This window comes from Zingiber officinale, chromosome 1B (genome assembly GCF_018446385.1).
Source record: "Zingiber officinale cultivar Zhangliang chromosome 1B, Zo_v1.1, whole genome shotgun sequence".
NCBI lineage: Eukaryota > Viridiplantae > Streptophyta > Magnoliopsida > Zingiberales > Zingiberaceae > Zingiber > Zingiber officinale.
In genome coordinates, this window is record NC_055986.1 from 69,767,895 (window position 1) to 69,839,983 (window position 72,089).

The 72,089-nt window shown below is 39.2% G+C and overlaps 2 protein-coding genes across 3 annotated transcripts in view; both read left to right on the forward strand.

The window, feature by feature from the left end:
• Positions 1 to 6,081: 6,081 nt before the first annotated feature.
• Positions 6,082 to 57,654, forward strand: LOC122038814 (serine/threonine-protein kinase UCN-like). Its single transcript, XM_042598758.1, has 2 exons — positions 6,082 to 7,504; positions 57,623 to 57,654. The coding sequence occupies exons 1-2, from the start codon at positions 6,301 to 6,303 to the stop codon at positions 57,652 to 57,654; spliced, it is 1,236 nt and encodes a 411-aa protein (XP_042454692.1). The 5' UTR covers positions 6,082 to 6,300.
• A 12,648-nt stretch (positions 57,655 to 70,302) lies between these two features.
• Positions 70,303 to 72,089, forward strand: part of LOC121967729 — a 1,997-nt gene continuing 210 nt past the window's right edge. The window contains exons 1-2 of one of the 2 annotated variants that reach the window (XM_042518136.1): positions 70,303 to 70,400; positions 70,712 to 72,089. The exon at positions 70,712 to 72,089 is cut by the window's right edge and continues 210 nt beyond it. In XM_042518136.1, the coding sequence (XP_042374070.1) occupies positions 71,232 to 71,795 (564 nt within the window). In that variant the 5' untranslated portion in view covers positions 70,303 to 70,400; positions 70,712 to 71,231 and the 3' untranslated portion in view covers positions 71,796 to 72,089. Of the gene's footprint in view, positions 70,401 to 70,689 lie in introns of both variants that reach the window. The other variant, XM_042518145.1, reaches the window with a different exon arrangement.

The following is a 72,089-nucleotide window of genomic DNA, read 5'->3' on the forward strand; positions in this document are numbered from 1 at the left end:
ACAAAAACCGTATATCATAGCATAATCACATAAACATACAGCATGCAGACATAATCATCTAAACATCATATCATGTAAAAGAGCATCATAACATATCATAACACACTACAAGAAAAAAGCTAAACAACAACGCTTTTTTGGCGTTGTCGTATGTACTTAAAAAGTGATGTTGTAGATGGTGTTGTAGAAAGTCATATCAAAGACAACGCTTTAAAAGCGTTGTGGTTGGTCACAAAGACAACGCTTTTTAAGCGTTGTCTTTTCGTTCTTAAAAAGCGTTGTTATAGATGCTGTTGTAAAAATGCACATATCAAAGACAACGCTTTAAAAGCGTTGTGGTTGGTCACAAAGACAACGCTTTTTAAGCGTTGTCTATTCGTTCTTAAAAAGCGTTGTTAAAGATGCTGTTGTAAAAATGCACATATCAAAGACAACGCTTTAAAAGCGTTGTGGTTGGTCTCAAAGACATTGTTTTTTAAGCGTTGTCTTTTATTACTTAAAAACGTTGTCTTTTTAAATTTATAAAAAATAGTGTTTTTCTTAATTAAATAGCAAAATTATAAAAATACTCAAAATTTACATATAATTGAATATCCACAACCACAATCATTTTTATAATAAGACTATTTAACAAATAAATAAAACTTTATATTATACAAACAAAATGTATACATATTGATCCACAAATTAAATTTGTATCATACAAGTTATCCTTAACTTCATGACAATAATTTTTCAAACACACAAGTTTTACAAAACCTCATCATTGACTAACCGCTGTTGTTGGTGTCCATCGCATGGAATTGCTTCTTTAAGTCCAACAATCTCTTCTTCTGAAAGGCTTTCAGCTATCACTCTTAGAGCCATCTTCTTCAACTTGTCATCAGCACACCTGGGGTTGTAGGCAATCAAGAAATTTTGTATGAAAACTTTCATACATGTAAATCTCGTACTAAATAATATGTCAATGTTATATATACATGTAATTCATACCGTAAGTGTGTTTATATCGTAACTGACAAGTTTTCTTTAGGGCCAACTTCTACTCAAGCTCTTTAAACACTGCATCAAAATAAAAAAATTGGCATTAGTTCTGTGCTAAATGAAAATCATATTTAGAGGAAAAAGCGGGAGTGCTGTAGATGGATATATTAACCAAGCATATTAATGTTTGACCTGTCTTTACAAGTTCTAAGCATATATATTAACCAAGCATATAACCTAAGAGGAATAAGTTACAAAATGCTACTTGATGTTTGACCTGTCTTTATTGGATTTTGCGGCCCCGGTCTTCTTGTAGCCAGGCACAATGTAATACTTGATGTTGACTCTACCTTTGCAGTTGTTTCGGCTTGAGGAGTGGCAAAGAATGGTGGAGTAGAGGATGGATTTCAGGTATTCATCCGTGCCATCGAGGAAATGACTCCAGTAGGTGACTAGCATGTTGACCAGGGCATGCTTGGAGAAGATGACTTGTTTCAGAAGCTTTTTAGATCAAAGATACGAAGTGCATTGTTATAAAACTAGATGCACGAACACTTGCTTATACGGTTCTTGAAATAAAATACATTCGTAACCGTCACTAGCCCAAGCTCAATAAGGAAAATTCACGGTAAATGTGCATAGTATACCTCAGATACTGCAGATGATAGGGAAGGCCAGAAGACAGTTTGACGCAAATATTGAGATTGCCCAAGCCAATCCATGGTACTAATCCTGACAGCTCCTCCAAATCGCACTGACTTGATTGTGTCCACCCATCCTTGTTCATCAGCTTGGAACCTTTGAAATGAAAGCTGCATTGGGTACATGGAAAAAACAACAAAAAGGGAGGATAAATGATAGCCACCAACCTAATTGTTCACAAATATCTGTATAAGTTATTAAGGGTGTTCATAGAAGTTGATCCTTTAGCCGTGTCTGTTAGATGGTCAAATCTAGGCGCCAACTCAAAAATGTTGGCGTCCAAGTGTTAGTGTTCAACTACTTCTGATTTTCTTCATCTTTGAATTGTTAAATACATAGGGTATTTATAGGAATACTCAAGATGTATCTAAATAAATACATGAACCAATATTAAATGACATACATTCATCATCCGAAGAGTCATTCATGAATCCTCCAATATTCATGCTCCAGATGACCATACATTAGATTATAAGTCCAATTAATTTGATTGCAAGGTTGTAAACAGTCCTTGAGGGCTATTGATAGTGATTCCAGTACGTACTGGAAAATAATGGAACAAACCTATGAAACAACTATCAAGGGATTCACTTCAACTTTCCTAAACCAAAGAAGAAACAGATGGATTACAAAAGAAAACAATTTGCACCATCAAACTGAAACTTATAATAAGCCTTAATAAATTAATGAAAAAAGAATTGTTTAGAAGTTCACTGAGAAACATATGAAAATACAACAAATGCAACTGCAAAAAAAAAAAAAAACTAGTATCCAATTAACTTTTTTTTATACTTTCAGATCAAAAGGTCAAATTTATATACTTTGGTTCATGTTCAAGCAAGAGGATAACAATCTCATCGACAGTTAGTATTTCCTTTTAATATAGAACACTAAAAAGAAGGAATATCAATGATGAAACAAACCTGAAAATGCGAGCTACTGAGGCAGCGAGCAATCTGCTTGAACAAGGTAATCATGCAGCGTTGGAACTCTGTCGTGAGCATCAAAGACCAAATATTACCAAATATTAAGATCACTGACAAACCAAATAATACCTTATTTTTAACAGCTATCTAGAGGATCTGGCTTTTTGACTTGAAGCTGGTTCAAAGAAGACAAATCAAATATACAAATACTAAGATGAAAGCATAATGAAGTAGTTAACTTTTTCTACTTTACCTGATTATAAGATCTACAGCTTCTTGCTCAATATTTTGCTGCACGAGTAATTATTAGAAAAATAAACCCAATAGTGGAACAAAAGCTAGATAAAGAAACTAGATAATTTACACTGACAGAACTTTACAGAATAACATATAATACAGTGCTTTGTACTTGCATATTAATCCAGAAAACATCCTTTCACCTAAGTGACAATTTTTCCAAAACATCATCATTCACAAAACATCATCATTCACTAAAAATTTTCACAAGTTTTTAAACTTCAGTGACAACTTTTCTTTGGGGTCAACTGCTCAAGGTCGATCTGGTAACTATGCACTGCATCAAAAAAATTGGCATTAACTATGATTCCACCAAAAAAAACCACCATTCCATGAACTTAAATCTAAATAGAATTATGGCAACTATCATTCCATACCTATTCATAAATATGATCTTGTATGCACTCCGCCAACTCGGACCGAACCTCATCAATTTGTTCACGAGAGTACCCTATTTTTGTGAACTGTGAGCATACACAATTTATGTTAATGGAAAAAATAATCAACACTGATCACTTTGCAATTTTAAATAGTTTATGTCAAATAATTTGAGATAAGCTAAATAATGTTACTATTGATTGCAGCGAATCTCTCTCAATAGTCTCAACTTCTTCAATAATTTCTCTCATAAATCGCATCACAAAAAAACCACATTGTTTCGCATCCAGTTGTTGAGGAGCCTATATATAGTAATTAGAGTCAAATTGTTAATGAAAATTATACACATTACAATATATGTTAAACAAAAGTACACATACCTTAACTACTTCCCACTTAACATTTTTCCTACCTTTCCTTCCCTTGGTTGAATTAAACAATTTTAAGGCCCTTCATACGTTAAGAATATTTGTTAAATAAGATTTTTATTATAATAAATATTTACTAAAAGAAATCTAAACTCACATTTCCATTACGTATTTTGAATCATCATCACGAATGCGGCAACTTAGGGAATCCAGCAGGTAAATAGCATCCTTGTAAGGTTCAATAACACTAAGATTCCAATGGAAACTAGGCAAATACATAGGATTAGATCATAAAATTGAATAAATTATCGAAAGGAAGCAATTGAAAGTGATGTTTTACTTCTTGCTTACCCGACATTACATGGCACTAACACTAGTTGATCTGTTGATGCACTTGTCAGCTTATCTGCTAAAAGAGTTGCCCTTTGATTCAGGGTTTCAAGCTTAACTGATTTGTCTTGTGCCGTTTTTGCCAGATATGGGAGTTTGTGAGGATTCATAAATCTGAATTTCTTTGTCTTGGTATCTTTCACCATCTTTTTATACAGACACCTATCATTGCAAAGAAAAAAATATTTAGATACTAAATAATAAAATTTAGATACAAAACACTCATAATAAGTTGGAAAAAATAATGATCACTCATAACACTAAGTTATGGCTGATGATAGTAACATCCATACATGAGAACTTACTATGAATCTTGCATATTAAACATACCAGAAATGTATACATGCAAATTCTTTTATTTCTTGAGGACAAGCACATTTAAGATACTTAAAAATATACAAGAAAAAAGATATGAGCAAAGTACTTCCTTTCTAGAAGAACAAATGGCAGAAGGCAAACATTAAGGGCCGGTTGAAAATGAATGAGCTATATTTATGTAAAGTGTACCACATCAATTGATATTAGTAAACCTCTCAATAGAAATGATGAACTATTAACTTAATGAGAATAACATGGTATGAGAAAATTACTAGAAGTTGAATTTTTCAAGAGTAAACTTGTTCACACAACAATATTAGTAAACTTCTTGCAGTTCAAATCAGGGATTTTCTGTCTTGCTAGATATTAGAATTTCCCAACAAACATAAAGCAATGCAGTAATTTCCCAGCATAAGTAAAGCAATGCAGTTTCAACCCACAAAATAATATTTAGATACTAAATAATAAAATTTAGATACAAAACAATCATGTGGATTAAAAAATAATGATCACTCATAATAAGTTGGTGAAATTGTAACAATAAACCATAATAAGTTGCTAAAATTGGGAAGCAAACATGTGATGAAAAAGTTGCTGAAATTGCTTAAATAAACTTACTTACCATATGTAGGCAACGATCAAATTTCCTGAAATTGACTCCAAATGATACAAAGAATTGATGTCCTCAAGGTCAAGAAAAAGTTCACAATCTTCATCAAACACTTCATTATCTAAGCACATTGATATACATTTTCCTCCATCTAGAGCATGCTATAGAAACCTAGATACAAGGTCAAGAACGTTTCAAACCTGGTTGATTTATCTGCATCTGTTCTATAGAAACTCTAGCTATCACCTCTAAGTTCTCAATGCATTCACCATTAATTGATTGCAGCAAAAGGAAACCACTGCATGTAATAGACTTTTCGACTTGATCTCTTCTCCAAGTAAGAACATTTCAAACCTAGATACCTAGTAAATCCACATCTGTTCTATATAAACCCGTCACCTCTAAGCTCTCAATGCATTCATTCACCATTTACTTCCTCAATACATGCTCTAGTACTGAGAATTCAAGCTATGCAAGGAATGGTTGTTAAACTCCTCATTGCACTGCTTGCCTTGGCTTCCTCACGCAAAGGGTATGCATGCATGCAACTTTACTCTCGAAAACTAGAAGATATATTGAAGTCATTATCAGAAGAACATGAAAATTTACTTACAATCTTGTGTACTGTGTCCACCAAATCTTCACCTTCAAACTCTCCTCCTTTGTTGGCGCGTCCTTTCTTCCACATAATAGCTCTATTGATGTCATTATCATCACATAATTCAGTCCCCTACAACAAATAAAAATCAAATAACAAATGTGAAATAATTTAATGTGAATCAATTAGAGGGTTCTTAGAGGAAATATATTTTAAAAATACTTACAATTTCTTCAGCAAAGCGTGCATACCCTTTGCATGAGAGTCGATGAGGATATCTATTTTTTTTCCTTCTCTCTTTTTGTTGATCACTGAGTTTCTAGTTATTTCAAACAGGCGACATATCAAATTTGAATAATACATAATGAATTATGATCGAATAGTTTCAAAAGAAAAAATTTAAAATCTTACAATGAAATCTTCAGAAATGCGACTAATGACAAACGCACGCCAATCTTCTCTTGTAATTTCAAAGCCAACAGGTGGCTCATTCAACTCCTCAGGTTTGTCACGCCTGCTTAAAATAAATTTTTGGGTGAGATGGGTCTTGTATTGCCTCCACTTACTGTTTGCAGACCTCAATTTTTGGGTGAGAGGAACACACGGAGCTTGAGCGCTTGAGCTGCTTCAAGAAGAACAAGAATCGAGCGAGATGTGGAAACAGAGACCATTGAGGCAAACACTCAAACACGTTACCTGCATTGTATAGGTTGGTTGATCCAAATTCAAATGGATGAGGAGGTGGTGTTGGATTTGAACCAGATCAGGGCGGTTCGCGTCCTGGGCCGTGGAGCCATGGCCTCGGTCTTCCTCGTCAGCGCCGCACCCGGCAGTCGCCTCCCCACGCTCTTCGCCCTCAAGGTGTTCGACAAGCAGTCCGCCGCCAAACCCCACGCTCTCCGCCGCGCCCGCTGGGAGCTATCCCTATTGTCCCGCCTCTCAGCCGCTCCCGGTGATCACCACCACCCGTTTCTCCCTTCCCTCCTTGGCTCCGTCGAGACGCCGGACCTCCTCGCTTGGGCGATCCCCTTCTGCCCCGGCGGCGACCTCCACGCCCTCCGCCGCTCCCTTTCTCCTTCCAACGAGGAGGCGTTCTCCGCGGACGCGATCCGCTTCTACCTCTCGGAAATCGTCACCGCTCTCGCCCACCTCCACTCCATGCGCGTCGCCTACCGCGACCTCAAGCCAGAGAACGTCCTCCTCCGTTCATCCGGCCATATTATGCTCGCCGATTTCGATCTCTCCCGCCACCTCCCTGCCAGATCGACCACCCACTCCTCCCTTCCTCCTCCACTTCCCTCCGACAACCACAGCCACGCCCCCCGGAGGAAACTCACACGCGTGTTCTCCTTCGGCGCCGCGGACGACCAGATCAAGAAAGGGAGGTCGGCGAGAGTCTCCCCGGCGAGTCGCCGTAGGACGAGTTCCTCGTCCATCTCGAAATCCAGAGAAGGATCCGGTGGTGACGACGAGCGGTCGTTCTCGTTCGTGGGGACGGAGGAGTACGTGGCGCCGGAAGTGGTGCGCGGCGAAGGGCACGGCTTCGCGGTGGACTGGTGGGCGCTTGGGATCCTGGCGTACGAAATGGCATACGGACAGACGCCCTTCCGGGGGCGGAACAGGAAGGAGACGTTGCGCAACATTCTTACGCTGCCGCCAATGTTCCCAGGCCGGCGGCGCACCGATCTCACTGACATTATCGAGCGGCTCGTGGTCAAGGACCCGGAGAGGAGATTAGGGTTTAGTGGGGGTGCGGAGGAGGTGAAGGCGCACCCTTTCTTCGATGGGGTGAAATGGGAGCTTTTGCCAGAGGTGGCGCGGCCTCCGTTCCTGGCGCCGGTAATTTTACCTTTCTTTCTTCCGTTCCTCCTACTCTCGAATCTGCTCTGCGAGGAAGGAACTAAGATCGAAGGGTTCAGAGGAGTTGAGGAGCCGTGAGAAGATTAGGAAGGGTAAGCTGACTTTGATTGAGGAGATGGGGAAATGCGAGATTAGGGATCTCGACTTGGAGGAGTTGGGCCGGCGTGAGGAGTTTTGCGTGAGGAGTTTGGGTCGAGATTAGGGTTCAGAGGAGATCACGCGGCAAGGAGAGGAGAAGGCGCTCGTGGAGAGGAGAAGGCGCTCGTGGAGAGGAGTGGAGAGGAGAAGGCGCTCGTGGAGAGGAGAAGGAGAGGAGAAGGCACTCGTGGAGAGGAGTGGTGAGGAGAAGGCGCGCGCGCGTTGAGGGTTTAGAGTTTAGCAAAGCGAGGGCTGCGAATTTATTTTAAGTGAGTTTAGGGGAAACATACACAACACTTTAAAAAACGTTTTTTTAAAAAAATGTTGTCTTTGACCATAAACAACAACACTAAAGACAACACTTCATTAAAAACCGTTGTCTTTAGTAAAAAGTAAATACCATAGACAACGCTTTTCACTAAAAGCGTTGTAAAACAAAGAACGACAACGTTTTTATTAAAAAGCGTTGTCTATTGGGTGTTGTTGAATGCAAAAATTCTTGTAGTGACATTCTACAAATAAAACATCATATCATATCATGTCATGTTATATCATATCGTAAAAGATGCATCATGTCATATCATATCATGTCATAAGAGTGTATCATGTCATATCATATCATGTCATAAAAGAGCATCATAAAATATCATATCATATCGTAAGAGTATATGCAAGATGTTTTTTTCAAAAACATGCATCATGTCATGTGCAAGATGTCTTTAAAATAATATCATATAATACTTAAACATAATCTCAACATGAGGGGGGCCCGGCTATGTACCACATATCATAAATGCGCGCAATCCCTAGGACGGGATAGCTAGCCCCGAACCTACTAGGGAACTAGGCCCGTTTCATAGACCATCGACCTAGGGGCGTACTAAGGAGCTCATCCCTTTTTACTAGGCATGTTTCATAGACCATCGACCTAGGGGTGTTTAGGAGTCCATCCCTGGTACAAGTCATACAAAGTAAAATAGCATATCATGGTTCATGTCATAACATAGCATATCATATCTTGTCATATCATGAAGAGTGCTCTTAGTCCCAACAAAAAGGGAAGCAACTCTTTGTTGGGTTTTTTGGGTCGCGAAAACCGCTTTTTCGCGTCGCGGAAACCCCGAAACTCCCTAGCCAACGGATCCGTGCAAAGAAAATTTTTTCGAAAACTACAAGTACGAGTTTACCTAGATCTACACTTAGATCTAGAAGGGAAAAAAGGGTTATACCTTTGAAGCGAAGCCCTTCGCAATCCCGCAAGTCCAAGGTACGCCGGATCTGATGGAATAAATGAAAGAGAACAAATTGCGCAACAAGCTAGTGATATGGGTCATGCTCAATCCACTCCAGATATTAATGATGATCCATTATGCATCAATGGAGGACCAATTACAAGGGCTAGGGCTAAAAAGATGAAGGAAGCACTTAATGTGCTAATTGAAGATGTGAAGGCCAAAGCTACTATTGAAGAAGGTTTGACCAAGAGCAAGTCATCCGGCTTAGTCAACCTAATTCGAGCCTTAGATGAGCTAAATTAGTATTTAAGTTTCATATCTATGTAGTATGGATATGTTGGCTTAATTTGGACTCATTTTTACCTTTATTTGGGTTGTAATAATGCCATATGCTTAAAATGGCTAAGTAGTCTATATGGGTCTTTACTAAATGGGCTTTCTTTTGGCCTTTTAGGGTTTTTTGGTCACCTTATAGCTATAAATAAAGGGGGTGACGGCCACACATGTATCTTTGATATATTTTCAATCTAAAACACGGTGAGGCTCTTGCTTGTTGGTTCTTCATTGAACTTGAACTTATCAAGGCATCTCCTTGTGGCGTTCGAAGACTTATCATCCCAATCCCAAGGTTGTGGCGTCTTCCATCTTCTATACCAAGGTTCGTGCTTTTCTAAGCATTGGGTCGAGGTTTCTTTTCATCCATCTTATCGACTTAGACCTTCCTTCTTTCTGTTTTCAATTCGTTGTGGGTTCTTGAGATATCTCTCTCGTTGGGTTCACATCATTTGGTATCAGAGCCAGGTTTTTCTAAATCGATTTGGTTATCCTTTTCTCTTTGTGCTTGAAACTTTGTCAATTTGTTCAAAATTATCTGTTTATCATTATCATCTCAATCCTAGTGAGTTTTATTTGTCTTGGTGCTAGCAAATTATTTTCGGTAAAAAAAAAAAAAGTTGACATTTAAAAAAAAAAATCGGCAAAAAAAAAATTGTAAAAAAAAACGCCGAAATTCAAAAAAAAATCGAAAAAAAAAAAAAAAAAGTTGAGTGTAAGGAATTGTTATTTCTATACTAGTAATTTCCAATTCTGCATTTCTTTTAAAGTTTTGCCTATTATATTTACACTTTCCAATTCCGCATTTTTCTTTAATAATTTGCCTAGTATATTTGTACCTTCCAATTCCGCAATTTCTTTAAAGTTTTGCCTAATATACTTGCACTTTCCTATTCCGCATTTCCTTTAGAGTTTTGCCTTACTTGCACTTTCCTATTCCGCATTTCTTTTAAAGTTTTGCCTAGATTTAATTCTACACCTGCCTAAATTAAGTTCTGGCAAGATCCTTTTCAGTTCTTATTTCAAATATCTTTATCTCTTAGTCCCGCATTCGCATAAGTTTTGCCTAGATTCAATTCTAGCAAATTTCCTTTCTGAACTTAATTTAATTTTTCAATTCTACAATTTGCATTCTTCTATCATTTCCTTTCTTTTATCCTATACCTTTGGGATTTTCAATCAGTCAACGATCGTTTACAAGGAATTGCCACAATTCTAAGTTACTTAAAGAGCTAACATTAGCGAGTTGAGTGATTGAGTGACAACAGATTGCATTAATGGCAACAAGTGGAGAAGAAGCAAGACCTAGAGAAACACTTGAACAACGTGCCTTGAGACAACACTTGGAACGCATGGAAATCAAATTCAATCAAATCCTCGACAGATTGGAGAGACAAGATGCTGTAATTACTGAATTGCAAAATAGCCAAGCTGGTAGAGTTCCCACACGAATTTCAAGGCAATATAACCGTGAAGACAACAACGATGATGATGATGGCATTTCTGAGGACATTGATGATAGAGTTTCTAGTGGCAGATCTGGTGGCATCAGAATTGGTGGTAGAAGGGGAAGGATGACTGATTATGTTGATAGAAACTTGGGAAATATCAAATTGAAGATTCCTTCTTTTCAAGGCAAAAGTGATCCAGACGCATATTTGGAGTGGGAAAAGAAAGTGGAATTAGTATTTGATTGTCACAACTACTCTGAAGAGAAGAAGGTAAAACTTGCTGCTGTCGAATTTATTGATTATGCTATTATTTGGTGGGATCAAGTTATTCTAAGCAGGAGAAGAAACAACGAGAGACCCGTTGGCACTTGGGAAGAGATGAAATCAATTATGAGGAAGAGGTTCATTCCATCACATTACTATCGAGATTTGTACCAATGGCACCCAAGGATCCAAGACCGTGGAGGAATACCACAAAGAGATGGAGATTGCCATGATTCGAGCCAATGTGGAGGAGGACCGAGAAGCAACCATGGCAAGATTTTTACAAGGTTTGAATTTAGAAATTGCAAATATAGTAGAGTTGCAACATTATGTGGAGCTTGAAGATATGGTGCATATGTCCATGAAAGTTGAAAGGCAACTCAAAAGGAAGGGTTCAATCAAACATGGTCAAAGTTCTAATTCATCCACTTGGAAATCTAGTTGGAACAAAAGAGATGATAAAGTTGCATCAAAGAGTAAGACCGAGTTTTTGAAGAATAAAGATGCTGATTCTCCATTGGTTAAAGGTAAAGAACCTATCCAATCTTCAAGAAATAGAGATATTAAATGCTTTAAGTGTTTGGGAAGAGGACATATCGCTTCACAATGTCCAAACAAAAGAAGTATGCTTTTGAAAGAAAATGGTGATATTGAAACTGAGAGTGAATCTGAAGATGATAATGCCTTGCCACCATTGATGGAAAGTGATGTAGAAGAGTATGTCGTTGAAGGTGAAGCCCTTGTCACTAGGCGTGCTCTAAATGTGCAAGTGATGGAAGAAGATGAAGAACAACGAGACAACATATTTCATACCCGTTGCCACATCAAAGACAAGGTATGTAGTATGATTATAGATGGAGGAAGTTGCACTAATGTTGCTAGTACTATCTTGGTTGAGAAATTATGCTTACCAACCACTAAACATCCTAGACCTTATAAACTACAATGGTTGAATGATTGCGGGGAGGTTAAGGTCACTAAGCAAGTATTGGTTTCATTATCCATTGGTAGGTATCATGATGTTGTTCTTTGTGATGTAGTACCAATGCATGCAAGTCATTTGCTTTTAGGTAGACCATGGCAATTTGATAGGAGGGTCATACACGATGGGTTCACAAATAAATATTCTTTTAAGATGCATGGTAAACTTGTAACTCTTGTACCATTAACTCCTAAGCAAGTATATGAAGATCAATTGAGGATAAAAAATGAGAGTGAAAAAAGAAAAGATTGTGAGAGAAAGAAAAATGGAAAAGAAAAGGAGTGTGAGAAAAGAAAAAGTGAGGATGAGAGGAGTGAAAAAAAATGAAAAAGAAACAAAAAATCTAGAGAAAAATGGAGCTTTTATGCAAAAGAAAGAGAGGTTAAGAGAGCTTTTTATTCTCAACAGCCGATGATTATACTTTTGTATAAGGAGGCTTATTTCAACACTAACAATCTTAACCCTTCTTTGCCTAGTGTTGTTAAATCTCTTTTGCAGGAATTTGATGATGTCTTTCCTGAAGAAGTTCCTGATGGATTGCCACCACTTAGGGGAATAGAGCACCAAATTGACTTCATCCCAGGAGCAGCTATCCCTAATCGACCAGCCTATAGGAGCAATCCTATGGAGATGAAGGAGCTTCAAAAGCAAGTTGAAGAATTGATGAGAAAAGGGTACGTCCGAGAAAGTTTGAGTCCTTGTTCAGTTCCTGTTTTGCTTGTGCCTAAGAAGGATGGAACTTGGAGAATGTGCGTTGATTGTAGGGCTATCAACAAGATTACGGTAAAGTATCGTCATCCTATTCCTAGATTAGATGATATGCTAGATGAACTACATGGTTCTTGCATTTTCTCTAAAATTGATTTGAAGTCTGGCTATCATCAAATTCGCATGCGTGAGGGAGATGAATGGAAAACTGCTTTTAAGACTAGGTACGGTTTGTATGAATGGTTAGTCATGCCATTTGGCCTAACTAACGCACCTAGTACTTTCATGAGATTAATGAACCATATTTTACGTGCTTATATTGGGAACTTTGTTGTAGTATATTTTGATGACATCTTGATTTATAGTAAAAATTTAGATGAACATCTTAATCATTTACAAAAAGTTCTACTTGTTTTGAGAAATGAAAAATTGTATGCTAACCTTCAAAAATGTTCTTTTTGCACTAATCAGATAGAGTTTCTTGGTTATATTGTTAGTGCTAAGGGAATAGCGGTTGATGAAGAAAAGGTTAAGGCAATACGTGAATGGCCAACACCAAAAACGATAACTGAGGTACGTAGCTTTCATGGGTTGGCAAGTTTCTATAGAAGGTTTGTTAAAAATTTTAGTTCTATAGCTGCACCCTTGACTGAAGTTGTTAAAAAGAATGTTGGGTTTCGTTGGGATAGTGAACAAGTTTCAGCTTTCAATTTACTTAAGGAGAAGCTAAGTTCAGCACCATTACTTGCATTACCTAACTTTGCTAAAACTTTTGAAATTGAGTGTGATGCATCAGGAATAGGTATTAGAGCTGTGCTAATACAAGAAGGTCGACCCCTTGCTTATTTTAGTGAGAAACTCAGTGGAGCAGCTTTGAACTATCCAACTTATGACAAGGAGATGTATGCATTGGTGAGGGCTTTAGAGACTTGGCAACATAACTTGTGGCCCAAAGAGTTTGTTATTCACACTGATCATGAATCGTTGAAGCATTTGAAGAGCCAAAGTAAGTTGAATAGACGTCATGTAAAATGGGTAGAATTCATTGAATCATTCCCTTATGTGATCAAGTATAAACAAGGTATGGAAAACATTGTTGTTGATGCTTTGTCTCGAAGGTATACCTTGATCTCTACTTTAAACACTAAATTGTTAGGATTTGAATACATTAAAGATTTATATTCTAATGATTCTGACTTTGGAAATGTGTTTGAAGTTTGTGAACATACTGCATTTGGGAAGTTTTATAGACATGGGGGGTTTCTTTTTAGAGTGAATAGGTTGTGTGTGCCTAATTGTTCATTAAGGGAATTATTAATCCAAGAATCTCATGGTGGGGGACTAATGGGACATTTTGGAGTTAAAAAAACTCTAGAAGTGTTGGTAGAGCATTTCTTTTGGCCACAAATGAAACGGGATGTAGTTAAATTTTGTGAGAAGTGTATTACATGTAGGCAAGCGAAATCTAGATCTTTACCTCATGGACTGTATACACCTTTACCAATTCCTAGTGAACCTTGGGTTGATATTTCCATGGATTTTGTTTTAGGACTACCAAGGTCTAAACGAGGTATGGATTCTATTTTTGTGGTTGTGGACAGATTTTCTAAAATGGCTCATTTTATTCCTTGTAGGAAAACAGATGATGCTAACCATATTGCTGATCTATTTTTTAGGGAGATCGTGCGACTTCATGGAGTACCGAGGAGCATAGTTTCAGATCGTGATGCAAAGTTTCTAAGCTACTTTTGGAAGACATTGTGGGGAAAGTTAGGAACAAAGCTTTTGTTTTCCACAACTTGTCATCCACAAACAGATGGACAAACTGAGGTAGTAAATCGAACTTTATCTACTTTGTTGAGAGCTATCATTCAAAAGAATTTAAAAGGTTGGGAAGATTGTTTACCACATGTTGAATTTGCTTATAATAGATCTATGTATTCTACTACTAATTTTTCTCCTTTTGAAGTGGTATATGGGTTCAAACCTTTAATTCCTTTAGATTTATCACCTTTGCCTATCTCTGAGCGTGCCAGTTTAGATGGTACCAGAAAAGCTGAGTTTGAGGCAACTGCATGAGAAAGTTCGATTGCAAATTGAAAAGAGGACTGAACAATATGTTGCGCAAGCCAACAAGGGACGAAAGAAAGTGATCTTTGAACCCGGAGATTGGGTTTGGGTTCATATGAGGAAGGAAAGATTTCCAACTAAACGTCGTACTAAGTTGCATCCACGAGGAGATGGTCCATTTCAAGTTATTGCTCGAATCAATGATAATGCATACAAGCTTGACTTACCAAGTGAGTATAATGTGAGTGCTACATTTAATGTTTCTGATCTTTCTCCTTTTGATGTAGGTGATCAAGATTCGAGGACGAATCCTTTTGAGGAGAGGGGGAATGATGGAATAAATGAAAGAGAACAAGTTGCGCAACAAGCTAGTGATATGGGTCATGCTCAATCCACTCCAGATATTAATGATGATCCATTATGCATCAATGGAGGACCAATTACAAGGGCTAGGGCTAAAAAGATGAAGGAAGCACTTAATGTGCTAATTGAAGATGTGAAGGCCAAAGCTACTATTGAAGAAGGTTTGACCAAGAGCAAGTCATCCGGCTTAGTCAACCTAATTCGAGCCTTAGATGAGCTAAATTAGTATTTAAGTTTCATATCTATGTAGTATGGATATGTTGGCTCAATTTGGACTCATTTTTACCTTTATTTGGGTTGTAATAATGACATATGCTTAAAATGGCTAAGTAGTCTATATGGGTCTTTACTAAATGGGCTTTCTTTTGGCCTTTTAGGATTTTTTGGTCACCTTATAGCTATAAATAAAGGGGGTGACGGCCACACATGTATCTTTGATATATTTTTCAATCTAAAACACGGTGAGGCTCTCGCTTGTTGGTTCTTCATTGAACTTGAACTTATCAAGGCATCTCCTTGTGGCGTTCGAAGACTTATCAACCTCAATCCCAAGGTTGTGGCGTCATCCATCTTCTATACCAAGGTTCGTGCTTTTCTAAGCATTGGGTCAAGGTTTCTTTTCATCCATCTTATCGACTTAGACCTTCCTTCTTTCTGTTTTCAATTCGTTGTGGGTTCTTGAGATATCTCTCTCGTTGGGTTCACATCAGGATCTCAAGATTGTCAACGTAGACAATCCTCTAGAAGTATCCACACGAACAAGATGTGTTCTCTAACACACAAGGATGGAGAAGAGAGCACCACAAGTGTGCTAGCACTTTCTAGGGCTCTCGGATGGGAATGAAAAGAAAAAGGATAGAGAAGAGAAATAGAATGGATCTTATGAACACTCTTCTTCTTCTTCTATGTGACAATCACTCTACCTTTTTCTTCATGAAACTCAAACTCATTCACCTTCTTTCTTGCTTGAAAATTTTCGGCCAAGAGAAGAGGAGAGGGAGAGCTTGAGGAAAACTTGAGGAAGAAGAAGATGCAATTAGCCTTGAATGAAAAATAATGCATCCCATTCATTTTGAGTGGTCGGCCACATCAAGAGTAACTCCTCTCATTAATGTGGCCGGCCACATTAAGTCCAAGAGAAGATGTAACTTCCATTAGGTGGCACAATCATGTATTAACTATGATGATGTGGCACATCATCATTGGCCACTTAATGCCAAGTCACACATATGATGTGGCATAAAGTCAAGTCAAACTTGACTCTTCCTCTTCCTCTCAAGTCAAGTCAAACTTGACTTAATCTCTCTTATGGTTGATCTAATCCAACCATTTAATTCAAGCCAATTTAATATAATGAATGTAATTCATTTAATTAAATTGATTCAATGAGTCATAATCTAAATTAGACTCATTGAACACATGAATCAACTTGAGTCCAACTCAATTAGCCCAATTAGGATTACTCTTAATCCAATTTGATTCATCAAATGAATCTAATCTTCTTGGTTCATCACATGAACCTAATCTCCATCCACTTGTTCTTTGTGTGTGACCCAATAGGTTCTTGTAATATTGGAAATGCCCCTAAACTCATTTAGAAGCATAAGTAATGAGCGGTATCTAGCAATACATCATTACTACCCAAGTTACAAGAATGTTGAGATCCAACATCACCTTGTGACTACTAATTGTGACTCCTCACAATATATGACAAGTGTCCTTCTATCTTAGACATCTAAATTGATCAATGTGAGGCATAGACCGTGTCATCCTCTAATCAATCTAAATCTTGAACTCCAAGTAGACTCACTAAAACAAATGAGCTCAATATCTCATATTGACTCATTTGGGCATGGCCATGCACTTCGTGGTCTCACTCTATCAAGAATACCGATGTCTCTCCCGTCATATAGGAGGAATAGATCCCATCTACATCACTCACATCCCTCTGCATAATTCGTTACATACCCAGTAATCGCCTTTATAGTCCACCCAGTTACGGGTGACGTTTGACGAAACCAAAGTACATAACTCCTTATGTAGGGATCCATGGTGACTTCAGGTTCAAGGACTAGTAGTCATACTAATAGCCACATGAGAAAGTATATGACACTCATATAACGATACATGATACTTTCTCATGGCGGGTCATTCAGTATACATTCTCTAATGCATACCCATGTATCAACTTGATATCTCTATATCCATGACTTGTGAGATCAAGTCATCGAGTTGACCTACATGCTAGTCTTTTTGCATTAACATTGTCCCTGAATGTTAATACTCGACTAGGAATGATTAAGAGTAGTGTTCCCTATATCATCTCACTATCGGTTCAGCTAACTGATTGATATAGGTAAGAACCTTCTACTCAAGGACGTTATTATACTTAGTTTATTTGGCACCAATACAAGTAAGTATAATAACCAAAAACCAAATGTCTTTATTTATATAGAATATGATACAACAAGTCCAAAATACAATCATCAAATGATTAGCTCTAGGGCTTTAGCTAACACTCTTAGGCCTTTACTTGTCATATCATAAAAAGTGCTCTTAGTCCCAACTAATAGGGAAGCAACTCTTAGGCCTTTTCTTGTCATATCATAAAGCATGCATACTTGAGCACATAGCACATCATAAGAGACATTATCATGCATGGTTCATAAGCATACATAAATGAGCATATTACTTGTCATATCATAAAGCATGTATACTTGAGCATATAGCACATCATAAGAGACATTATCATGCATGGTTCATAAGCATACATAAATGAGCACATCACATATCATAGAGAAACATAATCAAGCATGGAATCATTAACTAACATCTCTTAATTCATATCATAGCATGTGAGGCACATAATGAATCATAATTGGATCTCAATCACCAAATTCTATAGGGAGGCCGAAACATTCAAGGTATTACCCTAGGGTACAAGCAACTTAAAAGCATATGAACCCTAAATCAATTTCATAACATTTATCATAAAAAACATCATGAGCATATTTAGTTAGGTTCTAAGCTCCCTAGGTCTTTTAACCTAGTTATGGCCGAAACATTGTAAAGCATGAACCTAGGTTACAAGTGGCACAAAAGCATATGAACCCTAAACCAATTTCATATCATATACTTTAAGGAACATCATGAGCATGTTTTGTTTTGGTTCTAAGCTTCCAAGGTATTTAAATCTTGTTCTGGCCGAATATTAAGGAGCATGAAACTAAGTTCTAAACAACATACAAGCATAAGAATATCATGTTAACTTCATATCATATCATAAGGAAAGTCATGAGCATGTTAAATCAAATTTTAAGCTTTCCTAGGCCCTTAATCCCATCATGGCCGAAAGTTCAAGGAGTATGAAACTAAACTCTAAACAACATACAAGCATAAGAATATCATGTTAATTTCATATCATATCATAAGGAGAGCCATAAGCATGTTAAATCAAATTTTTAAGCTTTCCTAGGCCTTTAATCCCATCATGGCCGAAAGTTCAAGGAGCATGAACTTAAGCTCTAAACAACATACAAGCATAAGAATCTCATGTTAACTTCATATCATATCATAAGAAAAGTCATAAGCATATTAAGTCAAATTTTAAGCTTTCCTAGGTCTTTAATTCCATCATGGCCGAAGGTTCAAGGAGAAAGAAATTAAGCTCTAAACAGCATACAAGCATAAGAATCTCATGTTAACTTCATATCATATCATAAGGAAAGTCATAAGCATGTTAAGTCAAATTTTAAGCTTTCCTAGGTCTTTAATTCCATCATGGCCGAAAGTTCAAGGAGCATGAAATTAAGCTCTAAACAACATACAAGCATAAAAATCTCATGTTAACTTCATATCATATCATAAGGAAAGTCATAAGCATGTTAAGTCAAATTTTAAGCTTTCCTAGGTCTTTAATTCCATCATGGCCGAAGGTTCAAGGAGAAAGAAATTAAGCTCTAAACAACATACAAGCATAAGAATCTCATGTTAACTTCATATCATATCATAAGGAAGGTCATAAGCATGTTAAGTCAAATTTTAAGCTTTCCTAGGTCTTTAATTCCTTCATGGCCGAAAGATCAAGGAGAAAGAAATTAAGCTCTAAACAACATACAAGCATAAGAATCTCATGTTAACTTCATATCATATCATAAGGAAAGTCGTAAGCATGTTAAATCAAATTTTAAGCTTTCCTAGGTCTTTAATTCCATCATGGCCGAAAGTTTAAGGAGAAAGAAATTAAGCTCTAAACAACATACAAGCATAAGAATCTCATGTTAACTTCATATCATATCATAAGGAAAGTCGTAAGCATGTTAAATCAAATTTTAAGCTTTCCTAGGTCTTAAATCTCATCATGGCCGAAAGTTCAAGGAGTAACCCTAGGTTTTTAAGCAATCTAACCTCATGGAAAAACACATGAACTACTTGTACCACAGGTGAGGGGATACTTACAAATTTCTTGCTTCGTATTTCTTAAAATAAGATACTCTTGTGAAGAGGAAGAAGAAGCTTCTCTTCCTAGTTCTTCTCTTTTCTTCTCTTGCTTGTAAGGAGTAGTTCTTGAGGACTCCTTCTTGTGAATTAGTTTTCTTAGCAAGAAAACCTTAGCTTGGATTTTTCGGAAATGAGAGAGGGAGAGGTTTAGGTCTCAGTGGAGGAGGAAGAAGGAGAAGGAAGGAGGAGGAAGAAGAAGGAGGAAGAAGTATCCAACTTTCTCTCCTTTCTCTTCTCATTCCTATTTATTCTCAATGAGGATGAAATGTTAGCTAGAGCCCTAGAGCCAATCATTTGATGATTGTATTTTGGACTTGTTGTATCATATTCTATATAAATAAAGGCATTTGGTTTTTAGTTATTATACTTACTTGTATTGGTGTCAAATAAACTAAGTATAATAACGTCCTTGAGTAGAAGGTTGTTACCTATATCAATCAGTTAGCTGAACCGATAGTGAGATGATATAGGGAACACTACTCTTAATCATTCCTAGTCGAGTATTAACATTCAGGGACAATGTTAATGCAATAAGACTAGCATATAGGTCAACTCGATGACTTGATCTCACAAGTCATGGATATAGAGATATTAAGTTGACACAAGGGTATGCATTAGAGAATGTATACTGAATGACCCGCAATGCTAGGAACCACCCCAAGTTCAGTGATGAACTTGCGAATCCAAACTGCCTCCTTTGCTGCCTCTGATGCAGCAATATACTCGGCCTCTGTAGTAGAATCAGCTACTGTGTCCTGCTTCGAACTCTTCCAGCTCACAGCACCACCATTAATGCAAAACACGAACCCCGACTGCGATCTATAGTCATCCAGGTCGGTCTGGAAGCTAGCATCACTGTAACCCTTTACAGCTAGCTCATCATTACCTCCATATATCAAGAAATATTCTTTAGTCCTTCTTAAGTACTTAAGAATATTCTTGGCCGCTATCCAGTGACTTTCACCTGGATCTGACTAATATCTGCTCGTCATGCTCAAAGCATACGAGACATCAGGTCGAGTACATAGCATGGCGTACATGATCGATCCTATGGCTGAGGCATAAGGGATCTGATCCATGCAGTCTCTCTCCTCTCTAGAAGAGGGACCTTGAGTCTTCGAAAGACTCACGCCATGTGACATCGGCAGAAATCCCTTTTTGGGGTTCTGCATGGCAAACCGTAGGAGTACCTTGTCAATGTATGTACTCTGACTTATGCCAAGCAATCTCTTAGATCTATCTCTATAGATCTGTATCCCTAGAATGCGGGATGCCTCACCTAAGTCCTTCATTGAGAAGCAACTCCCTAGCCATGTCTTGACAGACTGAAGCATAGGGATGTCCTTCCCAATGAGCAGTATGTCATCCACATATAATATGAGGAAGACAACTATGTCCCCTACAACCTTCTTATAGACACAAGGTTCATCTTCGTTCTTGATGAAACCAAACTGTTTGATTGCATCATCGAATCGAAGATTCCAGCTCCGAGAAGCTTGCTTTAGTCCATAAATGGACCTATGCAGCTTGCATACTCTGCTAGTATGCCGTGGATCTACAAAATCCTCAGGTTGTGTCATGTACACATCCTTGAGTAGGTTTCCATTCAGAAACGCGGTTTTGACATCCATCTGCCATATCTCATAGTCATGGTAGGCAGCAATAGCAAGCATGATCCGAATGGACTTAAGCATCGCTACTGGAGAAAAGGTTTCATCATAGTCAATACCATAAATCTGCTTGAAACCTTTAGCTACCAAGCGACCTTTATAGATAAGTCCATCCATGTCAGTCTTTCTCTTAAAGACCCACTTACACCCAATGGGTTTTACCCCTTCAGGTGGATCAACCAAAGTCCATACTTGGTTGGTATGCATGGATTCCATTTCGGATTTCATGGCCTCTAACCATTTCTTGGAATCTGGTCTCATCACAGCTTCCTGATAGGTGGTAGGCTCATCCTCTATGAGCACAATGTCATCATGGTCAGACAAGAGAAAGGAGTATCTCTCAGGCTGACGACGTACCCTATCAGACCTGTGAAGAAGTATGTCTAGTTGAACTGGTTGTTGTTCCTCAACTCCTTATGAAACAACATCATCCACAACACTTTGTGGTTCCAGTTCAATTTCCATCGAGGCATCAGTGCTATTGTTCACATATTGAACTTATTCAAGATCGAACGCGCTCCCACTAGTCTTTCTAGAAACAAAGTCTCTTTCTAGAAAGACCCCAGTCTTTGCCACAACTACCTTGTGCTGACTGGGAATGTAGAAGTAATATCCCTTAGTTTCCTTGGGATATCCAATGAAAAAGCACTTGTCGGATTTGGGTCCTAATTTGTCTGAGACTTGACGTCGAACGTAAGCCTCACAACCCCAAATCCTCGTGAAAGACACCTGGGCATTTCTCCCAGTCCATATCCTATATGGTGTCTTTATCACGGCCTTGGATGGAACTCGGTTGAGTATAAAAGCTGTCGTGTCTAAAGCATAGCCCCAAAGGTATGTCGGAAGATCTGTGTGACTCATCATAGATCGTACCATATCTAATAAGGTACGATTCCTCCATTCGAATACACCATTCCACTGTGGTGTTCTAGGAGGAGTGAGTTAGGATAGAATCCCACACTCAGCTAGATAGTCACGGAACTCATGGCTAAGGTATTCTCCACCTCGATCGGATCGAAGTATCTTAATACTCTTGCCAAGCTGGTTCTGTACTTCATTCTTGAATTCTTTGAACTTTTCAAAGGATTCAGGCTTATGTGTCATCAAGTACACATAACCATATCTACTGAAGTCATCAGTAAATGTGATGAAGTACCTATAACCACCTCTAGCAGCGACATTGAAAGGGCCACATACATCACTATGTATAAGTCCTAACAAATCAGTCGCTCTCTCGCTGTGCCCACTAAAGGGAGTCTTGGCCATCTTGCCTCGTAGGCATGACTCGCATATCTCATATGATTCAAAATAAAATGAGTCCAGCAAACCATCCTTATGGAGCTAGGATAAGTGCTTGTCATTTATATGACCTAACCGACAGTGCCAGAGGTAGGTTTGGTTCATGTCATTTGACTTGAACCTCTTGGTATTTATGTTATAGATAGGGCTCTTAAGGTCTAGAATATAGAGTCCGTTTATCAGAGGTGCACTACAATAGAACATATCGTTTAAATAGACGGAACAACATTTGTTCTTTATAGTAAACGAGAAACCTTTCTTGTCCAAACAAGAAACTGATATAATGTTCTTAGTTAATGCAGGCACATAACAACAATCAACTAACTCTAGTACAAGCCCAGAGGACAGAGATAGAAAGTAAGTCCCTACAGCAACAGCAGCAACCCGTGCTCCATTGCCTACTCATAGGTCCACCTCGCCCTTTGTCAATGCCCTGCTATTTCTCAGCGCCTGCACATCAGTACAAATGTGAGAAGCACATCCAGTATCTAATACCCATGATGTAGAAATAGATAGATTGACTTCTATAACATATATACCTGAAGTGGAAGTCTCACTTCGCTTCTTCTTAAGATCCTCCAAGTATACCTTGCAGTTCCTCTTCCAGTGCCCGGTCTGACCGCAGTGGAAGCAGGTAGCATCCTTGGCGACCCCTCCTTTAGGCTTCAGTGCCTTGCCTTTGCCCTTGGCTTGGGACTTTCCCTTGCCTTTAGGCTTGCCCTTGCCCTTATGTTTCTGAACCATCAGAACAGTGTTGGGCTTAGCCTTCTTAAGGTTCAGCTTAGCAGTTCTTAACATGCTAAGCAGCTCGGGCAGTGGCTTGTCAATCTCGTTCATATTGTAGTTTAGAACGAATTGACTGTAGCTATCCGGCAAGGATTGCAAGATCAGGTCAGTAGCCAGCTCTTGGCCAAGAGGGAACCCCAACCTTTGTAGGTTCTCTATGTACCCAATCATTTTGAGTACATATGGGCCTACAGGAGCCCCGTCTGACATCTTGCACTGAAACAGTGCCCTTGAGATCTCAAATCTCTCATGCCTCGCTTGACCTTGATACAGTTGACGAAGATGTTCAACCATATCGTAAGCGCCCATTAACTCGTGTTACTTCTGAAGCTCAAAGTTCATGGTCGCGAGCATTAGACAAGACACATCTAATGCGTCATCTTGATGCTTCTTGAAAGCATCTCGGTCAGCTCGCGGTGCAGTGGCAGGAGGAGCCTCCGGAATGGGCTGCTCCAGAACGTACAGTTTACGTTCTTAGGTGAGAACTATTCTCAGGTTTGCTCCGTTGAGCTTGTCCTTCTCGAGGACAGATCGCAGGGAGAAGGTGTTCGTATTCGATGTCATGGTAATCTACAACAGAAATAAAAGCAGAAATAAATATCATATTCTTAATCATTTAATTAGGCCTTTAACTAAATGATGCTCCCACTGAATTCTATAATTCATGTGGGACAAGATCCACATCATACTAACCCTTGAGTTAGTTTTGGCTAATACGCCCAAGACTTAGTATGATCGGTAGGTAACGATTAACAATTACATCTCTATGCAACTCTTGTTTATAGGATCAATATCCGCATTTATATTAAAACTCGAGTTAGCTTTGGCTAATACGCCCGAGAGTTAATATATATGTGATTTTGATCTATCTTTCCAACCGTTGGAAGAATATCTATAGTTATACTCGATCCAACCGAGTTAACTAGGAATACTCAATCTAATTGAGTTGTACTCACCCATGCGTTGATAGGCGGGACCAAGATTGTCCCTCCGTACCCTACCAAGATAGTATGTGTTGCTCTGCTTTGGCAGATTCAACAACAACATGCGATCGAGGTAGTGGTAGGTATCACGGCATGGTAGGCATTACGAGTTGACGTGATTTAGATCTAATCTAAACGATGATGCGTATCATATACTCGATAGATCTAATCTAATCGAAGGGTGCATCATGTGCACGACTTAGATCTAATCTAATCGCTAGGCACTAATTAACTACTTAATTAAACATGCATCACATACATATAAGCAATTAATTAAATTATTTTGTGATTGTGTCATGGCCCTACTACGATCTTCTCAAGCCAATGAGAAGATCGGATGGTCAACCTAAGGTCAACAGCTTCTCAAGCTTCTTCGTTTGATCACCATGTGTTGCTCGCGGCCTCCTCGTAACTCCGTCTCGTGTGGACCTTCCACCGCTTCAAAATTTACATTATAATTTTGAAACTCGAGTTACATTCGAGTCTAAATCCAATTTACAACCAGAATATAAGAGAAAGACACGACGTGCAGGTCGTGAAAATAAAATAAAATAAATACAGCACGCACATCACATAACGGCACGCAGGCCGTATTATGAATTACAACACATTTCCAAATCCAATTTGGGCCTTTGGGCCATGACTATCACAAAATTAATATATAATTCTAAATTATATTTTTTTTCATAATTTTCTGTAATTTTCATAATTTTTACAATTTTATGAGTAAATTTTTCTCGGCGGTCCCGTTTAGCATTTTCGGGCGCAATCGCGGAACGAATCCCCTTGCGGGGCCAGGGGCAGCGCCCCTACCCGCGATCTAACCATCGCGAGGGTTCCTTTACGATCTAACAGCACCTAAGCCCGCTGTCCCAAAAGGTTTTGGGGCGAAACATTGCCGTTTCGGAAAAACCTTCTCGGTAGTTGAAGCCTACAAGTGTCTAAACACTTGTGCTTCGCTTCTACGAGAAAAATGCCCATTAAAATTATAAAAACATGAATTTACAGAAAGTTTACAGATCTATATTTTTCATAAAAATACGAATCTAAACTCGTACTCGCTTCGCACGTGGCTCTGATACCACTATTGGGTTTTTCGGGCCGCGAAAACCTCGAATCACCCATGCCACTGGATCTCGTGCGAAGAGTATAGAACAAAATTTACGAGTACGAGTTTACAACTTAGATCTACTCCTAGATCTACATGAAGAAAGAATATACCCTTGATGCGAAGCCCTTCGCAATCTCGCTTGTCCTCGGTTCGCCGGATCTCGAAAGTGTCAAAGTAGACACTTCTCTATGTGTATCCACACAAGCAAGAGATGGAGAAAAATCTCTAAGGATGTGCTAGCAACCTTAGAGATCAGTAGGGAGGAGAGGGAGAGCAAAAGAAAAACTCAAGAGGAAGAAGAAGATGGAGTTACAACCACTTGAATGAAAAAATCAATTTTCATTCCACCTAAAAGTGGCCGGCCACTTCAAGGCATGTAACCCCCATGGAATATCAAGAGTCAAGTCTCTTGATCTCCTCCATGAGGTGGCATTTGGTCAAGTCAAACTTGACCAAATGAAGAAGCCTTGATGATGTGGCATTGGTCAAGTCAAAGTCAAGTCAAAACTTGACTCTTCATCTTCCTACTTAAGTCAAGTCAAACTTGACAACTTCTCTCTCTTGGTTGATCTAATCTAACCATTGGTTCAAGTCAATTTTAATTTAATGAATCTCTATTCATTGAATTAAATTAATTAAATGAGTCTAAGTCCAAATTAGACTCACTTAACACATGAACCAAATTGAGTCCAACTCAATTAGCCTACTTTGGATTACTCTTAATCCAATTTGGTTCATCATATGAACGTAATCATTTAGGTTCATCTAATGAACCTAATCTCCATCTAATTTCCCTTAGTGTGTGACCCTATAGGTTCTTGTAACGTTGGCAATGCCCCTAAACCCATTGAGGAGCATAAGTAATGAGCGGTATCTAGCAACACATCATTACTACCCAAGTTACAAGAATGTTGAGACCCAACATCACCTTGTAACTACTAATTGTGACTCCTCACAAAATATGACAAGTGTCCTTCTATCCTAGACATCTAGATTGATCAATGTGAGGCATAGACCGTGTCATCCTCTAATCAATCTAAATCTTGAACTCCAAGTAGACTCACTCAATCAAATGAGCTCAATATCCTATATTGACTCATTTGGGCATGGTCATGCACTTCGTGGTTGTAACGCCCCGCCCCTTCCTGCTCAAGCTGACGGGGGTTACTTATCACTTCTTCTTAAAACAGCGGAAGTCTTATCTATAGTATGTATTTTTTTTTCTTTATACCTTTCTTTTACTTTATTTTAACATGTCATCATCAACTACTTATCATAAGAGTCACATAACATGCTTAACATAAAATTTAAAACATAATACTAAAGAGTATGATGAAGTGTCTTAAAGTTATAAAGAAAACAACATGAACATAATTCTTATTATCTAGAAGCAGGTTTTCTTCTTTAGCCAGGTCACTACTACACACATCCTTCTTGCCCCCTCCTGCTGCTCCTTTAGTACATCCATGCTTTGCCCTTATCTGTGGTACAAGGGAAAGTAAGCTGTGAGCACTCAAGGCTTAGTAAGATCCTTTCCTACTCACAAAAAACCGTATAGCATAGATAAAGCTTCAATGCATAAACATAAAGACAACTCATCATATCATGTATAGAAACATCATATCATAACAAAACATATGGTATCATTGCATATCCACATAAAATCATAAAGTGCATTCTAGTACACATGATCATGATCATAACATAACAAAGCATAATCATAAGGTTCATCCTAACATAACATAATATAATCATAAGGTTCATCCTAACATAACATAACATAATCACAAGGTTCATCCTAACATAGCATAACATAATCATAGGCATCATGGTATATCATAACATAATCATAAGGTGTTATGCAAGATGACTTTCAAAAACATGATTCAAGCAATAATATATGCAACATGTCCTTTGAAAACTTATTACATACATACTTAAACATAATCATAACATGGTTAGGGCCCCGGCTTGTACCACATACATAAATGCGCGCGTCCTATGTAGGTCCAAGGTAGCAAGTCTTGAACCCTACAAGGCATACATACTAGGCCCGTTTCTTAGTCCATCGACCTAGGGGCACTTAGGAGCCCATCCCTAACGAGGCCCGTTTCTTAGTCCATCGACCCTGGGGCGCTTATGGAGCCCACCCTTGGTGCAAGCCATACACAAAGTAAAATATCATGTCTTACATATCATGTTTTACATATCATGTTTTACATATCATGGTTCTTATCTTTTCTTGCACATCGTATCACTTATCACATCATACCATATAGAATTTTGGGCACACAACTCATCATAATGGTATGTAAAGATTTGGGCACACAGCACATCATATATTTTATGCATAAATTGGGCACACAGCTCATCACATATATCATGCATAAATTGGCACATAACTCATCATAAATAATGCACACCATAGCATAAAGGTTTCCATCAGGTATAGATCATAAGTGTGCATAATTAAACATAGAAGCATAGAAATCACAAAATCATGGCATATAAGATACATGGAGAACATAATTAGATTTCTAACCCTAATGTCTTTTAGTGGTCGAACCATATAGGTTGGGTTTTTGGTAAAAACTTCATGTGAACCCTAAGTAAGCATCATTTATTATACCATAAGAAAAACCATGAGCAAGTTTAGGTAGGGTTCTAGGTTACTTAAGCTTACAACTTATCATGGCCGAAACTTATCAAGCATACATTGGTTAAAAATTTATCATTCAAGCTTGTGAACCCTAAACAACTTCCATAGCAAACATTTCAAGGAATAACATGAGCATAGTTGAGTTAGGTTCTAAGTTTCCTAAACCCTAAATCATGAAGTGGCCGAAACTTGTAGGGCTTAAAACTAGGGTTTAAGTGCCCTAAAAACATGAGAACCTTAAACAACTTTCATAGCAAATATTTCAAAGAATAACATGAGCATAGTTGAGTTAGGTTCTAAATTTCCTAAGCCCTAAATCATGAAGTGACCGAAACTTGTAGGGGCTTGAAACTAGGGTTCAAGTGCCTTAAAAACATGAGAACCTTAAACAACTTTCATAGCAAATATTTCAAGGAATAACATGAGCATGGTTGGGTTAGGTTCTAAGTTTCCTAAGCCCTAAATCATGAAGTGGCCGAATGTTATAGTACTTAAAGCTAAGGTTCAAGTGTCCTAAAAGCATGAGAACCTTAACAACTTTCATAGCAAATATTTCAAGGAATAACATGAGCATGGTTGGGTTAGGTTCTAAGTTTCCTAAGCCCTAAATCATGAAGTGGCCGAATGTTATAGTACTTAAAGTTAAGGTTGAAGTGTCCTAAAAGCATGAGAACCTTAACAACTTTCATAGCAAATATTTCAAGGAATAACATGAGCATGGTTGGGTTAGGTTCTAAGTTTCCTAAGCCCTAAATCATGAAGTGGCCGAATGTTATAGTACTTAAAGCTAAGGTTCAAGTGTCCTAAAAGCATGAGAACCTTAACAACTTTCATAGCAAATATTTCAAGGAATAACATGAGCATGGTTGGGTTAGGTTCTAAGTTTCCTAAGTCCTTAAACTTGAGGTGGCCGAATGTTATGGGCCATGAAATTTACATTTCCATACAACAATAAACATAAGGACATTAGGTTAGCTTCATAACATTTCATCAAGGAGATCATGAGCATTTTAGACTTGTTTAAATTCTCCTAGGTTTCAAAACCAACCATAGCCGAACCTTCATGGACATGAGATAGAGTTCAACTTATTATACAATCATGGCATATCATAATAGTTTCATATCTTATCTTAAGGAGATCTTAGCATGCTTAGTTTTAAATTAAAGCTCTCCTAGGCCCTTAGTTCTACCATGGCCGAATACTCATAAATCTAAGTTCTACCAAACTTTTTAACATAGAAACATGAGATAAATCCTTACTATAAAATACATGTTACAAGAAAAATATCAAGCATATCAAATTTAGATCTTTTCATTTCCTAGATCCTTCCTTTGGTTTTATCTTGGTTGGAATTCTTCATGATGTTTTCTTAGATTTTTATGTAACCGAATCTTCATAGAACCATAAGAGCTATTGTACCACAGGTGAGGGGAACTTACCTCCTTTCGCTTGTGGTTTTCCTTAGAGAGAAAGGTGTTCTAGGTGGCAAGGCAGGAGGAAGCTTCTTCTTCTTGTACCTCCTTTTGTTTCCTTTGCTTGTAAGGGCTAGAACTTGAAGGTTTCTCCTCGAAAATTAGCTTTCTTGGAGAAGAACTTAACTTAGAAATTGGTATGAGGAGAGGGAAGTTTTCTTGGTTCGGTGAGGAATGGAGAAGGGAGAAGGAGAAGAAGAAAAATGAATTTAATCCCTTGTTTTTCTTCTCTAAACCTATTTATCCCTTTGCCAAATGAAACATGTCCTCATTCATTCCCTCAACTCCTCTTTTCCCCCACTCCTTTAATTCCCACGAAAATAGAGAGAGGGAGGGAAGTAGACAATCCCTCTTTTGCTTGCTCCCTTTTCTTAACCAAGAGGGAAAAGAAGGTAAGCAACTTGGTTTTCTCTTGTTCTTTTTGCTTAATTTTCTTTTCTCCTTTAACTAAATTTTTCATTCCTTTCTATCCAATTATTTCTCCTTATCCTAATGGTTATCATTCCTCAATTTATCTCCATCAATTGTGGGAGGTTCAAGGTTCAATCCTTGACCTCACCTCTTCTTATTCTATATTTTCTTTTGTTTTTATTTTCCTTTTTCTCTTATTCTTTTCATTTCTTTATGCTATAAGGAAAATAATATTCATATATCTATTTTATAATTTCGTGGGTGTTACAATGGTCTCACTCTATCAAGAATATCGATGTCGCTCCCGTCACATAGGAGGAATAGATCTCATCTACATCACTCACATCCCTCTGCATAATTCGTTACATACCCAGTAATCGCCTTTATAGTCCACCCAGTTACGGGTGACGTTTGATGAAACCAAAGTATATAACTCCTTATGTAGGGAACCATGGTGACTTCAGGTCTAAGGACCAATAGTCATACTAATAGTCACATGAGAAAGTATATGACACTCATATAACGATCCATGATACTTTCTCATGGCGGGTCATTCAGTATACATTCTCCAATGCATACCCATGTGTCAACTTGATATCTCCATATCCATGACTTGTGAGATCAAGTCATCGAGTTGACCTACATGCTAATCTTGTTGCATTAACATTGTCCCTGAATGGTAATACTCGACTAGAAATAATTTAGAGTAGTGTTCCCTATATCATCTCACTATCGATTCAACCAATCGATTGATATAGGTAAGAACCTTCTACTCAAGGACGTTATTATTCTTAGTTTATTTGGCACCAATACAAGTAAGTATAATAACCAAACAAATGCCTTTATTAATATAAGAATATGATACAATAAGTCCATAATACAATCATCAAATGATTGGCTCTAGGGCTCTAGCTAACAAACACTACTCTTAATCATTCCTAGTCAAGTATTAACATTCTGGGACAATGTTAATGCAACGAGACTAGCATGTAGGTCAACTCGATGACTTGATCTCACAAGTCATGGATATAGAGATATCAAGTTGACACATGGGTATGCATTGGAGAATGTATACTGAATGACCTGCCATGAGAAAGTATCATGGATCGTTATATGAGTATCATAGACTTTCTCATGTGGCTATTAGTATGACTAATTAGTCCTTGGACCTGAAGTCACCATGGTTCCCTACATAAGGTGTTACATACTTTGGCTTCGTCAAACGTCACCCGTAACTGGGTGGACTATAAAGGTGATTACTGGGTATGTAACAAATTATGCGAAGGGATGTGAGTGATGTAGATGGGATCTATCCCTCCTATATGACGGGAGTGACATCATTATTCTTGATAGAATGAGACCACTAAGTGCATAGTCATGCCCAAACGAGTCAATATGAGATGTTGAGCTCATTTGATTGAGTCTACTTGAAGTTCAAGATTTAGATTGATTAGAGGATGACATGGTCTATGCCTCACATTGATCAATCTAGATGTCTAGGATAAAAGGACATTGTCACATATTGTGAAGAGCCACAACTAGTAGTCACAAGGTGATGTTGGATCTCAACATTCTTGTAACTTGGGTAGTAATGATGTGTTGCTAGATACCGATCATTACTTATGCTTCTAAATGGGTTTAGGAACATTGCCAACGTTACAAGAACCTATAGGGTCACACGGAAAGGGCAATTAGATGGAGATTAGGTTTATTTGATGAACCAAGAGGATTAGGTTCATGTGATGAACCAAATTGGATTAAGAGTAATCCAAAGTAAACTAATTGAGTTGGACTCAATTTGGTTCATGTGTTAAATGAGTCTAATTTGGACTTAGACTCATTGAGTCAATTTAATTCAATGAATAGAGATTCATTAAATTAAAATTGACTTGAACCAATGGTTAGATTTGATCAACCATGGGAGAGAAGTGGTCAAGTTTGACTTGACTTGAGAGGAAGATGAAAGGTCAAGTTTGACTTGACCATTGCCACCTCATTTGTGAGTTGGCATTAAGTGGACTAATGATGATGTGCCACATCATCAAGGCTAGCACATGTGTGTGCCACCTCATGAGGGAGATCAAGAGTTGTGACTCTTAAAATCCCATGGAGGTTTATAAGCCTCAAAAGGTGGCCGGCCACTTAATTCACAAGTGTGAGTTTCATTTGGTTTTGGTAACCTCTTCTTCTTCCTCTCTACCTTACTTCTCTCCCTCTCCTACACCATTGCTGATCCTCTAAAGTTGCTAGCACATCTTTAGAGGTTCTCTCCATCGATTTGTTCGTGTGGATACACATAGAGGGTTGTACACTTGACAACCTTGAGATCAGGCGAACCTTGGATGAGCGGGATTTGCGAAGGGCTTCGCATCATGGGTAATCCCTTTTTCTTTGTAGATCTAGTGTAGAACTAGGTTAGAGAAACTCGTACATGTAAGAAATTTTGTTTTATAACTTCGCGTGGATCCGGTGACATGGGATTCGGGGTTTCCGCAACGCAAAAAATAGTTTTTGCGGCCCGAAAATCTCAACAGTGGTATCAGAGCCACGTGTGAAGCGTGTACGAGTTTCTTTTGTATTTTTATGAAAAATATCTGTTCTGTAACTTTCTATAAATTTATGATTTTTATGTATTTTATGGGTATCTTTCTCGTAGAAGCGAAGCAACAAGTGTTTGAACACTTGTAGGCTTCGACTACCGAGAAATACCTTCCGAATCGGCAAGGTCTCAACCAAAATAATTTGGGACAACGGGCTAAGGTGCTGTAGGATCGCTTAGGAACACTGACGATGGTTATATCGCAAGTAGGGGTGTTGCCACTAACCCCGCAAGGGACTTTGTTCCGCGATCGCGTCTGAAAATCGCTAATCAGGACCGCCGGGAAGTTGCGACTCATAAAATCGTAAAAATATTAGAAAAATTAAAGAAATATATGGAAATCACATAATTTAGAATTATGTATCATTTTGTGATGGTCATGGCCCAAAGAACCTAATTTGATTGGAAATATGTGTTGTAATTCATAATATGACCTGCGTACCATTTTTTGTGTTTGTGTGTGTTGTACTTGATTCGTGACCTGCGCGTCGTGCCCTTCTATTTATATTCCTGTTGTAAAATATTTTTAGACTCAAATGTAACTCGAGTTTCACTTTTTATAATGTACAAAATGAGGCGGTGGAAGGTCCACTCGAGGAGGAGTTACGAGGAGGGTGCGAGCAACACATTGCGGTCAAAGGGAGGAGCTTGGAGAAGCTATTGACCCTAGGTTGACCAACTGATCTTCTCATTGGCTTGAGAAGATCGTAGTAGGGCCATGACTAATCACAAAATTTAATTTATTGCTTGTGTGTGTGTATGTGATGCATGCTAGATTAGTAATTAATTAGTGCCTTAACGATTAGATTCGATCTAAATCGCGTACTAGATACACATCGTCGATTAGATTAGATCTCAATCACGCCAACTCGAAATTCCTACCATGCCGTGATACCCATCACTACCTCGATCACATGTTGTTGTTGAATCTGCCAAAGCAGAGCAACGCATATTATGTTGGTAGGGTGCGGAGGGACAATCTTGGTCCCGCCTATCAACGCATGGGTGAGTACAACTCAATTAGATTGAGTAACTAGTTAACTCAATTGGATCGAGTTTAACTATAGGCATTTTCCAATGGTTGGTAGATAGGTCAAAAATCACATTTATATTAACTCTTGGGCGATTTAGCTAAAGCTAACTCAAGTTTTAATATACATACGGATCTTGATCCTATAAACAAGAGTTGCATAGAGATGTAATTGGTAATTAGTTGCCTACCGATCATACTAAGTCTTGGGCGATTTAGCCAAAGCTAACTCAAGGCGTAGTATATGTGGATCTTGTCCCGCACGAATTATAGTTGGTTAGAATCTAGTAGGAGTGGTTTGACCACATCCATGACTTGATTCTAAAAAAGTTCTATAATTCAGTGGGAGCATCATTTAGTTAAAGGCCTAATTAAATGATTAATAGAATATGATATTTATTTTCTAAATTTTTCTGTTGTAGATTGTCATGTCGTCAAACACGAACTCCTTCTCCCTGCGTTCTGTCCTTGATAAGGACAAGCTCAATGGAGCTAACTTCCTGGATTGGTACAGAAACCTGAGAATCGTTCTCACACAGGAACGAAAACTGTACGTCCTGGAGCAGCCCATTCTCGAGGCACCTCCTGTCACTGCCACACGAGCTGACCGAGATGCTTACAAGAAGCATCAAGATGACACATTAGATGTGTCATGTCTAATGCTCGCGACCATGAACTCTGAGCTTCAGAAGCAACACGAGTTGATGGGTGCTTATGATATGGTTGAACATCTTCGTCAACTATATCAAGGACAAGCGACGCACGAGAGATTCGAGACCTCTAAGGCACTGTTTCAGTGCAAGATGCAAGATGAGACTCCCGTAGGCCCATATGTACTCAAAATGATTGGGTACATAGAAAACCTACAGAGGTTGGGATTCTCACTTGACCAAGAGCTGGCCACTGACCTGATCCTGCAATCCTTGCCAGATAGCTATAGTCAATTCGTTCTAAATTATAACATGAACGAAATTGACAAGCCACTGCCCGAGCTACTTAGCATGTTAAGAACTACTGAGCTCAACCTTAAGAAGGTTAAGCCCAATTCCATTCTAATGGTACAAAAGCATAAGGGCAAGGACAAGCCCAAAGGTAAGGGAAAGTCCCAAGCCAAGGGCAAAGGCAAGGCACTGAAACCAAAAGGAGGGGTTGCCAAGGATGCTACTTGCTTCCACTGCGGTCAGACTGGGCACTAGAAGAGGAACTGCAAAGTGTACCTAAAAGATCTTAAGAAGAAGAGATGTGAGACTTCCACTTCAGGTATATATGTTATAGAAGTCAATCTATCTATTTCTTCATCATGGGTATTAGATACCGGATGTGCTTCTCATATTTGTACTAATGTGCAGGCACTGAGAAATAAGAGGGCATTGACGAAGGGCGAGGTGGACCTACGAGTAGGCCTGGAGCACGGGTTGCTGCTATTGCTGTAGGAACTTATTCTCTATCTCTGCCCTCTGGGCTTGTACTAGAATTGGATGATTGTTGTTATGTGCCTGCTTTGACTAAGAACATTATATCAGTTTCTTGTTTAGACAAGAAAGACTTTTCATTTATAATAAAGAACAAATGTTGTTCAGTTTATTTAAATAATATTTTCTATTGTAGTGCACCTCTGATGAACGGACTCTATATTCTAGACCTTGAGAACCCTATCTATAACATAAGTACCAAGAGGTTCAAGTCAAATGACATTAACCAAACCTATATCTGGCACTGTCGCTTAGGTCATATAAATGACAAACGCTTGTTTGCTGGACTCATTTGATTCAAAATCATATGAGACATGTGAGTCATGCCTACTGGGCAAGATGACCAAGACTCCCTTTAGTGGACACAGCGAGAGAGCGACTGACTCGTTAGGACTTATACATAGTGATGTATGTGGACCTTTCAATGTTGCTGCTAGGGGTGGTTATAGGTACTTCATTACATTTACTGATAATTTAAGTAGATATGGTTATGTGTATATGATGACACATAAGTCAGAATCCTTTGAAAAGTTCAAAGAATTCAAGAATGAAGTACAAAACCAGCTTGGCAAGAGTATTAAGATACTTCGATCAGATCGAGGTGGTGAATACCTTAGCCATGAATTTCGTGACTATCTAGCTGAGTGTGGGATTCTATCTCAACTCACTCCTCCTGGAACACCACAGTGGAATGGTGTATCTAAAAGGAGAAATCGTACCTTATTAGATATGGTACGGTCTATGATGAGTCACACAGATCTTCCCATGTATCTTTGGGGCTATGCTCTAGACACAACAGCCTTCATTCTCAACCGAGTTCCATCTAAGGCTGTAATAAAGACACCATATAGGATATGGACTGGGAGAGATGCCCAGGTGTCTTTTATAAGGATTTGGGGTTGTGAGGCTTACGTTCGACGTCAAGTCTCGGACAAATTGGGACCCAAATCCGATAAGTGCTATTTTATCGGATATCTCAAGGAAACGAAGGGATACTACTTCTACATTCCCAGTCAACACAAGGTAGTTGTGGCAAAGACTGAGGTATTTCTATAAAGGGACTTTGTTTCGAGAAAGACTAGTAGGAATACGTTCGATTTTGAAGAAGTTCAAGATATGGACCATAGCACTGAAACCTTGATGGAAGCTGAACTAGAACCACAAAGTGTTGTGGATGATGTTGTTCCACAAAGAGTTGAGGAACAACAACCAGTTCAAGTAGACCACCTCTTCGCAGGTTAGAAAGGATACGTCGTCAGCCTGAGAGATACTCATTTCTCTTGTCTGACGATGATGACGTTGTGCTCATTGAGGATGAGCCTACCTCCTATCAGGAAGCTGTGATGAGACCAGATTCCGAGAAATGGCTAGAGGCCATGAGATCCGAGATGGAATCCATGTACACTAACCAAGTATGGACTTTGGTTGATCCACCTGAAGGGGTCAAACTCATTGGGTGTAAGTGGGTCTTTAAGAGAAAGACTGATATGGATGGACTTATTTATAAGGGTCGCTTGGTAGCTAAAGGTTTCAAGCAAATTCATGGTATTGACTATGATGAAACATTTTCTCCAGTAGCGATGTTTAAGTCCATTCGGATCATGCTTGCTATTGCAGCGTACCACGATTATGAGATCTGGCAGATGAATGTCAAAATCGTGTTTCTGAATGGAAACCTGCTTGAGGATGTGTACATGACACAACCTGAGGGTTTTGTAAATCCACAGCATACTGGCAGAGTATGCAAGCTGCATAGGTCCATTTATGGACTAAATGAAGCTTCTCAGAGCTGGAATCTTCGATTCGATGATGCGATCAAACAGTTTGGTTTCATCAAGAATGAAGTTGAACCTTGTGTCTACAAGAAGGTTGTTGGGAACATAGTTGTCTTCCTTATATTGTATGTGGATGACATACTACTCATTGGGAAAGATATCCCTTTGCTGCAGTCTGTCAAGTCTTTGCTAGGGACTTGTTTCTCAATGAAGGACTTAGGTGAAGCATCTCGCATTCTAGGCATACAGATCTATAGAGATAGATCTGGGAGATTGCTTGGCCTAAGTCAGAGTACATACATTGACAAGGTATTACTTCGGTTTGCCATGCAGAACTCCAAGAATGAATTTCTGCCGATGTCACATGGTGTGAGTCTTTGGAAGACTCAAGGTCCCTCTTCTAGAGAGGAGAGAGACCGCATGGATCAGATCCCTTATGCTTCAGCCATAGGATCTATCATGTACGTCATGCTATGTACTCGTCCTGATGTCTCGTATGCTTTGAGCATGACGAGCAGATACCAGTCAGATCCAGGTGAAAGTCACTGGATTGCGGTCAAGAATATTCTTAAGTACTTGAGAAGGACTAAAGAATATTTCTTGATATATAAAGGCGATGATGAGCTAACTGTAAAGGGTTACAGTGATGTCATCTTCCCAACTGACCAGGATGATTATAGATCGCAGTCTAGGTTCGTGTTTTACTTGTATGGTGGTGTTGTGAGTTGGAAGAGTTCGAAGCAGGACACAGTTGCTGATTCTACAATAGAGGCCGAGTATATTGCTGCATCAGAAGCAGCAAAGGAGGCAGATTGGATCCGCAAGTTCATTACTGAGCTTGGGGTGGTTCCTAGCATTGCAGATCCCATAGAGCTCTATTTTGACAACAATTGAGCAATTGCGCAGGCTTAAGAACCTCGCTCACACCAGCGGACCAAACACATACTACGGCGCTTCCATCTCATTCGAGATCGATAGAGGAGATGTGAAGATTTGCAGAGTACCCACAAAGGCTAACATCGTAGATCCCTTGACCAAGGCTTTGGCACAGAGAAAGCATGATGGTCACACTAGGTCATTAGGCATTAGAGCCTACACTGATTGGCACTAGTGCTAGTGGGAGATTGTTAGTTTAGAGCCCTAGAGCCAATCATTTGATGATTGTTGTATGGACTCATTATATCATATTTCTTATGTATATAAAGGCATTTGTTTATGGTTATTATACTTACTTGTATTGGTGTCAAATAACTAAATATAATAGCGTCCTTGAATAGAAGGTTTTTATCTATATCAATCGATTGGTTGAATCGATAGTGAGATGAAATAGGGAACACTACTCTTAATCATTCCTAGTCAAGTATTAACATTCAGGGACAATGTTAGTGCGACGAGACTAGCATGTAGGTCAACTCGATGACTTGATCTCACAAGTCATGGATATAGAGATATCAAGTTGACACATGGGTATGCATTGGAGAATGTATACTGAATGACCCGCCATGAGAAAGTATCATGGATCGTTATATGAGTGTCATATACTTTCTCATGTGGCTATTAATATGACTAATTAGTCCTTGGACCTGAAGTCACCATGGTTCCCTACATAAGGAGTTGCATACTTTGGCTTAGTCAAACATCACCCGTAACTGGGTGGACTATAAAGGCGATTGCTAGGTATGTAACAAATTATGCTGAGGGATGTGAGTGATGTAGATGAGATCTATCCCTCCTATATAACGAGAGTGACATCGTTATTCTTGATAGAGTGAGACCACTAAGTGCATGGTCATGCCCAAACGAGTCAATATGAGATATTGAGCTCATTTGATTATAGTGAGTCTACTTGGAGTTCAAGATTTAGATTGATCAGAGGATGACACCATCTATGCCTCAAATTGATCAATCTAGATGTCAAGGATAGAAGGACATTTGTCATATATTGTGAAGAGTCACAATTAGTAGTCACAAAGGTGATGTTGGATCTCAACATTCTTGTAACTTGGGTAGTAATGATGTGTTGCTTGATACTGCGCATTACTTATGCTTCTAAATGGGTTTAGGAGCATTGCCAACGTTAAAAGAACCTATAGGGTCACACACAAAGGGCAATTAGATGGAGATTAGGTTCATTTGATGAACCAAGAGGATTAGGTTCATGTGATGAACCAAGAGGATTAGGTTCATGTGATGAACCAAGTTGGGTTAAGAGTAATCAAAATTAGACTAATTGAGTTGGACTCAATTTGATTCATGTGTTAAATGAGTCTAATTTAGATTATGACTCATTGAATCAATTTAATTCAATGAATATATATTCATTAAATTAAGTTGGCTTGAATCAAATGGTTGGATTTAATTAACCATGGGAGGTAGGAGGTCAAGTTTGACTTGACTTGAGAAGGAAGATTAAGAGTCAAGTTTGACTTGACCATTGCCACCTCATTTGTGAGTTGGCATTAAGTGGACTAATGATGATATGCCACATCATCAAGGCTAGCACATGTGTGTGCCACCTCATGAGGGAGATCAAGAGTTGTGACTCTTGAAATCCCATGGAGGTTTATAAGCCTCAAAAGGTGGCCGACCACTTAATTCACATGTGTGAGTTTCATTTGGTTTTGGTAACCTCCTTCTTCTTCCTCTCTACCTTTCTTCTCTCCCTCTCCTCCACCAATGCTGATCCTCTAAGGTTGCTAGCACATCTTTAGAGGTTCTCTCCATCGATTTGTTAGTGTGGATACATATAGAGGATTGTACACTTGACAACCTTGAGATCCGGCGAACCTTGGACGAGCGGGATTTGCGAAGGGCTTCGCATCAAGGGTAATCTCTTTTTCTTTGTATATCTAGTGTGATCTTGGTTAGAGAAACTCATACATGTAGAAAATTATGTTTTATAACTTCGCACGGATCCGATGGCATGGGATTCGGGGTTTCCACAACACAAAAAGTGGTTTTTGCGGCCCGAAAATCCCAACAGTGGTATCAGAGCCACGTGCGAAGCGTGTACGAGTTTCTTTTGTATTTTTATAAAAAATATCAGCTCTGTAACTTTCTGTAAATTTATGATTTTTATGTATTTTATGGGTATTTTTTTCGTAGAAGCAAAACAACAAGTGTTTGACCACTTATAGGCTTCGACTACCGAGAAATACCTTCCAACTCGTCAAGGTCTCAACCAAAATGATTTGGGACAGCGGGCTAAGGCGTTGTAGGATCGCTTAGGAACACTCGCGATGGTTATATCGCAAGTAGGGGTGCTGCCCCTAACCCCGCAAGGGGCTTTGTTCCGCGATCGCGCCTGAAAATCGCTAATCGGGACCGCCAGGAAGTTACGACTCATAAAATCATAAAAATATTAGAAAAATTATAGAAATTTATGGAAATCACATAATTTAGAATTATGTATCTTTTTGTGATGGTCATGGCCCAAAGAACCCAATTTGATTGGAAATATGTGTTGTAATTCATAATATGGCCTGCGCCATTTTGTGTGTTTGTGCGTGTTGTACTTGATTCGCGACCTGCGCGTCGTGCCCTTCTATTTATATTCCTGTTGTAAAATAGTTTTAGACTCGAATGTAACTCGAGTTTCACTTTTTGTAATGTATAAAATGAGGCGGTGGAAGGTCCACGAGGAGGGTGCGAGCAACACATGGCGGTCAAAGGGAGGAGCTTGGAGAAGCTATTGACCCTAGGTTGACCAACCGATCTTCTCATTGGCTTGAGAAGATCGTAGTAGGGCCATGACTAATCATAAAATTTTAATTAATTGCTTATGTGTGTGTATGTGATGCATGCTAGATTAGTAATTAATTAGTGTCTTAACGATTAGATTCGATTTAAATCGCGTATTTGATACACATCGTCGATTAGATTAGATCTCAATCACGTCAACCCGAAATGCCTACCATGCCGTGATACCCATCACTATCTCGATCACATGTTGTTGTTGAATCTGTCAAAGCAGAGCAACGCATATTATCTTGATAGGGTGCAGAGGGACAATCTTGGTCCCGCCTATCAACGCATGGGTGAGTACAACTCAATTAGATTGAGTAACTAGTTAACTCAATTGGATAGAGTTTAACTATAGGCATTTTCCAATGGTTGGTAGATAGGTCAAAAATCACATTTATATTAACTCTTGGGCGATTTAGTTGGCTAACTCAAGTTTTAATATACATGCGGATCTTGATCCTATAAACAAGAGTTGCATAGAGATGTAATTGGTAATTAGTTACCAACCGATCATACTAAGTCTTGGGCGATTTAGCCAAAGCTAACTCAAGGCGTAGTATGATGTGGATCTTGTCCCGCACGAATTATAGTTGGTTAGAATCTAGTAGGAGTGGTTTGACCACATCCATGACTTGATTCTACAAAAGTTCTATAATTCAGTGGGAGCATCATTTAGTTAAAGGTCAAATTAAATGATTAATAGAATATAATATTTATTTCTTGTATTTTTCTGTTGTAGATTGCCATGTCGTCAAACATGAACTCCTTCTCCCTGCGTTCTATCCTTAACAAGGACAAACTTAATGGAGCTAACTTCCTGGACTGGTACAGGAACCTGAGAATCATTCTCACACAGGAACGAAAACTGTACGTCCTGGAGCAGCCCATTCCTGAGACACCTCCTGCCATTGCCACATGAGCTGACCGAGATGTTTACAAAAAGCATCAAGATGACGCATTAGATGTGTCGTGTCTAATGCTCGCGACCATGAACTCTGAGCTTCAGAAGCAACACGAGTTGATGGGCGCTTATGATATGGTTGAACATCTTCGTCAACTATATCAAGGACAAGCGACGCACGAGAGATTCGAGACCTCTAAGGCACTGTTTCAGTGCAAGATGCAAGATGGGACTCCCGTAGGCCCATATGTACTCAAAATGATTGGGTACATAGAAAACCTACAGAGGTTGGGATTCTCACTTGACCAAGAGCTGGCCACTGACCTGATCCTGCAATCCTTGCCAGATAGCTATAGTCAATTCGTTCTAAATTATAACATGAACGAAATTGACAAGCCACTGCCCGAGCTACTTAGCATGTTAAGAACTACTGAGCTCAACCTTAAGAAGGTTAAGCCCAATTCCATTCTGATGGTACAAAAGCATAAGGGCAAGGACAAGCCCAAAGGTAAGGGAAAGTCCCAAGCCAAGGGCAAAGGCAAGGCACTGAAACCAAAAGGAGGGGTTGCCAAGGATGCTACTTGCTTCCACTGCGGTCAGACTGGGCACTAGAAGAGGAACTGCAAAGTGTACCTAAAAGATCTTAAGAAGAAGAGATGTGAGACTTCCACTTCAGGTATATATGTTATAGAAGTCAATCTATCTATTTCTTCATCATGGGTATTAGATACCGGATGTGCTTCTCATATTTGTACTAATGTGCAGGCACTGAGAAATAACAGGGCATTGACGAAGGGCGAGGTGGACCTACGAGTAGGCCTGGAGCACGGGTTGCTGCTGTTGCTGTAGGAACTTATTGTTGGGTTCTTCGGGCCGCGAAAACCGCTTTTTCGCGTCGCGGAAACCCCGAGTCACCCAAAGCCATGGATCTCGTGCAAAGATTCGTAAACAAAATTTTCCAAAAACCTTTTCTTGTACGAGTTTGTAAAAACTTTAGATCTACACTAAAGTTAAGATCATTACCCTTGTAGCGAAACCCTTCGCGTTCCCGCTTGTCCAAGATGTCGCCGGATCTCTAGTTGTCAAAGTAGACAACCTCTATATGTATCCACACGGACACAAGTAGAAGGAGATGACCCAAACACAAGGTGTGCTAGCACCAATGGAGTGTTCGGCCAAGGAATGGGAGAAGGAGAAGAGAGAGCACCCAAGGGAGAAGAAGAGTGAATGAATCAATGAGAGGAAAATCAAAAAACCCCTTAGCCATCAAGTGGTCGGCCACTCTAGGAGGTGTAACCCCCACATTAATTCCAATTAATGTGGAGACCATTAAGAGTTGTAACCCCCATGAGGTGGCACTCTAGGATGATGTGGATCAACACTATTGGTCCACATCTTGCCACCTCACTAAATGACATGGCAACAAGTGTAACCTCCTCATTTAATGTGGGCTGGCCACATTAAATGCTATGGAGGCTTGTAACCTCCATGAGGTGGCACACATTGATGATGTGGAGCAATCCTATTGGTCCACATCTTGCCAACTCACTAGTGATGTGGCAAAAAGTCAAGTCAAACATGACTTTTTCTCTTCCACTCAAATCAAGTCAAACTTGATCAAATCTCTCTCATGGTTGATCTAATCTAACCATATGATTCAGCCAACTTAATATAATGAATCTAATTCATTAAATTAAGTTGATTTAATGAGTCATAATCTAAATTAAACTCATTAAATACATGAATCAACTTGATTCCAACTCAATTAGCCCAATTTGGATTACTCTTAATCCAATATGATTCATCAAATGAATCTAATCCTCTTGGTTCATCATATGAACCAAATCTCCATCTAATTGTCCTTAGTGTGTGACCCTATAGGTTCTTGTACCGTTGGCAATGCCCTAAACCCATTTAGGAGCATAAGTAATGAGCGGTATCTAGCAACACATCATTACTACCCAAGTTACAAGAATGTCGAGATCCGACATCACCTTGTGACTACCAATTGTGACTCCTCACAAAATATGTCAAATGTCCTTCTATCCTTGACATCTAGATTGATCAATGTGAGGCATAGACCGTGTCATCCTCTAATCAATCTAAATCTTGAACTCCAAGTAGACTCACTCGATCAAATGAGCTCAACATCTCATGTTGACTCATTTGGGCATGTCCATGCATTTCGTGGTCTAACTCTATCAAGAATATTGATGTCGCTCCCGTCATATGGGAGGGATAGATTCCATCTACATCACTCACATCCCTCTGCATAATTTATTACATACCCAGTAATCGCCTTTATAGTCCACCCTGTTACGGGTGACGTTTGACGAAACCAAAGTACATAACTCCTTATGTAGGGATCCATGGTGACTTCAGGTCAAAGGACTAATAGTCATACTAATAGCCACATGAGAAAGTATATGACACTCATATAACGATCCATGATACTTTCTCATGGCGGGTCATTCAGTATACATTCTCTAATGCATACTCATGTGTCAGCTTGATATCTTTATATCCATGACTTGTGAGATTAAGTCATCGAGCTGACCTACATGCTAGTCTTATTGTATTAACATTGTCCCTGAATGTTAATACTCGACTAGGAATGATTTAGAGTAGTGTTCCCTATATCATCTCACTATCGATTCAACCAATCGATTGATATAGGTAAGAACCTTTCTACTCTAGGACGTTACTATACTTATTTTATCTGACACTAATACAAATAAGCATAATAACCAAAAACCAAATGACTTAATATATATACATGAATATGATATACATGAGTCCATACAATCATCAAATGATTGGCTTTAGGGCTCTAACTAACAATCTCCCACTAGCACTAGTGTCAATCAGTATAGGCTATAAGGCCTAATGACCTAGTGTGACCATCATGCTTCCTCTGTGCCAAAGCCTTGGTCAAGGGATCTGCGATGTTAGCCTCTGTAGGTACTCTGCAAATCTTCACATCTCCTCTATCGATAATCTCTCAAATGAGATGGAAACGTTGTAGAATTGCTGTGAACTCTGCCAGCTCATAGCACTACCATTCAAGAAAAACACAAACCTCGACTGTGATCTTTAATCATCCTGATCAGTCTGGAAGCTAGCATCACTGTTACCCTTTACAGCTAGCTTATCATTGCCTCCATATATCAAGAAATATTCTTTAGTCCTTCTTAAGTACTTAAGAATATTCTTGACCGCTATCCAGTGACTTTCACCTAGATCTGACTGGTATCTGCTCGTCATGCTCAAAGCATACGAGATATCAGGTCGAGTACATAGCATGGCGTACATGATCGATCCTATGGCTGAGGCATAAAGGATCTGATCCATGCGGTCTCTCTCCTCTCTAAATGAGGGACCTTGAGTCTTCGAAAGACTCACGCCATGTGACATCGGCATAAATCCCTTCTTGGAATTCTGCATGGCAAACCATAGGAGTACCTCATCAATGTATGTACTCTAACTTAGGCCAAGCAATCTCTTAGATCTATCTCTATAGATCTGTATCCCAAGAATGCGGGATGCCTCACCTAAGTCCTTCATTGAGAAGCAACTCCCTAGCCAGGTCTTGACAGACTGAAGCATAGGGATGTCCTTCCCAATGAGTAGTATGTCATCCACATACAATATGAGGAAGACAACTATGCTTTCTACAACCTTCTTGTAGACACAAGGCTCATCTTCGTTCTTGATGAAACCAAACTGTTTGATCGCATCATCGAATCGAAGATTCCAGCTCCGAGAATGGCCTCTAGCCATTTCTCGGAATCTGGTCTCATCACAGCTTCCTGATAGGTGGTGGGCTCATCCTCTATGAACACAACGTCATCATGGTCAGATAAGAGAAATGAGTATCTCTCAGGCTGACGACGTACCCTATCAGACCTGCGAAGAGGTATGTCTACTTGAACTGGTTATTGTTCCTCAACTCTTTGTGGAACAACATCATCCCCAACACTTTGTGGTTCCAGTTCAACTTCCATCGAGGCTTCTGTGCTATGGTCCATATCTTGAACTTCTTCAAAATCGAACGTACTCCCATTAGTCTTTCTAGAAACAAAATCCCTTTTTAGAAATACCCCAGTCTTAGCCACAACTATCTTGTGTTGACTGGGAATGTAGAAGTAATATCCCTTCGTTTCCTTGGGATATCCAATGAAATAGCACTTATCGGATTTGAGTCCTAACTTGTCCGAGACTTGACATCGAACGTAAGCCTCACAACCCCAAATCCTCATAAAAGACACCTGGGCATCTCTCCCAGTCCATATCCTATATGGTGTCTTAGATGGAACTCGGTTGAGAATGAAAGCTGCTGTGTCTAGAGCATAGCCCCAAAGAGATGTAGGAAGATCTGTGTAACTCATCATAGACCGTACCATATCTAATAGGGTACGATTCCTCCTTTCGGATACACCATTCCACTGTGGTGTTCCAGGAGGAGTGAGATAGAATCCCACACTCAACTAGGTAGTCACGAAACTCATGGCTTAAGTATTCACCACCTCGATCCGATCGAAGTATTTTAATACTCTTGCCAAGTTGGTTCTGTACTTCATTCTTGAATTCTTTGAACTTTTCAATGGATTCGACTTATGTGTCATCAAGTACACATAACAGTATCTACTGAAGTCATCAGAAACATGATGAAGTACCTATAACCGCCTCTAGCTGCGATATTGAAAGGGCCACATACATCACTATGTATTAGTCCTAACATCAGTCGCTCTCTCGGTGCCCACTAAAGGGAGTTTTGGTCATCTTGCCTAGTAGGCATGACTCGCACGTCTCATAAGATTCAAAATCAAATGAGTCCAGCAAACCATCCTTATGGAGCTGGGATAAGCGCTTGTCATTTATATGACCTAAGCGACAGTGCCAGAGATAGGTTTGGTTCATGTCATTTGACTTGAACCTCTTGGTATTTATGTTATAGATAGGGCTTTTAAGGTTTAGAATGTAGAGTCCGTTCATCAGAGGTGCACTACAATAGAACATATCTTTTAAATAAACTGAACAACATTTGTCTTTTATTATAAAAGAGAAACCTTTCTTGTCCAAACAAGAAACTGAAATTATGTTCTTAGTTAATGCAGGCACATAACAACAATCATCCAACTCTAATACAAGCCCAGAGGGCAGAGATAGAAAATAAGTCCCTATAGCAACAGCAGCAATCCGTGCTCCATTGCCTACACGTAGGTCCACCTCGCCCTTCGCCAATGCCCTGCTATTTCTCAGCGCCTGCACATTAGTATAAATGTGAGAAGCACATCCGGTATTTAATACCCATGATGAAGAAATAGATAGATTGACTTCTATAACATATATACCTGAAGTGCAAGTCTCACTTCGCTTCTTAAGATCCTCCAAGTATACCTTCGGCCTCTTCCAAAGGCTGATCGCCAGCGAAGCAAGCGTGGCATCCTTGGCGACCCTCCTTAGGCTTCAAGGCCTTGCCTTTGCCCCTGGTTTGGGACTTTCCCTCACCTTTGGGCTTGCCTTGCCCTTGTGTTCGGACCATCGAATGGGCTTAACCTTCTTAAGGTTAATCTCAACAGTTTGTAACATACTAAGTAGCTCGGCAGTGGCTTGTCAATCTCGCTCATGTTATAGTTGAGAACGAATTGACTATAGCTATCCGGCAAGGACTGCAAGATCAAGTCAGTGGCAGCTCTTGCCAAGTGGGAACCCCAGTCTTTGTAGGTTCTCTATGTACCCAATCATCTTGAGTACATAAGGACCTACAGGAGCCCCGTCGACATCTTGCACTGAACAGTGCCTTAGAGATCTCAACTCTCTCATACCGCTTGTCCCTGATATAGTTGGCGAAGATGCTCAACCATATCGTGCGCCCATCAACTCGTGTTGCTTCAAGCTCGAGTTCATGGTCGCGAGCATTAGACAGACAAATCTAATGCGTCATCTTGATGCTTCTTGTAAGCATCCGGTCTGCTCGCGTGGCAGTGGTGAGGAGCCTCCGGAATGGGCTGCTCCAGAACGTACAGTTTACGTTCCTGAGTGAGAACTATTCTCAAGTTCCTGTACTAGTCCAAGAAATTCGCTCCGTTGAGCTTGTCCTTCTCAAGGACAGATCACAGGGAGAAGGAATTCGTGTTCGACGTCATGGTTATCTACAACAGAAAATTTGCAGAAATAAATATCATATTCTTTAAAAAATCATTTAATTAGGCCTTTAATTAAATGATGCTCCCACTGAATTCTATAATTCTTGTGGGACAAGATCCACATCATACTAACCCTTGAGTTAGCTTTGGCTAATACGCCCAAGGCTTAGTATGATCGGTAGGTAACGATTACCAATTACATCTCTATGCAACTCTTGTTTATAGAATCAATATCCGCATTTATATTAAAACTCGAGTTAGCTTTGGCTAATACGCCCGAGAGTTAATATAAACGTGATTTTGTCCTACCTTTCCAACTATTGGAAGAATGCCTATAGTTGACTCGATCCAACCGAGTAACTAGGAATACTCAATCTAATTGAGTTTGTATTCACCCATGCGTTAATAGGCGGGACCAAGATTGTCCCTCCGTACCCTACCAAGATAATATGTATTGCTCTGCTTTGGCAGATTCAACAATACATGTGATCGAGGTAGTGATAGGTATCACGGCACGGTTAGGCATTTAGAGTTGGTTCGATCTAGATATAATCTAATCGAGAAGGATGCATCTTGTGCATGACTTAGATCTAATCTAATCGCAAGGGTGCATCATGTGCACGACTTAGATCTAATCTAATCATTAAGGCACTAATTAATTAATTAATTATTAAACATGCATCAGATACATAACAATTAATTAATTAATCTATTTGTGATTTAGTCATGGCCCTACTACGATCTTCTCAAGCCAATGAGAAGATCGAATGGTCAACCTAGGGTCAACACCTTCTCAAGCTCCTCCCTTGACCACCTTGTGTTGCTCGTGCCGGAACTCCGTCTCGTGTGGACCCTCCACCGCTCCAATTTGTACATTACAATTTGAAACTCGAGTTACATTTGAGTCTAAATCTAATTTACAACCAGAATAAGAGAAAGGCACGCACTGTAGCCGTGGAAAAAAAAAAAATAAAATACGACACACACATCACATACGCAGACCATATTATGAATTACAACACAACCAATCTTATTGGGTATTTTGGGCCATGACTATCACAAATTAATATATAATTCAAAATTATATATTTTCATAATTTTTCTGTAATTTTAAAAAGAATTTTTACAATTTGTATGAGTAAAATTTCCGGTCCTGCTTTAGCGTCAATCGATGGAACGGATCCTTTGCGGGGCAGGGCAGCCTACCCGCGATCTAACCATCGCGAGGGTTCCTTTGCGATCCGACAGCCTAAACCCGCTCTCCCAAAACGATTTAGGTCGAGACATTGCCGCCGGAAAAATTCGGAGTTCGTTTTAGCGATTTTGCAATCGCTAAAAATTCCTCCACGTTAGGGCATGCCCTACCCACGATCTAACCATCGTGAGTTGCTCCTTCTAATGGCACCCAACCCGCTGTCCCAAACGGATTTAGGGCAAAACGAAGCCGTTTTCGGAAGTCAAAGCCTACAAGTGTCGAGACACTTGTGCTTCGCTTTCACGGAAAAATTACTCATAAAACTCTAAAACTCAATTTTACAGAAAATCACAGAAGGTATATTTTTCATAAAAATACAAACGAACTCGTACAAGTCTTTGCACGTGGCTCGATACCATTTGGTGTTCCCAAAAACCACTTTAGCGTCAAGGAAACCCGAGTCACCCAAAGCCATGGATCTCGTGCAAAGATTCGTAAACAAAATTTTCAAAACCTTTTCTTGTACGAGTTTGAAAAACTTTAGATCTACACTAAAGTTTAGATCATTACCTGTAAGCGAAGCCTCACGCATTCTCCGCTTGTCCAAGATGTCGCGGATCTCTAGTTGTCAAAGTAGACACCTCTATATGTATCCACACGGACACAAGTAGAAGGAGATGACCAAAACACAAGGTGTGCTAGCACCAATGGAGTGTTCGCCAAGGAATGGGAGAAGGAGAAGAGAGAGCACCCAAGGGAGAAGAAGAGTGAATGAATCAATGAGAGGAAAATCAAAAACCCCATAGCCATCAAGTGGTCGGCCACTCTAGGAGGTGTAACCCCACATTAATTCCAATTAATGTGGAGACCATTAAGAGTTGTAACCCCATGAGGTGGCACTCTAGGATGATGTGGATCAACACTATTGGTCCACATCTTGCCACACTAAATGACATGGCAACAAGTGTAACCTCCTCATTTAATGTGGCCGGCACATTAAATGCTATGGAGCTTGTAACCTCCATGAGGTGGCATCACATTGATAGCAATCCTATTGGTCCACATCTTGCCAACTCACTAGTGATGTGGCAAAAGTCAAGTCAAACATGACTTTTCTCTTCCTCTCAAATCAAGTCAAACTTGATCAAATCTCTCTCATGGTTGATCTAATCCAACCATATGATTCAAGCCAACTTAATATAATGAATCTAATTCATTAAATTAAGTTGATTTAATGAGTCATAATCTAAATTAAACTCATTAAATACATGAATCAACTTGAGTCCAACTCAATTAGCCCAATTTGGATTACTCTTAATCCAATATGATTCATCAAATGAATATAATCCTCTTGGTTCATCATATGAACCAAATCTCCATCTAATTGTCCTTAGTGTGTGACCCTATAGGTTCTTGTAAAAGCATAAGTAATGAGCGGTATCTAGCAACACATCATTACTACCCAAGTTACAAGAATGTCGAGATCCGACATCACCTTGTGACTACCAATTGTGACTCCTCACAAAATATGTCAAATGTCCTTCTATCCTTGACATCTAGATTGATCAATATGAGGCATAGACCATGTCATCTTCTAATCAATCTAAATCTCAAGTAGACTATCAAATGAGCTCAACATCTCATGTTGACTCATTTGGGCATGGCCATGCACTTCGTGGTCTAACTCTATCAAGAATATTGATGTCGCTCCCGTCATATGGGAGGGATAGATCCCATCTACATCACTCACATCCTCTCGCATAATTTATTACATACCCAGAATCGCTTTATAGTCCACTGCTACGGTGACGCTTTGACGAAACCAAAGTATATAACCTCTATGTAGGGATCCATGGTGACTTCAGTCAAAGGACTAATAGTATAATAGCCACATGAGAGTATATGACTCATATAACGATCCATGATACTTTCATATGGGTCATTCGAAGATACATTCTATGCATATACCCATGACTCGATATCTATATCCATGACTTGTGAGATCAAGTCGAGCTGACCTACATGCTAGATTTATTAACATTGTCCCTGAATGTTAATACTCGACTAGGAATGATTTAGAGTAGTGTTCCCTATATCATCTCACTATCGATTCAACCAATCGATTGATATAGGTAAGAACCTTTCTACTCTAGGACGTTACTATACTTATTTTATCTGGCACTAATACAAATAAGCATAATAACCAAAAACCAAATGCCTTAATATATATACATGAATATGATATACATGAGTCCATACAATCATCAAATGATTGGCTCTAGGGCTCTAACTAACACTTATTCTCTATCTCTGCCCTCTGGGCTTGTACTAGAATTGGATGATTGTTGTTATGTGCCTGTTTTGACTAAGAACATTATATCAGTTTCTTGTTTAGACAATAAAGGCTTTTCATTTATAATAAAGAACAAATGTTGTTCAGTTTATTTAAATAATATGTTCTATTGTAGTGCACCTCTGATGAACGGACTCTATCTTAACCTGATCTATCATTCATCAAAACCAGAGGTTCAAATCGTTAATGCTAACCGCACCAACAATATAAATGACAAACGCTATCCCAGCTCCATAAAGATGATTTGGACTCATTTGATTTTGAATCATATGAGACATGCGAGTCATGCCTTCAAGGCAAGATGACCAAGACTCCTTTAGTGGACACGGCGAGAGGGCAACGACTTGTTAGGACTTATACATAGTGATGTATGTGACCCTTTCAATTGCTGCTAGGGGTGGTTATTGGTACTTTATTACATTAATTGATAGATAAGGTTATGTGTATATGATGACACATAAGTCAGAATCCTTTGAAAAGTTCAAAGAATTCAAGAATGAAGTACAAAACCAGCTTGGCAAGAGTATTAAGATACTTCGATCAGATCGAGGTGGTGAATACCTTAGCCATGAGTTTCGTGACTATCTAGCTGAGTGTGGGATTCTATCTCAACTCACTCCTCCTGGAACACCACAGTGGAATAGTGTATCTAAAAGGAGGAATCGTGTTGGGTTCGTCGGGCCGCGAAAACCGCTTTTTCGCGTCGCGGAAACCCCGAGTCACCCAAAGCCGTAGATCCGTGCAAAGATTCGTAAACAAAAAAATTTCGAAAAACCTTTTCTTGTACGAGTTTGTAAAACCTTTAGATCTACACTAGATAAGGGTTATACCTTCGAAGCGTGCCTTTCGCTTATCCCGCTCGTCCAAGGAGTTGCCGGATCTCTAGACCGTCAAGCGCCGGTCCTCTAGAAGTATCCTCACGGACACGTAGGTGGAGAAAAACCTCACACAAAGGTGTGCTAGCACCTTGGTGAGATTCGGCCAAGCAAGGAGGAGAGGGAGAGGGAGAGCTTGAGAGGAAGAAGGAAGAAGATGCACCACACTTGAATGAAAATGAATTCACCCACATTCACAAAGTGGACGGCCACTTTCATCTAGAGTAACTCCCCATTAATTGCAATTAATGTGAAGTTAATAAGAAAATGACTTTGTAACTTCCATGAGGTGGCATCCATGATGATGTGGAATATCATCATTGATCCACCTAATGCCAACTCACCAATGTAAAGGAAAAGGTCCAAGAAAATTGACTTGTCCCATCTTAGTCAAGTCAAGACCCAACCAACATGCAGTTGACATCCACATGATTCGACCAACTTAATATAATGAATCAATTATTAAATTAAATTGATTTAATAAGTCATAATCTAAATTAGACTCATTAAATACATGAATCAACTTGAGTCGAACTCAAGTTAGCCCAATTAGGATTACTCTTAATCCAATTTGATTCATCAAATGAATCTAATCCTCTTGGTTCATCATATGAACCTAATCTCCATCTAATTGTCCTAAGTGTGTGACCCTATAGGTTCTTGTAACGTTGGCAATACCCTAAACCCATTTAGGAGCATAAGTAATGAGCGGTATCTAGCAACACATCATTACTACCCAAGTTACAAGAAAGTCGAGATCCGACATCACCTTGTGACTACTAATTGTGACTCCTCACAAAATAATGACAAGTGTCCTTCTATCCTAGACATCTAGATTGATCAATATGAGGCATAGACCGTGTCATCCTCTAATCAATCTAAATCTTGAACTCCAAGTAGACTCACTCGATCAAATAAGCTCAACATCTAATGTTGACTCATTTGGGCATGGCCATGCGCTTAGTGGTCTCACTCTATCAAGAATAGCGATGTCGTCTCATTATATGGGAGGATAGATCCCATCTACATCACATCCCTCCAATCGAATTCTTCATACCCAAAAGCGCCTTTATAGTCCAACCGACGCTGACGCACGCTAAACTAAAGTACATAACTCCTTATGTAGGTCCATGGTGACTTCAAGTCTAAGGACTAATAGTCATATTAATAGCTACATGAGAAAGTATATGACACTCATAACGATCCATGATACTTTCTCATGGCGGTCATTCAAGATACATTCTAATGTGCACCCATGTGTCACTGATATCTCTATATCCATGACTTGTGAGATCAAGTCATCGAACTGACATGCTAGTCTTATTGTATTAACATTGTCCCTAATGCTAATACTGACTAGGAATGATTGTAGTGTTCCTATATCATCTCACTATCGATGCAACTAATCGATTGATATAAGTATGAACCTTCTACTCAAGGACGCTATTATACTTAGTCTATTTGGCACTAATATAAATAAGTATAATAACCAAACAAATGCCTTTATTAATATACAAGAATATGATACACATGAGTCCATACAATCATCAAATGATTAGCTCTAGGGCTCTAACTAACAAATCGTACCTTATTAGATATGGTACGGTCTATGATGAGTCACACAGATCTTCCCATGTATCCTTTGGCATACATTCCTTCATTCTCAACCGAGTTCCATCTATGGTAATAAAGACACCATATAGGATATGGACTGGGAGAGATGTGTCTTTTTATAAGGATTTGGTCAGAGGCTTACGTTCGACGTCAAGTCTCGGACGAATTGGGACCCAAATCCGATAAGTGCTATTTTATCGGATATCCCAAGGAAATGAAGGGATATTACTTCTACATTCCCAGTCAACACAAGGTAGTTGTGGCAAACACTGAGGTATTTCTATAAAGGGACTTTGTTTCTAGAAAGACTAGTAGGAATACGTTCAATTTTGAAGAAGTTCAAGATATGGACTATAGCACTAAAACCTTGATTGAAGCTGAACTAGAACCACAAAGTGTTGTGGATGATGTTGTTCCACAAAGAGTTGAGGAACAACAAAATGTAGACCACCTCTTCAGCAGGTTAGAAAGGATATCGTCACCGAGAGACTCATTTTTCTTGTCGGCGATGATGACAGGTGCTCATTGAGGAATAGCCTACCTCCTATCGTGAAGCGTGATGAGACCAGATTCGAGAAATGGCTAGAGGCCATGAGATACGAAATGGAATCCATGTACACTAACCAAGTATGGACTTGGTTGATCCACCAGAGTCAAACCCATTGGGTGTAAGTGGGTCTTTAAGAGAAAGACCGACATGGATGGACTTATTTATAAGGGTCGCTGGTAGCTAAAGGTTTCAAACAAATTCATGGTATTGACTATGATGAAACATTTTCTGAGAGTGATGTTTAAGTCCATTCGGATCATGCTTGCTATTGCTGATTACGAGATCTGGCAGATGGATGTCAAACCGTGTTTCGAATGGAAACCTGCCCGAGGATGTGTACATGACACAACCCGAGGGTTTTGTAGATCCACGATATACTGGCAGAGTAAGCTGCATAGGTCCATTTATGGACTAAAGCAAGCTTCTGAGCTGGAATCTTCGATTCGATGATGCGATCAAACAGTTTGGTTTCATCATCAAGAATGAAGATGAACCTTGTGTATACAAGAAGGTTGTAGGAACACAGTTGTATTCCTTATATTGTATGTGGATGACATACTACCCATTGGGAAAGACATTGCTTCAGTCTATCAAGACTTGGCTAGGACTTGTTTTCAATGAAGGACTTAGGTGAAGCATCCCGCATTCTAGGCATACGGATCTATAGAGATAGATCTACGAGATTTTGGCCAAGTCGTATACACATTGACAAGGTATTACTGGTTTGCGTAACTCCAAGAAGGGATTTCCGATGTCACATGGTGTGAGTCTTCAAAGACTCAAGGTCCTCTTCTAGAGAGGAGAGCGCATGATCGATCCCTTATGCTTCACCATAGGATTTATCATGCATATGCTATGTACTGTTGCCTCGTATGCTTTGAGCATGACGCGCATCCGATCCGTGAAAGCCATCGATTAGGTCAAGAATATTCTTAAGTACTTGAGAATGACTAAAGAATATTTCTTGATATGTGGAGGCGATGATGAGCTAGCTGAAGGTTATAGTGATGCCACTTCCAAATTGACCAGGATGATTATAGATAGTAGCCTAGGTTCGTTTTTTTGAATGGTGGTGTGAAGAGTTGACGGGAGCTGTCTGATTCTACAACAGAGGCTATATATTGTCGTCGTCAAGCAACAAAGGAGGCGTTTGGATCTGCAAGTTCATTCGAGCTTGGGGTGGTTCCTACCATTACAGATCCCATAGAGCTCTATTGTGACAACAATGGAGCAATCACAGTTAAGGAACCCACACACCGTGACAGACCAAACACTACCACTTCCATCTCATTCTAGAGATTATCGATAGAGGAGATGTGAAGATTTGCAGAGTACCCACAGAGGCTAACATCGCAGATCCCTTGACCAATGCTTTGGCACAGAGAAAGCATGATGGTCACACTAGGTCATTAGACCTTAGAGCCTACACTGATTGACACTAGTGCTAGTGTGAGATTGTTAGTTTAGAGTCCTAGAGCCAATAATTTGATGATTGTTGTATAGACTCATTGTATCATATTTCTTATGTATATAAAGATATTTGTTTATGGTTATTATACTTACTTGTATTGGTGTCAAATAACTAAGTATAATAGCGTCCTTGAGTAGAAGGTTCTTATCTATATCAATCGATTGGTTGAATCGATAGTGAGATGATATAGGGAACACTACTCTTAATCATTCCTAGTCAAGTATTAACATTCAGGGACAATGTTAGTGCGACGAGACTAGCATGTAGGTAAGTCGATGACTTGATCTCACAAGTCATGGATATAGAGATATCAAGTTGACACATGGGTATGCATTGGAGAATGTATACTGAATGACCCGCCATGAGAAAGTATCATGGATCGTTATATGAGTGTCATATAATTTCTCATGTGGCTATTAGTATGACTAATTAGTCCTTGGACCTGAAGTCACCATGGTTCCTACATAAGGAGTTGCATACTTTGACTTCGTCAAACGTCACCCGTAATTGGGTAGACTATAAAGGCGATTACTAGGTATGTAACAAATTATACTGAGGGATGTGAGTGATGTAGATGAGATATATCCCTCCTATATAACGGGAGTGACATCGTTATTCTTGATAGAGTGAGACCACTAAGTGCATGGTCATGCCCAAACGAGTCAATATGAGATATTGAGCTCATTTGATTATAGTGAGTCTACTTGGAGTTCAAGATTTAGATTGATCAGAGGATGACACCGTCTATGTCTCAAATTGATCAATCTAGATGTTAAGGATAGAAGGACAATTGTTATATATTGTGAAGAGTCATAATTAGTAGTCACAAAGGTGATGTTGGATCTCAACATTCTTGTAACTTGGGTAGTAATGATGTGTTGCTAGATACTGCGCATTACTTATGCTTCTAAATGGGTTTATGAGCATTGCCAACGTTACAAGAACCTATAGGGTCACACATAAAGGGCAATTAGATGGAGATTAGGTTCATTTGATGAACCAAGAGGATTAGGTTCATGTGATGAACCAAGTTGGGTTAAGAGTAATCCAAATTAGAATAATTGAGTTGGACTCAATTTGATTCATGTGTTAAATGAGTCTAATTTAGATTATGACTAATTGAATCAATTTAATTTAATAAAATGAATATAGATTCATTAAATTAAGTTGGTTTGAATCAAATGGTTGAATTTAATCAACCATGGGAGGTAAGAGGTCAAGTTTGACTTGACTTGAGAAGGAAGATTAAGAGTCAAGTTTGACTTGACCATTGCCACCTCATTTGTGAGTTGACATTAAGTGGACTAATGATGATGTGCCACATCATCAAGGCTAGCACATGTGTGTGCCACCGCATGAGGGAGATCAAGAGTTGTGACTCTTGAAATCCCATGGAGGTTTATAAGCCTCAAAAGGTGGCCGACCACTTAATTCACAAGTGTGAGTTTCATTTGGTTTTGGTAACCTCCTTCTTCTTCCTCTCTACCTTTCTTCTCTCCCTCTCCTCCACCATTGCTGATCCTCTAAGGTTGCTAGCATATCTTTAGAGGTTCTCTCCATCGATTTGCTCATGTGGATACACATAGAGGGTTGTACACTTGACAACCTTGAGATCCGGCGAACCTTGGACGAGCGGGATTTGCGAAGGGCTTTGCATCAAGGGTAATCTCTTTTTCTTTGTAGATCTAGTGTAGATCTAGGTTAAAGAAACTCGTACACGTAGAAAATTTTGTTTTATAACTTCGCACGGATCCGGTGGCATGGGATTCGGGGTTTTCGCAATGCAAAAAGCGATTTTTACGGCCCGAAAATCCCAACAGTGTGTAGGAGTGACTCATTCATGTTCCTATGCATATGATGCATGGTGCATCTTTTGGAAATATATTTGCATACATATCTAGTAGATACTAGTTACATGTGATTGTGATATATTGCATTTGCTGGAGATATGATTATTGTATATGATTGTCATGCTTCATACATATTCATATATCATACATGTATATATTGTCGATTTTATTGCTCAGGTATTACAAGCAAATCTGTTACTGATCCCTAATGAGTTTAATGATCATTATACCATATGTGTCAGTTCTAGATTGGGTATGTGTATTCATTATGTCAATTATGATTATGTGTATTTATTTTGTCAGCAATAGTTAGGTGCATTGATTATGACATATATGATCATATTTTTATTTCCCTACTGAGACTGTATACTTTGATCTTCATGTTGTATATTGACCATGCATTATCTTGTCTATTATCTGCTAAGTCACCCGCACTCACCACCGCATTTGTGTATTGTCTTTTCCCTCAAGTTGCAAATAAATGATTGTGGAGTCGCTTGGAGTATCTTGTCTACCGATCCCACGTCATATTGGAGAATGGTCTTTACTTTGATTTATACTTTTCTTGTATATCTTTGGATTTTTATGTACTTGGTATTATAATAATTTTGTTGTAGACTTGGCGTTTAGCCTTGTAACTATTTTTTGATGTTTCTAATGGTTGTTGTGTAAAGCTTAGTCGGCTAGCAGTTTATTTTTTTTGGTTTATAGGTTTCCCTTTATGTCTTATGCTATATTTTGTTTATTTCCAACCATGTGGGATGTATACTGCGTGGTTGTGTATAATTCCAACTGTTGGTTCATCGGGCCGCGAAAACCGCTTTTTCGCGTCGCGGAAACCCCGAGTCACCCAAAGCCACGGATCTCGTGCAAAGATTCGTAAACAAAACTTTTCGAAAAACCTTTTTCTTGTACGAGTTTGTAAAAACTTTAGATCTACACTAAAGTTAAGATCATTACCCTTGTAGCGAAGCCCTTCGCGTTCCCGCTCGTCCAAGGTGCCGGATCTCTAGACCGTCAAGTGTACGGTCCTCTAGAAGTATCCACACGAACAATCCTTGATGGAGAAGACCAAACAAAGGTGTGCTAGCACCTTGTCTTGTTCGGCCAAGGAGGAGGAGAGGGAGAAGAGAGAGCTCTAGAGGGAGAAGATGACTTAATCACACTTGAATGAAAAATGAATATTTTCATTCCCCACTAGAGTGGCCACCATCTTGAGGTAACTCTCACATTAATTCCAATTAATGTGGAGACCATTAAGAGTTGTAACCCCATGAGGTGGCACTCTAGGATGATGTGGATCAACACTATTGGTCCACATCTTGCCACCTCACGCAACAAGTGTAACCTCCTCATTTAATGGGTCCACATTAAATGCTGGAGGCTTGTAACCTCCATGAGGTGGCACACATTGATGATGTGGAGCAATCCTATTGGTCCACATCTTGCCAACTCACTAGTGATGTGGCAAAAAGTCGACTTTTTCTCTTCCTCTCAAATCAAGTCAAATTTGATCAACTTTCTCTCATGGTTGATCTAATCCAACCATATGATTCAAGCCAACTTAATATAATGAATCTAATTCATTAAATTAAGTTGATTTAATGAGTCATAATCTAAATTAGACTCATTAAATACATGAAACAACTTGAGTCCAACTCAATTAGCCTAATTTGGATTACTCTTAATCCAATATGATTCATCAAATAAATCTAATCCTCTTGGTTCATCATATGAACCAAATCTCCATCTAATTGTCCTTAGTGTGTGACCCTATAGGTTCTTGTAACATTGTCCTTCTATCCTAGACATCTAGATTGATCAATGTGAGGCATAGACCGTCATCCATCAATCTAAATCTTGAACCCAAGTAAACTCACTTTCAAATGCTCAACAACTAATGTTGACTCATGGGCATGACCATGCACTTAGTGGTCTCACCTATCAAGAATAGCGATGTCGCCTCCCCGTCAGGAGGATAGATCACAACATCACTCTCCATAATTGCTACATACCATAATCGCCTTTATAATCCACCACGCTACGGGTGACATTTACGAAAACCAAGTACATAACTCCTTATGTAGGGATCCATGGTGACTTCAGGTCCAAGTAATAGTCATACTAATAGCCACATGAGAAAGTATATGACACACATATAACGATCCATGATACTTTATCATGTCATTCGTCATTCAAAGAATGTATACCCATTATCTCCTATATCCACGTGTCACGAGATATTCATATCTACTCTACATGACTTGTGAGATCAAGTCATCGTCCACACATGCTAGTCTTAATAATGTTATTAGGAATGATAGTAGTGTTCCTATATCATCTCACTATCGATTCAACTAATCGATTGATATAGGTATGAACCTTCTACTCAAGGACGCTATTATACTTAGTTTGGCACTAATACAAATAAGTATAATAACCAAACAAATGCCTTTATTAATATACAAGAATATGATAATAGTCCATACAATCATCAAAATGATTGGCTCTAGGGCTCTAACTAACAACTCCACCAGCACTAGTGGCAATCAAGATAGGCCTAAGGCCTAAAGACCTAGTGTGACCATCATTCTTCCTCCGTACAAAGCTGGTCAGGGATCTGCGATGTTAGCCTCTGTAGTACCTGCAAATCTTCACTCCTCTATCGATATCTCGAATGAGGGAAGCAAGAGTATGTGCTTGTGTCCGGTGTGCATATTTTGCTAGTATTTCAGGCATTGTTGTCACATAGAGCTCAACTGGCGATGTTAGGAACCACCCAGTTCGGTGATAAACATGGATCCAATCGCTTCCGCGATGCGCAAGCATATATTAACCTCATAGAATCACCATCGTGCGTCAACTCTTCCGACCACACAAAGACCACCATTTAAACAAAAACCACGCGATTTGCAGCGGAATCAAATTCGCTGACGAAGCTAGCCGTACGTTAGCTCATCATTGCTCCATATATCAAGAAATATTCTTTAGTCCTTCTTAAGTACTTAAGAATATTCTTGACCGCTATCCAGTGACTTTCACCGAACTGGTATCTGCTCGTCATGCTCAAAGCATACGAGACATCAGTCGAGTACATAAGATGCATATGATCGATCCCGAGGCATAAGGGATCTGATCCATGTGGTCTCTCCTCTAGAAGAGGGACCTTGAGTCTTCGAAGACTCACGCCATGACGCAGTAATCCCTTCGAGTTCTCGCATACCAACGAAGGAGTACCTTGTCAATGTATGTATCGACTTAGGCCAAGCAATCTTAGATCTATCTCTATAGATTTGAATCCCTAGAATGCGAGATGCCTCACCTAAGTCCTTCATTGAGAAGTAACTCCTCAGCCAGTCTTGATCAGATGCATGGGATGTCCTTCCCAATGAGTAGTATGTCCATCCACATATGAGGAAGACAACTATATCCCTACAACCTTCTTGTAGACACAAGGCTCATCTTCGCTCTTGATGAAACCAAACTGTTTGATTGCATCATCGAATCGAAGATTCCAGCTCCGAGAAGCTTGCTTTAGTCCATAAATGGACCTATGCAGCTAGTACTCAACAAAACCCTCGGGTTGTGTCATGTACACATCCTCGAGTAGGTTTCCATTCGAAACGTTGACATCTGCCATATCTCATAGTCATGGTAGGCTGCAATAGCAAGCATGATCCGAATAGACTTAAACATCGCTACTGGAGAAAAGGTTTCATCATAGTCAATACCATGAATTTGCTTAAAACCTTTAGCTACCAAGCGACCCTTATAGATAAGTCCATCCATGTCTTTTCTTAAAGATCCACTTACACCCAATGGGTTTTACCACTTGTGGATCAACCAAAGTCCATACTTGTGTGTACATGGAATCCATTTCGATCTCATGGCTTCTAGTCATTTCTAATCTGTCTCATCACGCTCGATAGGTGGTAGGCTCATCCTCTATGAGCACAACGTCATCATGGTCGAGAAATAAGTATCTCAGACGTACGACACCTAATGACTGAAGGGATGTCTATTCATTGGTTGTTGTTCCTCAACTCTTTGGAACAACATCATCCACAACACTTTGTGGTTCCAGTTGCACTATTGTTCGCATCTTGAACTTTTCAAGATCGAGCGCTCACTAGTCTTTCTAGAAACAAAGTTCTAGAAAGACCCTCGCCAACTAGTCGACGAATGTGTAATATCCCTTGGGATATCCAAGAAATAGCACTTGTCGGATTTGAGTCCTAATTTGTCTCGAGACTTGGCGCCGAAGCCTCACAACCCCAAATCCTCATGAAAGACACCGGCATCTCTCCCATATCCTATATGGTGTCTTTATCACGGCCTGGATGGAACTCGTTTGAGAATGAAGCCGTGTTCTAGAGCATATCCCCAGATATGTCGGAAGATCGCATGACTCATCAGATCGTACCATATCTAATTAGCGATTCCTCCTTTCGGATACACCATTCCACTTGGTCCGGAGAGAGGTGAGTTGGATGATCCCACACTCAACTAGGTAGTCACGAAACTCATGGCTTAAGTATTCACCACCGATCTGATCAGTATTTTAATACTGCTTCGGTCAGATCTGCTTCAGCTTCATTCTTGAATGAACTTTTCAATGGATTCGACTTATGTGTCATCAAGTACACATAACCTTCAAGTCATCAAAACGTGATGAAGTACCTATAACCTCTAGCAATGATATTGAAAGGACCACACATCATGTGATGAGTCCCAGATCGCTCTCTCATTGCTGCCCACTAAAGGGAGTCTTAGTCATCTTGCCTCGTAGGCAGGTCATATCTCATATGATTCAAAATCAAATGAGTCAAAGACCATCCTTATGGATGGGATGGCTGTCATTTATACCTAACGCTGCGCTGTTGAGAGATAGGTGTGGTTCATATCGCTCGATTTGAACCTCTTGGTACTAACGTTATAGATAGGGCTCTCAAGATCTAGAATATAGAGTCCGCTCATTAGAGGCACTACAATAGAACATATCGTTTAAATGCATGTATTTGTTTTTTAAACGAAAATCCTTTTTATCCAAACAAGAAACCGATATAATGTTCTTAGTCAATGCAGCACATAACAACAATCGTCTAACTCTAGTACAAGCCCGGAGGGCGGATAGAAAATAAGTCAAGTAAGAGCAGAGAACCAGGCTCCATTGCCTACAGTAGGTCTATTCGCGCCTTTGTCTATGCTCGCTATTTCGCTTGTACATTAGTACAAATGTGAAGCACATCCGGTATTAATACCCACGAAGAAATAGAGAGGTTGATCTTATAACATTTATACATGAAGTAGAAATCTTATTTTTTCTTCTTAAGATCTTCCGTGTGAAGTTTCTCTCCAAAGTTCCTCCGTGCTGCTTGATATAGTTGACGAAGATGTGCAACCATGTCATAAGCACCCATCAACTCATGTTGCTTCAAGCTCGAGTTCATAGTTGTAGCATTAGACAGACACATCTAATCGTCGCCTGCCTCGATAGCCTTCCGCTGCCAGCCGTGGCCTCCGCGGAAGGGCCCCTGAATAGGGCCACTAACCGACGCTCGGTGAAAACATGCCTATCGGAAATTTGCTCCGCTGAGCTTGTCCTTCTCAAAGACAACGGGAGAAAGAGTTCGTATTGACGTCATGGTTATCTACAATGAAATTTAGAAATAAATATCATATTCTTTTAAAATCATTTAATTGGGCCTTTAATTAAATGATGCCCCATGAATTCTATAATTTGTGGGACAAGATCCATCATACTAACCCTTGAGTTAGCTTTGGCCACCTGTTTAGTATGACTGAGTAACGATTACATTACATTACATCTCTATGCAACTCTTGTTTATAGAATCAATATAGCATTTATATTAAAACTCGAGTTAGCTGGCACCACACGAGAGTTAATATAGATGATTTTGACTTATCTTTTCAACTGGAATAATGCCTATAGTTGACTCGATCCAGTAACTAGGAATACTCAATCTAATTGAGTTTGTATTCACCCATGTGTCCCTCCGTACCCTACCAAGATAATATGTATTGCTCTGCTTTGGCCATTCAACAATACATGTGATCGAGGTAGTGATAGGTATCACGGCACTGTTAGGCATTTAGAGTTGGTTCGATCTAGATCTAATCTAATCGAGAAGGATGCATCTTGTGCATAACTTAGATCTAATCTAATCGCAAGGTGCATCATGTGCACGACTTAGATCTAATCTAATCATAGCAACTAATTAATTAATTAATAAACATGCATCAGACATAACAATTAATTAATTAAACTATTTGTGATTTAGTCATGGCCACGATCTTCTCAAGCCAATGAGAAGATCGATTGGTCAACCTAGAATGACTTCTCCAAGCTCCTCCTTGACCACCGTGTTGCTTGTTGCCGCTGAACTCTCGCCTGTGGACCCTCCACTCCAATTTGTACATTACAATTTGAAACTCGAGTTACATTCGAGTCTAAATCTAATTTACAACAAGAATATAAGAGAAGGCACGACGACACAGGTCGTAATATAATACAACATGACGCGAAACACGAATGAAGAGCTGAGATTATGAATTACAACACAACCAATCATATTGGGTTTTGGGCCATGACTATCACAAAATTAATAAATAATTCAAAATTATATATTTTCATAATTTTCTATAATTTTAAAATTAATTTTACAATTTTACGAGTAAAATTTCCGGTCCCGTGCTTTGCATCGAGCGGATCCTTCGGGGGCCGTGGGGCAGCCCTACCCATCTAACCATCGCGAGGGTTCCTGTGATCCAGCGCCTAAACCCGCTGTCCCAAAATGATTTGAGACATTGCCCGAAAAATCTTCCCCTGAGGTTTAGCGATTTGGTGCAATCGTGAGCAAATTCTGCGGGTTAGGGGCAATGCCTACGATCTAACCATCGTGAGTTGCTCCTTTCTAATGGCACCGACCCGCTGTCCCAAACGAATTTAGGGCAAACGGGGTTTAAAGAAAACTTTCCTCCAAGAGCAGGCAAGTGTCAGAGACACTGCTTCGCTCACGGAAAATTACTCAAAAACTCTAAAACTCAATTTTAACAGAAAATCACAGAAGGTATATTTTCATAAAAATACAACGATTCGTCGATGGCTCGAACCATCATTGGTATGGTCGCCAGAATGCCGCGCCACTGAACCCCGAGTCACCTAAAGCCATGGATCTCATGCAAAGATTCGTAAACAAAACTTTAAACCTTTTCTTGTACGAGTTTGTAAAACTTTAGATCTACACTAAAGTTAAGATCACCCTTGTAAGCGAAGCCCCTTCGGCCGTCGCTGGTCGCCGGATCTCTCAAGTGTACGGTCCTCTAGAAGTATCCACACGAACAATCCTTGATGGAGAAGACCAAACAAAGGTGTGCTAGCACCTTGTCTTGTTCGGCCAAGAGAGGAGAGGGAGAAGAGAGAGCTCTAGAGGAGAAGATGACTTAATCACACTTGAATGAAAATGAATATTTTCATTCCCACTAGAGTGGCCGGCCACATCTTGAGGTGTAACTTCCACATTAATTCCAATTAATATGGAGACCATTAAGAGTTGTAACCCCATGAGGTGGCACTCTAGGATGATGTGGATCAACACTATTGGTCCACATCTTGCCACCTCACTAAATGACATGGCAACAAGTGTAACCTTCTCATTTAATGTGGGCCGGCCACATTAAATGCTATGGAGGCTTGTAATACATTGATGATGTGGAGCAATCCTATTGGTCCACATCTTGCCAACTCACTAGTGATGTGGCAAAAGTCAAGTCAAACATGACTTTTCTCTTCCTCTCAAATCAAGTCAAATTTGATCAAATCTCTCTCATGGTTGATCTAATCCAACCATATGATTCAAGCCAACTTAATATAATGAATCTAATTCATTAAATTAAGTTGATTTAATGAGTCATAATCTAAATTAGACTCATTAAATACATGAATCAACTTGAGTCCATCTCAATTAGCCCAATTTGGATTACTCTTAATCCAATATGATTCATCAAATGAATATAATCCTCTTGGTTCATCATATGAACCAAATCTCCATCTAATTGTCCTTAGTGTGTGACCATAGGTTCTTGTAACATTGGCAATGCCCTAAACCCATTTAGAGCATAAGTAATGAGCCAACACATCATTACTACCAGTTACAAGAATGTCGATCCGACATCACCTTGTGACTACCAATTGTGACTCACAAAATATATTACATTGTCCTTCTATCCTAGACATCTAGATTGATCAATGTGAGACCATGTCATCATCTAATCAATCTAAATCTTGAACTCAAGTAGACTCACTCGATCAAATGAGCTCAACATCTAATGTTGACTCATTTGGGCATGGCACTTAGTTGTCTCACTCTATCAAGAATAGCGATGTCCTGTCATATGGGATAGATCACATCTATATCACCACATCCTCTGCATAACTCTACATATCCAAAGAATCGCTTTATAGTCCACCAGCTTACGGTGACGCTTCGTAACCAAAGTACATAACTCCTTATGTAGGGATCCATGGTGACTTCAGGTCCAAGGACTAATAGTCATACTAATAGCCACATGAGAAAGTATATGACACTCATATAACGATCCATGATACTTTCTCATGGCGGGTCATTCAGTATACATTCTCCAATGTATACCCATGTGTCAGCTTGATATCTCTATATCCATGACTTGTGAGATCAAGTCATCGAACTGACCTACATGCTAGTCTTATTGCATTAACATTGTCCCTGAATGTTAATACTCGACTAGGAATGATTTAGAGTAGTGTTCCCTATATCATCTCACTATCGATTCAACTAATCGATTGATATATGTATGAACCTTCTACTCAAGGACGTTATTATACTTAGTCTATTTGGCACTAATACAAATAAGTATAATAACCAAACAAATGCCTTTATTAATATACAAGAATATGATATACATGAGTCCATACAATCATCAAAATAATTGGCTCTAGGTCTCTAACTAACACCAACTATGTGGATTATATATTGCGTGGTCATGTTTATTTCTAGCCATATCGGTTGTAGATATTATTATTGTACAGTCATATGACTATGTATTTAGGTTTCATTTGTCACTATTACAGGGGAGATGCTGTCCATTAATGAAGTATGGACTCCTCTAGTGCGTGACAAATAATATCCTCCTTTTTGATGTAATGACAACTTGAGCTAAAGTTAGAAAAACATATAGAAGAAAATATGAAAATGCAAAATGATTTAAGAGACCTAAAATGATTGGTTGTCTTTATTCCTATAATCATTTTCTGGGTTAAGTTTTTCAAAATTTCTTAGAGAGTGTTGGGTTATCCCTATTTCCATTTTTATTTTCTAGAAAATGTATATTTTTTGAAAAATAGAAAATGATATTTAGACATTCTCTATTTTTTAAAAAAATAATATCTCTTTTTTCAAAAAAATAGATATGAAAAATGCAAACCAACACTATTTTCCAAAAGATGCACATTTTTTAGAAAATGGAAATGAAAAATATGCAAACCAAACACTCCCTATGTTTTCTTACTTTTTTTCTTACTTAAACCCTTAGCCTTCCACTTTAACATTTATCAAAAATGGATAAATAAGTTCCATCAAAAATATAAAACATGTAAATAAACCAAATAAACTTGTAAAATACTAAAGGTTTTTAAGTTTATTTTAGGGAGGGGTTAAAAAGATTTCAAAAGAATATTCCAAAACATATATTTGTTAAATCGCATTGTTTACCAAAGTTAATTTCAAAATTATTTATAAGATTTTTACAAAACACTTGGCTAAAAATTTCTAAAAGTTTGAAATTTTTTAAAGACAATTATTTGCAAGTATATTCTTTTTTTTGTTTAAAAATAATAAATTGCAAGAACTTTTCAAATATAAAACATTTTTTAAAATAAATTTTCAAGCATATCTCACAACATTTTACAAGTAATTTAAAAATAAGTTTTCAAAGAAATTTTCAAAGCAAATTTTGAAGGAGTTTTGTCAACACTTTTTAAAAAAATATATTTTAAGTATTTTCTAAAATATTTTATCAAGTAGTTTTTAAGTATTTTTCATGTAAGTTTCATAGATACTTGGAAAATAATTTTTAAAACGTTTTTTTAATTATTTTTCAAAATAAGTAATTTTTAAAGTAATGATTTTTCAAGGAAATAGTTTTCCCATGTATTCTACCCCCTAAGTTACACTCCCCCTCAAATTGACACTCCCCCTTAATCTGACACCTCTTGTTACCCTTGTTAGCTACAAGGAGCTCTACCTAGTGTTTAAGGGACTTAGTGTTGGGAATCCTGATTTTCAATGTCACGTTCCGAGGACAAGGTTGTCCAACAAAAATCGGACAATACTTCCCCTGTAATAGTGATAAATGAAACATGTATACAATGCCACAAGGCTACTCATAAGCTATCAATAACCCATACGGTTGGATGTAAACACAACCACACAGTTTATAAGCAGCCCACATGACTGGAAGTAAATACAACCATACAATTGATAAATAACCCACACAGCTGAAATAAAACACAACGGAAGTTACAGAATAATGAACGCAAAACCACAAAACAACTAACTACGAGCCGACCCGGCTTGACACAACAACATCAAACCAAATACAAGAAACCATAAGGCTAAACTACAAGTCCACATTGAGTTATTATAATACCAAGTTCACAAATTCAAAACACAAATAAAGCAGGAAGTAAAACCAGAAAAATGTCCTTAGATGTGATGAGGGGCCAATAGTTAGGATCCTCTAAGTGTCCTTATACCATTTGCCTGTTGCCTAGTGAAAAAAAAACCACTTAAAGGAGTGGTGAGTGTTAATGACTTAGCGGGTAATAGATAGATAGTGCATGAGCATAATATATAACTTGAGATCCAAAGGTATATTGTAAGGTCTCACAAGCATAATTAAAAAATTTATATACATAATTCGCTAGGATCACACGAATATTAATTAAGGGAAATAAATTATGAGATTTATAGGAATTTTGAGAATTTCTGGACAAATTTAATTGAACTTGCTTAATATGATTTAAGGAGGGACATGATACAAAGTTTAGGAAAACATATGATACCCTATTTAATTAGGAGGTGATCAACCTTAATTACCCTATGTTAATGCCAACCTGACCTAAGTATAAGATCACACTGTTCACTGCCCTCGCCACATCTCACTACCCTAATTCCGCCGACCTCTCCTCCCCATTTCCACAAGCCGACGGAGCCTGTTCGCCGCACCTGGAGTTGTTCGCCGCAGCTAGGGCTCCGGTCGAGCACCTCACCGCTTAGCCGAGCTTCGCAGGTGATGCCACCGTCGGATGGAGCACGTTGCAAGGGCGATTGGAGGCGGAACGAAGAAAGGAGAGGCAAGTACACTTCCTTATGCTATTGAGAGATCCGTGAGGTATGGGATTAGAACCTAGGAGATGCTAGAATGGCTTTTATGAGATCCGATTGTCTCATTTCGTGAAGTTCTTGTCTAGTTTAGGGTTTTTGTGATGTTCAAGGTCGTTTTTATGCATTCTTGACTCATCGTTTGGGTTCTCGGTGTTTTCTGCAATGGTTCTGTGTTGTGTCTCTGTTATGTGCTTCTCTTCAAGAATTCGCAACGGATTTTAGATGTTCCAATTTTGGAGCCATGGACTGAGTTTTGTTGGTTCTCGAATGGTTTTTCCCTACCGAGTTGTGCTCGGTTTGGTGTTCTGTTGATGTTTCCGCTTGAGTCACAGTGCTTCTGGATTTGTTTTGCCACTGCATTCAATTTTGTTAGAGTTCGGTTTCTTCGGAGTGTTTCTCTCGTGGTCTTTCTGGTGTTCGTTGGGCTGCAATAGAGTGTAGAAGCGATTTCTTCTGTGGTGATGAGATTTCAAGTTTCAGCGTGATACATGTTTGTCTAATAGAATGGCAAAGATGTTAATTGGTGGAATGAGTTTTGTTTCAATTTTCTTGTGAATTTTAGTTTCGGTTTAAAGTCCTGTGAGATTCTTGATTCAAATGAGTTATTTGGTGATGTTCTTGTTTGGTGGTGGAGTTTTGAAATCGGTTTTGTGATGGTTTCGGCTGCATGTCATGGTGTCTGATTATTTCTTTTGTGCACGGCTTGGGTTGCTTGACTTCTTGATATTCTGGAGTCATGGTCTTTAGACGGCGAAGCTCAGATTTCCTTGTGGTTTTGGAGTCATTGATCGGATTCGATTTGGGCATTGATGTAGTACTAGAGTTTCATTGTTTTGTTTTGGTGTGGATTTATTTTTAGGATGTTTTATTTCTTGGTAAGCTGAGGAATTTAGATCCGAATTGATTCCATTTTGTGTCTGTGTATGGTTGTAGTTGTTGATATGCTTTTCGTTTAGCTGTGAAGTTTGGGAATTTAACTGGGAGACCTGTTGTAATGTGGTTCATGCGTAGATTTGTTGCCTTTGGGCAATTTAGGTTTTGGTGCAGGGTGGTCTGATTGGAGCTTTGTTTGATGGTGATCATGGTTTCTTACTTGAGTCAATTGCGAGTTATGTATAGATTCCATTCATTGTGATTTGTGTACAATATGTTTTCGCTCCTCATGAGGTATTTGAATTTTCTTGCAGTAACTCAGTTTTCCATGTGGATAATTAGGATTGGTTTCCGATTTTCATGGCATGTACTGACTTAGGTGCTAAATACAGTTTTGTTCTATACTAGTACTGTTCATGTTTAAAGTGCAAATGTGATGTACAGATCTTGATCATAGTATATGGACTTATGAATGGAATGTGATAGATAATAGGAATGTGATAGATAATAGTATAATATAGATTGGTTATGTTTCCTTATGTAGCTAATTGGATGGGTATGAGCATATATGGTGACACTACGGGTTGGATGACCCGGGATGAGCTCCGGGGAGGACCCTTCCAAATATGACTGATATGGTAAGTTATGACTGATATTATAAATTATTGTTCGCTTCAGTTATATAACTGCATGTTCTCTAGGAGGTACCTCTAGGTTCATGTGGTTTTTGACTGACTTTAATTGTGGTTACCGGATATGTGACATATTCACCCTATTAGTTAGGTAGGATCATTTGTGCATGGTTTACCTTTCTTTGCTGTATCGTAATTGGGTTATGATTTCTTACTTACGAAACCCCTAGTTGCTATTTCTGTTATCTCATGGATGTCCTTTTATACATGTTGGATTGTGTTTGCTGGGTCGTAGACTCATGATGTCTACAACACAGGTGAGGATGACTTCTAGGATACGTCGGAGGACCCTCGGGCGGAGTAGATGCCGAGGCAGGATGGACGCATGGTACTGTCCGTTGTCCGGGAGTGCAGAGCATACTACAGTTACCAAGAGAGATTTTTGTTTCTTTACCATTCGAGAGGGGAATGTTTGGGGAGTTATTGTTCTTATTTGGTAAACATTTGTTGATACGGTCATGTCTATTGGTTAGGATAGTTTCTGTAATGGTACTGCATTATGATCATTTAACAAGTAGTTGATGAGAGAGATTAGTAAAAAAAAAAAGAGAAATAAACAGATAAATCTAGGATGTTTCAGTTGGTATCAGAGCCCACTCCTAAGGGACAACATGCGCCATCCATCTCGTAAGGAATTCGACTACTTCACCCAACAAGTTTGTAAGATTTATGTTATTATAGTTCTTCATTTAATGTTATAACTTAGTCATGCTATGATTGATATATTGATATGTATTTATTAGACACAAATGAGATTAAATTGTAAATATACATGTTATGGCTGGTCGAAGGAACAACGGTGATATAGGTGGTCAGAACAACCAATTCCTAGAGGGATTTACTGCACTCCTACGGGAGCAGAACCGAATACTTGGGGAGCAGATTCAACAACTATTGCAGGTTAGGGAACAGGAGAGCACACCTAGATGTCCTACACCCAGTGCACACCCGGTCTACAAGCAATTTCGGGAGCTAGGACCGACGGAGTTTAAAGGCACCACACATCTGATCATTGCAGAAGGATGGATTCAATCTCTGGAGATGATATACGACTTCATGCAGCTCACAGATGCGGATAAGGTCAGGTGCACGATATTTATGCTGCGAGATAATGCACGAGTATGGTGGGAAGGTGCATGGTTGACTGTTGATTTGGCTACATTGACATGGGCTAATTTCAAGGAGGTATTCTACAGGAAATACTTCACTACTGACAACAGAACCTGGCTGGCAAGGGAGTTCTTGGAGCTTCGCCAAGGAGATTTGATGGTGGCTGAGTACGTCAGGAGGTTCGAGAGGGGGCGCTACTTTGTACCCATGATTGCCAGCCAACCAGTCTAGGAGCTGAAGCACTTTATAGAAGGATTGAGAGCTGCCATTCGTCGTGACGTCAGACTGAGTCGGGTCACCACATTCAGGGAGGCAGTTGACCAGACATTGATGTCTGAAAGGGATCAACAGGAGCCGGGCAGAAAGAAGTCATTTCCTAGTCAGTATCAGGGCAAGCAACCGCCTAAACAGACACAACCGCATCATCAAATCCAAAAATCACAACCAGCTGAAGGTACTGCTTCCAAGGTTGAGAACAAAGTTCAGTGCCTTGAGTGCGAGAAGATTCATGTTGGATAGTGTTTG

Coding starts and splice junctions, on each gene's coding strand:
- LOC122038814 (XM_042598758.1), top strand. CDS start 6,301: ATGGATGAGGAGGTGGTGTTGGATTTGAACCAGATCAGGGCGGTTCGC. Junction 7,505..57,622: donor GTTCAGAGGAGTTGAGGAGC/CGTGAGAAGATT, acceptor TTTATTGCTCAG/GTATTACAAGCAAATCTGTT.